The 72,089-nt window shown below is 42.4% G+C and overlaps 3 protein-coding genes across 3 annotated transcripts; 2 read left to right on the top strand and 1 right to left on the bottom strand.

The window, feature by feature from the left end:
• The first annotated feature begins 22,241 nt into the window (after positions 1–22,241).
• On the top strand, positions 22,242–26,303 carry LOC133916394 (UDP-glucuronic acid decarboxylase 6). The gene is made up of 13 exons (XM_062360043.1): positions 22,242–22,537; positions 22,653–22,764; positions 22,862–22,948; positions 23,640–23,727; positions 24,464–24,555; positions 24,651–24,715; positions 24,798–24,886; positions 24,986–25,063; positions 25,176–25,269; positions 25,353–25,419; positions 25,499–25,562; positions 25,707–25,747; positions 25,839–26,303. The coding sequence occupies exons 2-13, from the start codon at positions 22,666–22,668 to the stop codon at positions 26,028–26,030; spliced, it is 1,056 nt and encodes a 351-aa protein (XP_062216027.1). The 5' UTR covers positions 22,242–22,537; positions 22,653–22,665; the 3' UTR covers positions 26,031–26,303.
• Positions 26,304–37,282: 10,979 nt separating this feature from the next.
• LOC133914769 (uncharacterized) lies at positions 37,283–39,648 on the bottom strand. The gene is made up of 4 exons (XM_062357792.1): positions 39,337–39,648; positions 38,819–39,265; positions 38,469–38,568; positions 37,283–37,731 (listed from the first exon to the last, which is right to left on the bottom strand). Exons 1-4 carry the CDS (start codon positions 39,646–39,648, stop codon positions 37,283–37,285), a joined length of 1,308 nt encoding a protein of 435 aa, XP_062213776.1.
• A 1,854-nt stretch (positions 39,649–41,502) lies between these two features.
• LOC133916393 (trifunctional UDP-glucose 4,6-dehydratase/UDP-4-keto-6-deoxy-D-glucose 3,5-epimerase/UDP-4-keto-L-rhamnose-reductase RHM1-like) lies at positions 41,503–44,816 on the top strand. Its single transcript, XM_062360042.1, has 3 exons — positions 41,503–41,723; positions 42,443–44,039; positions 44,126–44,816. Exons 2-3 carry the CDS (start codon positions 42,465–42,467, stop codon positions 44,576–44,578), a joined length of 2,028 nt encoding a protein of 675 aa, XP_062216026.1. The 5' UTR covers positions 41,503–41,723; positions 42,443–42,464; the 3' UTR covers positions 44,579–44,816.
• The last annotated feature ends 27,273 nt before the right edge of the window (positions 44,817–72,089 follow it).

Here is a 72,089-nt window from a genome sequence, read left to right as displayed (position 1 = left end):
AAGTTGATGTGGCTTCGATGGGAACAAGCTCACCAAAGTATCCATGACTAGCACGGCTGAGGACAGCTTTCAACTTCAGCTCATGTTGCTACGGATCCAGTTGAAAAAACCGCATGAGCCATTTGCACACACCCACAATGGTCCTCTCATTAGCTTTACCAAGACCCTTCATGATATGGCGAAATCCAGACAGATCTACACCGTTAGGATCGTACCTAATTTCATACACACCATAATATATCTGAAAAGTTAATTTATCTGTCATCCCTGGAAACACCCGCAAACATAACCAATATTAAGACCGACAAACTATATTTCTAATTATTGGATAAAATAATTTACCGATATCGATTCATACATAACAATAGGTTTTCAATAATAGTCCTAACCAAACTAACCTATAAATATCACTCTATATAATCTATATTTACTACCTATTGTACCGTGTGCAAATTAAACGCTATTATTTTCTAAATGCTACATCCTAGGTTCACAAATTATCATATAGTGCTACCTCCTATGTCGCATATTACAACCCTATAATTATTATTCAATAAAATCTACATTTCCAAACCTAATATAATAAAAATAATATTATATATTTCACTGCTATCATATAATTTTCTAAGTAAATTTGACAATTTCCTATTAAACATAGAATTTTCTAAACCCTAGATCATACATATCTAAAACTTATATCATATACTACTACTGCATTAATTAACAACAATAAAAAGAAAAAAAGGACTTACCCAAAAATAATCTTCAAATCCACGACTCAAATGCAGCAGGACTTCGCCGGACTCTCTTCCTCCCCTCTCCTCTACTCTCTTCTCCTCTCTCTTCACAACTTTTTCTTTTTTTGAATAAAATAGGATTTTGAACTAATTTTAGCACCTTTTATACAAGAGGCCGGAGGGTGGTGGAGGCCGAGCGGCGAGGGCGGAAAGGGGGCGGTAAGGCGTCGGTCACGGGCGGGCAGGGCGGTTAGGCCTCCCGTCCTAGGGGTAATTAGCTGGTCTAACCGCTCTCTCATAGGGCTGTAACACTCTCAAAAAATCTATTTATTTAAATTTTTAATAAAAAATATGAAAATAAAAAAAACTCTGCCGGGACAACCGGTGGGTCGATGGATCGTTCTTTTTGTGGGCTATATTCCTAGCGAACTGTTGAATACTGTTTCCGTCCTTGTCCACGTACGTTGGTTGCCAGCGACGCGCGACCGGCCCGGCAGGATCCACCGACGGCCCGATCGTACGACGAGCAGGGCTAAAGGGGAGGGACAGCAGTGGCATTGAACCGGTTGCCATGAATACTTGCGACAGCATGGTGTTGACCAAATATCAATGGAGAGCTCCCTCGGTGTTTGGTCCACGGACAAGCGTCGGATGTACTGCCCCGTTCAACTTTTTGCGCTTCCTCGGTGTTTGGTTCACGGATGAGGGTGGATAGGATCATTAATTTTTGCTTTAAATCCTGAACGAGGTCATCCCGAAAAATGAGTCGGACGACGCCATTTAGGTTGCCTTGTTCGTGCAGCCGTGCTTATTCACGATGGATTGTAAGTGTGGCTGATTTTTCATTTAATTTTTAAGTTTATTTTGAAGTATAAAAGTGATTTAAATTTTTTAAATGTTTTTATAAGTAAATTAGGTCCTACGAGCATTCCGTTTTAATTGATTTGATAAAAAAACATAAACCAATATTTAATTAATTTTTTTTTAAAAAAATCCACTTTTATAATTTCTAGTAATTTTTAATATCTCAATAAATTCTTAAAACTTAGAAAAAATTCACTAATGCTCTTCTCATATGATGTATTAATTTATAAAAATACATCAACTCAACTTATCTAATCCATACATTAAAAAAAACTGACTCATCATATCCATTTTAATCTTCCTAACCAAATAGAAAACTAGCTCATCCTATTTATCCAACCAAACAGAAAAATTAAATCATCTCATCCTAAAAACAAGAATGGCCTCATCCCATCCAACATCACCCTCTACCCAAACTTGGGAACTACAGAGTCAAGCTGCAAAGTCCACACAATTTTTTATATATTTTTTAATAAAAAATTATAAATATATACATCTTTTTTTTTCAAATTTTATACTACTATCATTTGTTAAAAGGTGACAAACTACCTATCGCACTTCCAATAGGTAGTCTATCACCCTTTCAATGAGCGACATGTTTAAAACAAATAAAATACAGTGTTTCAATGCTCTCAAAATTCAAAACACTATCGCAATAGCCATAAAAACTTTTGAAAAACATTTGAGTATAGATGGTGCTATAATCTAGCACTAAAAAAATTCAATGCAAACAATTATTTGTACAATGAGAAACAAAAAATAAAACAAATTTCAGCATCATTATTTTTTTCCTTTTTATTTCTTATTTTACAAACCATATTTTTGTCTGAATTTTTTTAAGAACTAGTTGATAGCATCATCTACATCACAATTTTTATTCATAAGTTTTTATAGCAATTTTGATAGTATTTTAAATTTTGAGAGCATTAGAATATTGTATTTTTATTTTTTAATTTGTCACCTGTTGAAAGTGCGACATATCCCTGTCCAACAGGCGACATGAGTATATGGTTAATTTTTTTTTTAAAAAAATAGACATATATATTTATAATTTTCGGATTTAATTTAGAGGCAGTGAAAGAGCATCTAATTCATTCCATAGCAGTGAGGATAAGAGGATTTATGATGTTGAGTGTCTTCCACATGATATGAGAAGAGGATGCCTATTTCAAGCTATGATGTTAATAATTAAGATGTTGTTCTGAGGGGATATATTACAAAAGGACCTTGTCAGCCTTGTGCACATCCTTCTCCCACAAAGCTAATGTCAAGTAAACCTCATCGCTTCAGTGTTTCATGTTTTGACAAGTACCATTGGGTTGAATATAGCGTAGAAAAAGATGCTGTCTTTTGCTTCGTGTGTTACTTATTCAAGAAAGAAACCAATAACAAGGGGGTGATAGTTCGTTAAAGTAGGATTTAGGAATTGGCATAGATATGATTTACTTGACAAACTGAAAGTGCCTAGGAGGGGAGGGTGAATAGGCTTTTCTGAAAATTAAAACTAAACAGCGGATTAAAAGCTGCCGAATACTCCGGTGAAGGTCGGATACTCCGGTCAGTCCGGAGTCTCCGGTCTATACAGGATATCAAAAATAACTATGAATTAAAGCGAGCAGCTAGAATCTAAAGGAGATACTAAGTCTACTAGATATCACAAAGCTTAAACAACAATAAATACTAGCAAGATGATCACTAAGACAATTTATATGTAAATTCTCAAAGCCACACGATTAAGTAAATTGCACAAATAAGAACACAAGAGATTATCCCGGAGTTCAGTCATCTCATAAAGAAGTGCCTATGTCTCTATTGAGGAGCTCACAAAGAGCTGGATCTTTTCCAACCCTATCCTCTTCTAGCGACCACAAAGATCAAGCTAGAAATTCCTTACTCAATTTGAAGTCGATTACAAACTTTCCGTGGCACTCCACAAAAATTGTGTGCTCTACGGGCGATGCCTTGCCGTCTAGAAGCATAAAGCTCCAAGAGAAAAGATCACATCGAATGCTCGATGAAGAACTCAATGCTCAAGTGCCTTAATCTCACTCCAAACCCAAACTCACTAAATTTTTGCAAAACTTAGCACTAGAGGTGGTTGGAGGGATATTGAATGCTCTTGGAATGCTCTAGGAGTGTAGAGTTCAGCAACAACAGTAAGCATTTAATGCTATGGGGTGTGGAAGTATATATAGCCCTCTCTCAAAAATTAGTCATTACTGTTCTGACAGACCTAACCCGGAGTATCCGGTGAACACCGGAGTATCCGATCTCAATTCCAAAGCGGTATCAGAACGGTCATAGAACGTGTCAGAACTAGCCGTTACAGTTCTGTTAAGTTAGCAGTCCGGCAGCAGTTCGGGGGTCAGCTCAGAGTCTCCGGTGAACACTGGAGTCTCCGGTCCTGACAGGGCTGGTACTCAGACTAAGTCCGGAGACTTGCCGGACCCTCCGACTTCTCCAGGTACCGGAGTATCCGGTGAGCACCGAAGACTCCGGTCCTTTTTATCAAAAGAATAAATATTAACCGAGCCACCCTTGCCAGAGTCTCCCTCGGAGACTCCGGTAAAAACATTTTCTCCTACCGGAGTATCTGGTGAACACCGGAGACTCCGGTCTTTTTCAACAAAAACAAATGCCTAACCGATCGACCTCTGGCGGAGTCTCCCTTGGAGACTCTGGTCTTAAAACTCACCAACTACCGGAGTATCCGGTGAACATTGGAGACTCCAGTCAATTCAAAATAAAATGGAACCGAGCACCCTCTGCCGGAGTCTGACTTGGAGACTTCAGACTAAATACTGAGTACCGGAGTATCCGGTGAACACCGGAGACTCCGGACTCAGTGAACTTCTGTCTAACATCCCGATGTCCGTGGGTGAGTGTGTCTCTCAACTTATTGGTTCTAAAGGATATCTTGAGCATTAAGACACTAAACAAGCAATTAAATGCAACCCTCTTAATAGAGCGGCTATCCTAGACTCAATTTCAAAAATAGAGAAATTTAAATCCTATTGAGTACTCCTCGTTGCTTCTCTTTTCTTTTCGAAGGGCGTCAATCGTCATATGTCTTCTCAAAATTAGACTTAGACTTGTTCATGACTTAGATAAACATATTAGATCCTTAATCGTTTTGTCATCAATAAGCCAAAACCCACTTAGGGGGCATAAATGCACTTTCAATCTCCCCCTTTTTGATGATTGATGACAACACGATTAAAGCTTACAAAAGATATTTGAAACAGGATATTAAATTCTAGAAGATATGATGAGCTCCCCCTAAATGTGTGCATTGATTTATGATTGAGTTACACTCAAATGCACATATTTAAGAGAAAATTTTGCAAGAGCTCCCCCTATATCTTAATTTAAGAAATACGACAAGCATCACACTAACATGAAGAGTCTTACAAATTTAAATAGAGCACATAGTTCATCACACACACAGGAAAGTCCCAATGTCCAATAGCGATGAAATAGAGTCCAAAGCTAGAAAAGAAAGAAACTACGGAAACTAAGAATCTGATCTCTCTCTCTCCCCCTTTGGCATCAAGCACCAAAAAGAGAGAGAACTATTCGTTGTTGTCTTCATCGTCATCGTCGTCATCATCCCCACTTCCATCATTGTTGCCGCCAGGAGAGGAGCTCGCTGCAGGAACGGCGTCGGAGGAGTCATCATGAGGTTGAGCTTGAGAACTCTCGGCAGGTGCTTGGGCTTCATCATACAAAGCCCATGGATTTTCAAATTCAATGGGTACACTTTCTGCTTCATCCGAAGCGATAGGTGAGCAAGGTGGTTGAAGGTTCATGGAGGCATACATTGCCTTCTGATGTTTCTCCATTTTCTTCAGACGAACACTCTGCTCCTTGATCTGTGTCGCATTATGAGTGCACACATTAAAAATAGCTTTGAGAGCACTTTTTATAAACGATGACCCTCGAGGAGGAGCACGTCTCGAGGCAATCTTCCTTGAGCTCGGTGGAACATGAGGAGGGGATGGCGAGGGAGATGGAGCTCGGATGTTAAGAGGTCTTATCCGATAGGGTTCATGTTTTATCTCCTTCATAAAAGTTTTCTTGGATACTCGCTCGATGATAGACATGATATATGGAGCGTATCCACAACTCTTGATGGGCGATTTTGATGTGAACACAATTTCTTCCCAAAGAAAATAAGCCACACTGAAAGGAGCATGATCGTTGGACATGGCAGCGAGGAAATTCCTTGAGATGATCTGCACTGTGGTCACATCCCTGCTCTTTGGTGCCAATGTGAGTCAAAACAAAGAGTTCAAGCATCTGTAGAATGGCCTCATTCCAGTGAGTTTTTCAAATTTGACTCGTCCATGATTAAGATACATGAACCTGAGCTCTTCCAAGGTAAGTTGATTCTCGTTATGAATTTGATTCTTATGTGTATCTCGAGTATCAAAACGGAAATGATGAGCAAAATCTCTGAAGCTCACCTTGTACTGAACTCCCTCGATCATCCAATGCATAAAGGGATTCTCCGATCCCTCGAACCAAACTGTGGCATAGAATTGTGCGATGACTTCCTCGCGCCAATCATATTTGAATGCCATTATATTCTTTACCTTCTTGCTCTCACATGCAGCTATGACTTCATTAAAGGGTCATTTTTCTATGCCATGTAGTTCCAATCAATCCACTGCATGTGTGTGATCGGCTTCTTCTTTGATAGGATCACCGTCTCATATAAGTCTTCTTGGAAATCATTCCAAAAGCGGTAATCCGTGACATTCTTTTCATAGTCAAAAGGGTTGTTCATTCTCTCATTGACTACCCTGGACACGTGCTTCATGTAATTCATTGTTTGCTTCGGAGTGTCAAAGATAGAAGCTGTCCTTAGGGGTCTGTGAAGTTTCAGAGGTCCAATCACATCATCTGCCTCCTCTTCTTCCTCATCCTCTTGTTCAGCTGCATCGGACTCAGAACTATTTTCCATGGCGATGCCTTTACCTCTCTTTTCTCGAGAAGGCATCCCAATTCTTCCCCTTCCTGCTGTTACTGGGGCTAAACCCTTCCCACGGCCACTGTCGCGGCCCCTCATCGCTTGACTCTTGGTCCTACAAAGAGTGACAACGTCTCTTTGAGATTCTCCAGCAAAGGTCTCTTCTTCGATGTGAATCCCCCTCTCGGTGGCCACTTTGCGAACTCTTTCACCGCTCGCATGTCCACTCCCGCTATCCTCTGAATGGGCCGGTGCTCTAGACTCTTGAGCACGTGGATCGCTTTTCTGTTTCTTCTTCTGCTCGAACGTGTGACCCTTCACAAAACGATCTCCGGCCATGACGAATTACCTGAGAGAGATAGAAGGAATAAGGAGGATGCGAAGATATATTGATGAAAAGACTGCTGCTGAAAAACTGGCAGACACCGGAGCAGTCAGCCAAAGAAAATCCTCAAAACCTAGGGTTTTGGAAGATTTGGACAGCAAGAGTTGAATCTGGTATAGGAACAAGTTCTAAGAAGTATATGGAGCTATTCTACCAAGGGAAATCGATCCTAGAGGAGGGCATTGAGAGATCGAAAAGTTTTGGGAAAAAGTACCTTTTGGAGCAAAAACACTCCGGAGATTTTGATGAATAGAGATGTCCAGAGATTCCGGCCTTGAATCCAAGTGAGAAACGATGAGAAACTTGAAACTCCTTGGTTGTTTCTCAAAAATTTGCCGGAGAGACTAAGTTAGGGAGAGAGGAGTTGAGAATAGATGGGTTTGAGCAACTATTCGGGCAGAGGGGTATATAAAAATCTGGAGACCCCGGAGACTCCGGTGAAGACCGGAGACTCCGGTCCTGATACTTTACCGGAGACTTCGGTGAAGACCGGACTTTCCAGTAACTCCTGGACAGGGATCGGCTGAAAAATGAACAGTGTCAGGTCCGGATACTCCGGTGAACACCGGACATTCCGGCACCTGGAACTGTTACAGAATAGAGTGAAAGCTGAAATTTGAGGAGGAATTTTTCGGGAGAAGGCCGTTGGACATAAAAGACGAATTTGCTAATTGTGATCAGCCAACAAGCATCATTACATAACTATGATCACAAGTTGCAAATTATGATCAAAAGATCAAAGAACCAAATAATTTTGAAAAATTCACTCAAAAATGCAGTTTTTGCAAACTCCTAGCTAAGAAAGCTATAACTCTATAACAAGCAAATGTATGCAACAGTTCAAGCCACGTTTCGAGAATCTAGGATATTTAATTCACTTCTCAACTCGCAAAACCTTTGCTCGTCTAGTGGCTTAGTGAGGATATCGGCTAGTTGTCTTTCGGTTCTCACATGGCGAATATCGATATCCCCTTTTGTTGCAAGGTCTCTCAAGAAGTGATGTCTAATGTCTATGTGCTTGGTTCTTGAGTGTTGTACGTGATTGTTGGTTATTTTGATGGTACTCTCATTATCACACAAAAGTGAAATTTTGGATGTGTTGTGGCCATAATCTCTAAGCGTTTGCCTCATCCATAGGAGTTGAGCACAAAAAGCTCCCACGGCAACATACTCAGCTTCGGCGGTGGATAGGGCTACAGAGTTTTGTTTCTTCGAAAATAATGAGGAAGTTGCAAATGTTGTCTTAAAAAATTTCACGTCCCAAAATGCTAATTACGTAATTAGGCATGCATAATCGTCATCGCATGTCCTTGCACATGTTTGTCAAACAAAAACAAGTTAAACATGCCTCAAATACCTTAAAGATGATTTAGAGCGCTTTGGAGAATCCCTACATACCTTGAAGAAGGAAAAAAATAGAAGGAGGATGATGAGAGGAGACTTAGGAAATTTTCAGCAAAAGAACCCCTTCGCGGTCTGACCGGTGTCACCTGCTGTCTAATCGCCAGGTGCGCTGCCACGTGGATTTCTCACAATCTGACCGCTCGAGCTCGCAGTCTAACTGCCAGCACATAGAGGCTCAGGTTAAATGGATCGATCACTTTCTTTTGCTCTCTCACTCACTTTTCTCTCACTCTCCCTCTCTCCACCCGACCCTAGAGAGAGAAAGAGAGCTCTACTCGTCACGTTCGAAGGCTGGAGATCGGAGGTGAGAACTTCCACGAGCTTCCTAGAGGACTTCCCTAAGTTTTCCCCCTCTTCTACGTCGCCGGAGACCCATTCATCGATCGCAAGCTTCACCACCACTCTGGGAGCCGATCTGCGAATCAGAGTCTCTTTGAACCATTCCAATCCAATAGAAAAGCTTGCATAAGCTGAGGTGAGCTATCCCCTACCGTTTCCCCATTGTTTTCGAGCTCAATTTGACCCTCGTGTCGTTTAGACCCAAGTTCAACCTAGCCTATATCCAATCATTGGGGTATTTTTTTAGTTTAGCTTGGTGAATGATGTCCAAATCACTTTAAAAACACTCCACTAGTCTCATAGAGCATTTTGGTACCATTCGTTGTTGAAGGTTTCACCGGAATCCTCACCAGCGACCCCACAAAGGTGTTGCCGGCAAGGTCTGGCAGTCTAACTGTTGCTAGGGCCAGTCTGATCACCAGTTGGGATCAGAGAATTCGAGTTGAAAACTTATACATGAGTCTGACCGCCACTAGGGCCAGTCTGACCGTTGGTGGACGGTTCGACCGCCATCATGCCTACGGTCAAATTTCTAGAGGCCAAAACTCACTGCTGGCCACCGGTCAGACCGCCACCTACATGTCGGTCTAACCGCCAGCATGTTAAAACTAGGTATACATAGGTTACCTTTTACGATCTTTCAAACTTCAAAACCCTAATCACTTAGCATCTTTTGCAAATGTGTTTGAAGCTCGACGCTTTATTATACTTCAAGCATGCATCATATATGCATTTTTTCGTCATTCATTTGTTTATGCATTGTATTTTGATTCATTTAGATGGCGTTGCACTGCCGGTCCAAAGAAGGCAACGCCAACCTACTGGAGTTTTGCGAGGGTTGTGCGGGAATTATCAGGCAAACCCCAGATCAGTAAGGCAAGCATATAAGCATATTGCACCCTTTGATTTAAATTGTGGAGTCTAAAATTGATAAATTATATTTTATGTAAGTTTGCATGTTCAATGAGTCGATGTCAGGCTTATATTGGTAGAACATATGTGATGCATTGTCTTATCTTGGTTATTTGATGATCCATATCCTTGTAGCCTTAATAACATTGTTGATGTCTAACTTGAAAGTTATTCGAAATGCTTAGAAATGCATAGATCCTCGGTAGAAGTCAACCGATGGTGCAACCATTGTTCACGAGCTTAGGGCTTACTTATTGTTCACGAATATTGATTATGATGTCGATGGTTGGATGAGATGTGAGGATGAGATAAGATTTGGGTGGTGTTATGGGCGTTTTCTGCCCCAGAAGAGTTCCTTGGGGTAGTTCAGGAGAGGAGGCCGGGCACCATAGACCGTTTTGCATCAGTTAAGCATCGTCTGTCAGTGTAGTTGGTTTTAGCACTTTCCATACTTATTACATGTCACATATGGGAACGATAAGACGAATACCTTTGTAACTATGGTCTTATGGCGTGCAAGTCGATGGTGTGAATGGAGGGCTTGTAGGGTTATCTAGTTTACTCTGGGAGTAGTTCTGGATAACCCCTGCATCTATCAGTGCATGATCAAACGGTTGGAGCTTATTAGAAAAGGTTGATATGAGTACCCCCTTGTATAGGCCTGTGTAGACACGTGAGCCGTACGATCCTCGAGTCGTATAGGTAAAAGAGTAGGGTGTAACATTTCGAATTATTGTGCTCCCGGTCATGAGCATGCTTGAATCCATTTACATCGGTCGTAGAGTTAGAATGTGGGATGACGGTATGGATGGTATGTTAGGTAATGTTGATGACTGACTATTGATGTATTACTATGGTTCCTTTTACATTTATGTGCGGGTTGGTATTTACAGGTTTAGAAGGGTATGCTGGTTATGTTTAAATGCTCACACATATGTGTCTAGGTTGCGGGCGCATATATTTTAATTAACCTTGTGGCATTTTCCCTTGCTAATGGTCCAATGCATAATCCTTAGAGTCGAGTTATTTATATGTATCATATATAGATTAAATCTTGCGAGTACCTTCGTACTCTGCTACTCTATATGTTTTGCAGGTGAGGAAGAGACAACGTTTGGCTACTTCACACCGGCCGATGCTAGCGGCGGGAATGAGTAGGCAACTACTCGGAGGTCGTGCTTTTGGGGTGAAGCCTAAGAGCATATGGCTTCACTCTTCTTTTGCTGTCTTTAGCTTTTGTTTCTATTGCGTAGTTTCTCTTTTGGCGCGTAGTTGATCAGTTTTAGTATCCTCCTATATCCCTTTTATTGTAAATTGTTAAACTTGTAAATGGTTAAGAACTTGTAATATGATTTAATTACTCGCTCTTCATTAAGCTTGGTTATGATTATTTATGTTGGAAAGGCATGTGTTCCGATCTTGACACAAAATACATGTGAGGACTTCCAGGATGATATTCTGGTTAATCGTTGAAGTTGTGATTATGTAAATGATCGATTTGGTGATTAATTAGAATATTATTTCGACGGTTCCTACATAGCTGGTATCAGAGTCTAGTTTAATGAAGTAGCCTAAAAACACTTAGTACGTGGGTTAGTAAAAGTGTCAAATCCACTAAGCAACTCACTAAAGTTTCTTTTATACCTCCTCACAATTAATATGTATGAACTTGCCATATTATGCTCCTAAATGTAATGTTGTTGTATGCGACGCTTTTGTCGTTTAGTTTCGTATTGGGATGTTCCTTTTCATGAATCATGTTGCACCGATGGAAAAGGTAAGGAACGCACCCTGATGGCGGTAAATATCGGAGGCTCAACCAATGCAAGGTAGGGGTCTGGTGTGTTCCGTACGATGATGATACAGGAAGTGAATACATTAGCAATAACGTATGAACATCTACCATACGATGACAGATATGATCGTCTACCCATGTGGCGATTACATGAGGTATCCCATAAGACGACTGTACAGGACGTGAATATGTTGGTAACAACGTATGAAATGGTGCTTGTGCAACTCACATTGTTCGCGTGAAAAATAAAAGGTGATGATTGAAAACTATTGTATGTATGAATGCCTGTGATCTTGATGTTTGTTACGGAGAGATGCGTTCGAGAGAGAAACGTGTAGATAGGAATCGAGCATACTTTCATTTTCTATAGCTCATGTGCATGCATTTTTTCAAATACGCGGTGTTATGGGTCCAAGTAAATGATATGCGGCTAATGCTATTGTACTAAGTCAAAATTTGATTTTTTTTCCTCTTCATCTTATCGTTACAACAGGATAAGAATATGCCAAAATCTTGGAGACCTTCCTGAGAGTTCCAACGAGAATAACCCACCTCCACCGCCGAGTATGGCGGATGTTCTGATGCAGATCGAACAAAATCATCAAGACCAGACAGTGCTCCATGAGGCTCTCATGCGCAACACGACCCCTCATGGAGGAGGTAGGGCCGGGCGCCGAGCTGACTTCTCAAATTTTCTAAGGACTCAGCCGTCTACCTTCATGCGTGCTGAGGACCCCCTCGACGCCGATAATTGGCTTTGCACCATAGAGCAGAAGCTCACGCTCCTTCAGTGCGAGGACCACGAGAAGACGCTCTTCGTCGCCCATCAGCTCCAAGGCGTGGCGGGCGCATGGTGGTCCAACTTTCTGGCCATGTACCCCGTCAATCACCAGATGTCTTAGATGGAGTTCCACCAGGCATTTCGTGACTTTCATATTCCTAAGGGCCTTTTGGAGATCAAGAGGCAGGAGTTTATGGACCTCAAGCAAAGAGACAACTTGGTGATAGAGTATGTGCAGGTGTTCAACCACCTTGCACAGTATGCTCAGTGTGAGGTCAACACCGATGGGCGGAGGTAATACCTCTTTGTGAACGGCCTTAACTCCAAGATGCAAGACCGGCTGTTGACGTATGAGTTCGCCGACTTCAACAAACTAGCAAGCATCTCTCTCATGGTGGAGTTCAAACTGAAGAACCACCAGTAAGAGAAGAAGTGCAAGAAGGTCCCGCACCTTCCATGGGCGAGAGTTTTTAACGTACATGGACGGAGAGTCAACCTCCACCATGTCACATATCGACTTCGATTGCTCCACGGCCGATGTGAATAGTGCGGTGTACATCCTTCTCCACTCCACAAGGACATCCTCCGAGACTCACCGGTTCTCAAGCGAGTGTGACTGGTGGCCCCGGTGGCCTGTGCTATAATTGTGGGTGTGTTGGGTATTATGCACATGATTGCCCTTATCTGAAGCTGGGAGACGTGGTGACTGCTCTAAGGCCATTATTATTAGCTCAACCCCCTCAGTAAGCCTCCCAAGCTACGCATGTCCCCAAGCGTGGCCGAGTGTATTACACCGCCACTGAGGAAGCTCAGGAGAAATACAACATGTTGATGGGTATGTTATTTGTGAATTCATGCTCTGCAATTATGCTTTTCGATTTTGGTGCATCTCATTGTTTTGTCAAGGAGAGTTACATCTTGAGTCACAGCATGGACACTAAGATTTTACCTTTCTCTTATCATATTGATACACCCGGTGCTATGTTGAGAGCCAATCGTGTCGTTCCTTTAGTTGAGATTCTAATTGAGGGAGTTCAATTTTTTGCAAACTTGATCCTGCTGGATACTAGAGGAGTGGATGTCATATTGGGAATAAATTGGCTTTCTAAAAATAAGGTCGTTATTGATTGTGCTCGTAGGACTATCACTCTTAATGACATGTTCGGCACCCAAGTCCATTTGAAGCTTAAGGAGATTAAACCTTGCTTTTATACCCTAAAAGTCATCTCAGCCATGAATCTTATGAGTATTTCAGTTGTTTGCGAATTTCCTAATGTCTTCCCAGAAGAGTTGCTAGGAATGCCGCCCGACCGAGTGGTAAAATTCTTAGTTGATCTTTTTCTCAGAACGGTCCCAATTTCTAAGAAGTTTTATAAGATGCCACCGAATGAGTTAGTCAAGTTGAAGAAACAAATTCAAGAGTTTCTTTCAAAGGGTTTCATTCGTTCGAGTTCCTCACCTTAGGGATGTCCAGCACTCTTTGTGAAGAAAAAAGATGATACTCCGCGGATGTGTATTAATTACCGTCCGATGAATGAGGTCACGATCAAGAATAAGTATCCGCTTCCCATGACCGATATTCTGTTCAATCAATTGACTGGTGCCCGGGTTTTCTCGAAGATTGACTTGAGACTGGCTATTATCAAATCAAGGTCCGACCGGAGGATATTCCAAAGACAGCTTTCTCGACTCGTTAGCGTCGGCATTCTTCATGTATTTGGTGAACACTATGTTTATAGAGGAACTTGACAAGTTTGTCGTGGTTTTCATCGATGACATTCTTATATACTCCAAGACTGAGGAAGAACATGCAGAGCACCTTTGTGTTGTACTTGGCCACCTTCGAGATCACCAACTATATGCCAAGTTCAACAAGTGCGAGTTCTGGCTCAAGGAGGTCGCTTTTATGGGTCATGTGTTGTCTAAAAGTGGTGTCATAGTTGACTCGAGCAAGGTGCAGAAGGTTCTCAATTGGGTTCAACCTAACAATGTCACTGATATCCGTAGTTTTCTTGGACTTGCGGGTTATTACCGCCGGTTCATTGAGAATTTATCCAAGATTGTTAGCCAATGACTGAGCTATTGAAGCAAGGGGGTGTGTTTGAGTGGTCGAGTAAATGCAAGTCAGATTTCCAAACCATAAAGAAACTGCTCACGATAGCTCTTATTCTCGCTCAACCCGAAGTGGACAAATGTTTCGACGTCTATTGCAATGCCTCCCGTATAGGTCTTTGATGTGTCCTTATGCAAGAGGGTAGAGTTGTGGCTTATGCCTCACGTCCGTTGAAGCGCCATGAGGAGAACTACCCAACTTATGACTTAGAGCTTGCGGTAGTCGTGCACGCTCTGAAGATTTGGCGCCACTATCTGCTAGGAAATTTGTGTTGTATCTATATGGACCACAAAAGTCTCAAATGCATTCATCCGGGGAAAACTAAGATGTACCAAGACCTCAAGCCCAAATTTTGGTGGACTCACATGAGCATCGATATGTTGCTGAATGTGATGTTTGCTGAAGGGTGAAAGCCGAGCATCTCAAGCCAGCCGGTACACTCCAGCCTTTGCCTATTCCCTCCTGAAAGTGGGAGGAGATCGAAATGGATTTATTACTGGATTGCTAAAGACTCAAATGGATATGATTCGACTTGGGTCATTGTGGATCGATTGACAAAATCCGCTTATTTCCTTCCTGTCAAGACCACGTATTCGGTCAAGCAATATGCGGAACTGTACCTCCCCGAATTGTTTGCCTCCATGGGATTCCAAAGAAGATCATTTCTGATGGATGCACTCAGTTCACTTCTCATTTCTGGAGAAGCCTTCATGAGGCCATGGTCATTGAGCTCTTTTACAGCATCACATACCACCCTCAGATCGATGGTCAAACTGAATAGGTGAACCAAATTCTAGAAGAAATGCTCTGAGCTTGTGTGCTCATGTATGGGAAGAAGCGAGAGATTTTCTTGCTATTCACCGAGTTTTCATACAACAATAGCTATCAATCAAGTATTGAGATGTCCATGTTTGAAGCTCTCTATGGCCGTAGATGTCAAACGCCATTGAATTAGTCCAAATCTGGCGAAGGAGCTTCTCTAGGCCTAGACTTGGTCAAGGAGGTAGAAGAGCATGTTCTGACTATTTGGAAGTGTCTCCTCACTCAGTCATGATAGAAGAGCTATGCGGATCGCCGCCGATGAGAACTTGTGTTCGAGATTGGAGATTTTATGTATCTCAAGGTTTCTCCACTCAAAGGAGTTCGATGCTTTCAAGTCAGAGGAAAGCTAGCACCCCGATATGTGGGACCATACCAAATTGTTGCTCGGTGTGGAGAGGTGACCTACCAATTGAACTTGCCTCCATCTCTTTCTGCCATTCACAATGTCTTTCATGTGTCACAATTAAAGAAATGCCTTCGAGTTCCAACCGAAGTGATCAAAGTTAAATCAAGATTTGCAGCTGGATCATTCATATTGTAAGCGACCAATCCGAATCTTGGACGAAGTGGAATGTAAAATTCGGTGGCATTCGATTAAGTTCATCAAAGTCCAATGGAGCAACTACACTAAAGATGAAGCGACTTGGGAGAGTGAGGATAAAATCCGCTCTGAATATCATGAACTTTTTGAGAACTTGTAAGTACTGCGGTAATTTTTGCACATTGGAACATCTCACATGTCTATATTCATCGCTATGTCGAATGGAAGTTTTGTTCCAAAGGTTTGTGCTTAAAAACCACCCAACTAGGAGAGTCATGCTCCTGGCGGTCTGACTACTATTGGTCTGCCAATCTGACCGCTAGTGTCGTTTAGAACTCAAAACTCTCTACTCTATGGGTGGTCTGACTGCCCAAGGCATGCGCTCTAACCATTGGTTTGCGGTCTGACCATCACCACATCGTCGGTCTGACCATAGGAGCCCAAAACTCTATGTATAGATTTTGGTCTAACCGCAATTCCATGGTCTAACTTAGTTATGGTCTGATCGAGCCTAGCTGCGGTCTGACTGCCAGTTCACAGAGAGGCCCGATGGCTATCTTTTTGTTCCATCGATGAAGGTCGACGTGATTCTTTCCCCAATAGCAAAGAATTCTTTTCCATTTCATCGCTAGCACCTTCTCCCTAAGTCTACCGAATCTCGGGACAAGATTGTTCTTAAGGGGGGAGGTTTGTCACGTTCCAAAATACTAATTACATAATTAGACATGCATAATCATTATCGCATGTGCTTGCAAATGTTTGTCTATCAAAAATCAGTTAAACATGTCTCAAACACCTTAGAGATGGTTTAGAGCACTTTGAAGAATCCCTACATACCTTGGAGAAGGAAGAGAATAGAAGGAGGCTGATAAGCGGAGAATTAAAAAAAAATCAGTAAAAGAACCCCCTCATGGTCTGATCGGTGTCACCTGCGATTTGACCGCCAGGTGCGCTGCCATGTGAGCTACCATGTGGATTTCCCATGATGTGACCGCTCGAGCTCGAGGTCTGACTGCCATTACACAGAGGCTCAAGTTAAGTGGATCGGTCACTTTCTTTTGCTCTCTCCCTCTCACTTTTCTCTCATTCTCTCTCTCTCCACCCGACCCTAGTGAGAGAAAGAGAGCTCTACTCATCGCATTCGAAGATCGTAGATCAGAGGTGGGAACTCCCACGATCTTCGCGGAGGACTTCCCCAAGTTTTCCCCCTCTTCTTTCTCGCCAGAGACCCGTTCATCGACTGCAAGCTTCACCACAACTCTGGGAGCCAATCCGCATATCGGAGCCTCTCTGAAACATTCTAATCCAATAGAAAGCATCCATAAGATGAGGTGAGCTATCCCCTACCATTTTCCTGAGCTTGATTCGACCCTCGTGTCATTTAGGCCCAAGTTCAACCTAGCCTAGATCCAATCCATAGGGTATTTTTGAGTTTAGCTCAATGAATGATGTCCAAATCACTTTAAAACACACTCCACAAGTCCCATAGAGCATTTTTGGTACCCTACGTTGTCGAAGGTTTCGTCAGAATCCTCACCGACGACCCTGCAAGGTTTGACGGTCTGACCACCGCTAGAGCCGGTTTGACCACCAGTTGGGACCGAAAAATCCGACTTGAAAACTTATACAGGAATCTGATTGAAACTAGGGCCAGTCTTACCGTTGGTGGGCGGCCTGACCGCCACCGTGCCTATGGTCAGACCGCTACAGACCCAAACTCTCTACTGGCCACCGGTCAGACCGTCACCTACACATCGGTCTGACTACCAGCCTATTAAAGCTAGGTATACTTAGGTTACATTGTTCATGATTTTAAACTTTGAAACCCTAATCACTTAGCGATCTTTTGCAAATATTTTTGAAGCTCAACGCTCTATTATACTTCAAGCATGTATCATTTGCGCGTTTTTTCATTATTCATTTGTTTATGTATTGCATTTGATTTGTTTAGAGGGTGTTGCACCACCGGTCCAAGCTAGTGAAAGTAACACCAACCTTTTGAAGTTTTGCGAGTGTTACGCGGGAAGTATCAGGAAAACCCTAGAGCAGTAAGGCAAGTATCTAAGCATATTGCACCCTTTGATTTAAATTGTGGAGTCTAAAATTGATAAATTATGCTTTATGTAAGTTTGCATGTTCAATAAGTCAATGTCGGGCTTATATGGTTAGAACCTATGTGATGCATTATCCTACCTTGGTAATTTTATGATCCATATCATTGTAGCCTTGATAACATTATTAATGTCTAACTTGAAAGTTATTCAAAATGCTTAGCAATGCATAGGTCCTCGATAGAAGTCGAGCGATGGTGCAACCATTGTTCGCGAGCTTAGGGCTTACTTATTGTTCATGAATATTGATTATGATGTCGATGGTTGGATGAGATGTGGGCGGTGTTAGGAGTGTTTTCTGCCCCAGAGGAGTTCCTCGGGGTAGTTCAGGAGATGAGCTCGAGCACCATAGATCGCTTTGCATTGGTTAAGCACTGCCCATTGGTGCAATTAGCTTTAGCACTTTTCGTACTTATTACATGTTGCATATGAGAACGATAAGTCGAATACCTTTGTAGTTGTGGTCTTTTGGCGTGCGAGTCGATGGTGTGAGCGAGCGGGCTTGTAGGGGTATCCAGTTTGCTCCGGGAGTAGTTCTGGATGACCATTACATCTATCACCCCAAAAGCGGGTTTAATGGGAAAGGTTGACACGAGTATCCCCTCGGGTGGGCCTGTGTGGACATGTGAGCCGTATGGTCCTCGAGTCGTGTAGGTAAAGGAGTACCCCTGCAGGATGTAAAAATAATTCAAATTACCGAGCTCTCGATCATGAGCATGCTTCTGTCCATTTGCATCGGTCATAGAGTTACAAATGTGGGATGGTGGTATGGATGGTATGTTGGGTAATGTTGATAGCTGGCTATTGATGTATTACTATAGTTCCATTTACATTTATGTGCAGGTTGGTAGTTACAGATTTTAAAGGGTATGTTCGTTATGTTTAGATGCTCACACATATGTGTCTAGGTTGCGGGCACATATGTTTTAATCAACCTTATGACCTTTTTTCTTGCTAATGGTCCAATGCATAATTTTTAGAGTCGGGTTATTTATATATACCTTATATGGATTAAGTCTTACGAGTACATTCGTACTCAGCTACTCTACAGGTTTTGTAGTGAGGAAGAGATGGTGTTTGATTACTTCACGTCCGCCGATGCTAGCGACGGGTATGAGTAGGCAACTATCGAAGGTCACACTTTTGGGGTGAAGCCTAAGGGCACATGGCTTTACCCATATTTTGCTGTCTTTAGCTTTTGTTTCCGCTGCGTAATTTCTCTTTTGGCTAGGAGTTGATTAGTTTTAGTATCCTCATAGATCTCTTCTGTTGTAAATTGTTAAACTTGGAAATGGTTAAGAACTTGTAATATAATTTAATTAGTCGCTCTTTATTAAGCTTGGTTATGATTGCTTATGTTTGAAAGGCATGTGTTTCGATCTTGGGCATAAAACATCTGCCGAGATTACCGGGATGATATTCTGGTTAATTGTTGAAGTCGTATTATGTAAATAATCGACTTGGTGATTAAATATAATATTATTTAGACGGTTCTCCCACAAAAATACCCCTAAAAATTGCCAAATGGTTGGCCATGGTATACAAACAGATATTATTAGTTGTTTTGCCACGACAACCACCAGCTACATAATTGAAGAAATTGGTGTTAATTACTAATCAATTCTAGCTGATGAGTCTAATGATGTGTCCTAAAAGGAACATCTAGTTTTGTGCTTTGCGTTATGTTGATTGTGAGAGGTTCCTTGGAGTTGTTTATATGACTGATAGTATTTCTTTATCACTTAAGAAAGCAATCTAATGTTTGTTTATGAAATACTCGTTAAGTCTTTCTCAAGTCCATGTCTAAGGATATGATGGTGATGGTAACATGAAAGATGAAATTAATGGGCTGAAAATATTGATTCTGAATGAGTCTCCTTCTGCTTATTACATCCATTATTTTACACAGAAAATTTGGAAGCACTAGAATTAAGTGATATTCAAAGTGGAAAAGGATTGGAGATAGGATTGTCTAGGCCAGTGACACTCGTTGTAGTTCTCATTACAAGATTGTATTGCATATTATTGCTATGTATTCTACAATTTATAGTTCTCATTTCAAGATTGTATTGCATATTATTGCTATGTATTCTACAATTCATAAAGTACTTATAAATCTAGGAAAATATCCCTCTCACAAGGATGATTGGGAAAATCCATGCTGTATGTAGGGCATTTGAGTCATTTGATTTCATTTTCATGGCGCACTTGATGCTAGTCATACTTGGATACACATATGACTTATGTCAAGCTTTGCAAAGGAGGGAGCAGTATATTGCTAATGCTATGACACTTATTCACTTGGCTAAGACTAGATTGCAGCATATGAGGGATGATGGATGAGAAGAATGTTTTCAAGAAAAAGTCGCATCATTTTGTATGAAGCTCCGTGTTAAAGTTCATAATCCCAATGATAGATATAAGTCTTTTGGATGATCCCAACGTTTTTACTTAAAGCAAATAAATAATTATTATTTTAGAAGAGAAATATATCTTGGCGTCGTTGATACCATTCGTTAGGAGCTTGATAACATGTTTGACAATTTTAATATGCAATTTCTTGTTTGCATTTCATCCTTAATTCCTTAAATGCTCTCAACTCATTTTCTTTTTATGATAAGAAGCATCTAATGAACCTTGCCAAGTTTATTCCAAAGAGTTTTCAAGTATAGATTTGATAAGGCTTTCTTTCCAACTTGATAAAATTATTATTGATATGAGAAGTGATGGTAGGTTCAATGATAAAAGACTTTTGGTGAGATCTCTGTCAAGCTTGTTCAAACACAAAAGTATTTGATATACAACTTGATATATTTGTTTCTCAAATTGGTATTGCTCTTATCGGTGGCTATAGCGAGTGTTGAAATAGTATTTTCTGCTATGACTTTTGTGAAGAATAAGTTAAGAAATTGTATGGATGGTCAACTATTAAATGATTGTCTCGTGATATTTATAAAGTGAGACATGTTCTTAAGAATTAGTGTTAACGATGTAATCAAATACTTCCAAAATATGGATAATCCTTGTGTGAAATTGATTTTCTTTAGATAATTTGTAATTTATATTTATATAAAATCAACTGGTACTCTTATTTGAACAATTTTTATTATATTTTATTTAATTTAAATCTTAATTGAAAACTACAATTTATATTTATATATGTCGTGTTAGAATAGGTATACCTTTCCAATTTTTCTGGAACCGCCGCTCATCAAGCCCGGGCCGGTTATGCGTTCAAGATCGGAATCACTATAGAGACAAATAATATTAACCTGTCGTCGTTTCAGAAAGGGCTGGTTAAGAACGATACGACGACGTAATTCTGTTCACCCGCTGCTTTTATTTTAGCACTTTGTACGTAACCACTCACTCGTGCTGGCTCAAAAAAGATGGGGCTTTTTGGTGGCTTTGGTCGGACTGTGGCAAAAAATATAGAATAATGATGTGTAACCTTGAAGTTTTCTGACGTGGTATCATGCTCTTCATTTCAGCTCACGCTATCCTCTAATCTATTGCACCCGGGGCCAACCCAACAAATCGCAGCCGCCCAAGTTTCCCACCACTAATCACGATGCCGCGGCGTGTGCCGGAAGCAACAAGCCGCCCACCACACAGTCGCACACCGTACCCGACAAGCACGTACCGGGTTCCAGCCTTAGTATCAATGAGATTCGGTCTTATTGATTTTTTTTATATTAAATAATTTTTTTCTTTCTTTCAGTTATACATACCAGTCGTTAGATTAAAAAAGGACGATATGAATCAAAATCTTATAAAGATTTTTGGGTAAAAGATCTCATAAAATTTCTTTCTATCAACCCGAGCGCGAGACGTCAAACTTGAGTATCACCGTGAGAGTTGACTTCATGTCAGAATTAACAGAAACATTATTAAATACTCTATTGTTGAATCGATTTTACATTAAAATCAGAAAAAATCACTAATACATTTTGTACTATAAGGTGGGAGAAAAAAAATCTAGTTTTCATCGATTCTCGACTTATTCTCTTAATTTTAACATAATCTTTTCAAAAATTATTTATATCACTAACATACCAAACGATTCACAAACATCATTTTCACTATAAAATTAATTTTCACCATAAAATCATTTTTACTAAATTAAAGACCTCTATCGAATAGATCTTTACTCGCCATGCATCAAGGCCCTACCTGTCAGCCACGTAGCGCTCCCTCCCGCCCACCCTCCAGTCCTAAACGGGCCCCACCCACCCTCCAAGTCGCCCTCCAGGCTCACCTAACCCCCCGCCTAATCGCGCCACTAAACAAAGATTACGGTGACGGTGGGAGGGTGGGGTTCGGGCCGGGCGCGCTGCGCTGTCCGCTGTCGCCATCAATCGCACGCGCCACCCGTTGGAATCTCGCTCCCGGGGGCACACGCACCGGCACCTTTGCTTCCATTTGAAGCGCAAATGTCTGCTCCATCTTCCTCTTGATTACTAGTATCCTAATCGCACCAGATCGTCGAGGAAAAGAAAAAAGGGAGGAAGGATTAGTTGTGCAGTCGGGTGGTGGGATCTGATTTTGATTAGCCCGGTTAGTAGCAGCAGTGGGTGGTGCCTGACTGCTTGCATCCGTGAGTGTGCAGCGCGGGGTCTATAAATACAGCTCAGATCTGGGAGGCCTCCTTCCTCGTCCGCCCGTGTCCCACTGCCCGTGTCTAGTCCGATTCAAAGCGCCGGTTCCCCGTGTCCGAACCGAGCAAGCCGAGCCCAGTCCCCAGCGCAAGCGGCCAGCTCGGTGAGCGAGCGATGCAACCCTCCCCACGCTTCGTAGCAGATCGCTTTGGTCGGTCCCCTTTCGTTTCGGTGCGTGGTTTCCCTGACGCTTGATTTGGATGGATCTGGTGTTGCAGCGAACCGGGTGCGATGGCGCAGAAGGAGGCCAATGGCAGCGGCGGCGGCGAGCACGCCGTCACCCGCCCGCCGCCGACGCCCTCGCCGCTCCGCTTCTCCAAGTTCTTCCAGGTGCGCTGTCTCATCGCCGGATCCCTCTGGCTGTGCTGTTTGGGTCGGTTCGCGTGTTCCGGATCCTGATTGGGGTGCTGATTGCCGTTTGATCCAGGCGAACCTGCGGATCCTGGTCACCGGTGGGGCGGGCTTCATCGGCTCGCACCTCGTCGACAAGCTCATGGAGAACGAGAAGCACGAGGTACGTAAGCACATGACGAGATCCCGTAGCATTTCGTTGTTCGTTAGGTCTGCAGGATCGGCCTGCGTCCATGTCTTAAGTCGGCTCCATTACGGGGGATAACGGCTAGATCTCATCTTAGTGATAAGGTCAGGGACAGACCGACAGAGGGGGTCTAGATCTGTGTGAAAGGGAAGTAAGTGGGAGATAATTGTGCCAGATCTCTGGGGTGCAAGCTTTCAAGTTACATTTTGCATCATGTAGGGGAATTGCTGTATAGAGCTTAAGCTGGAAGCGTTGCTCGAGTATTGGGTACTTCCGTGGATCTGATTGGTAAATGGTAATGTGAGAGATCACTAAACTGAGTGAGATCCAGTGGCAATGCTTGCATTACTTTCTATAGCTCAAGCTATTTAGTTGCTCTAGTCCTGGGAATCTGTTTTGTGGATCTATTTGGGAATTTGAGAGATCACACGGATGCAGTGGCAATGCTTTAGAGATCTTCTAGCGCACTTCATTTTGAGCTGCCTGAGATAGTTTCTGAATCATGTGGGTGCCATTCTAAGAATTGAGAGCTATTTTCCATAGTGTCGTTTAATGCTTCGTGCTGCACTAAGTTTGTGGCGTTGAGCAACTTTTGAGCTCTAGGATCCTTGCTGCGTATCCTATCTTGAAGGCATGTTAGATGTTAACTGTGTTCTCTTGCATTCAGGTCATTGTTGCTGATAACTTTTTCACTGGTTCAAAAGACAACTTGAAGAAGTGGATCGGCCACCCAAGATTTGAGCTCATCCGTCATGGTAAATAACTAGTTAACTACACACACTTAAGACTTTTGATAGTAAATTCCTAGTGTAGCTCATCTCTGCATTGCCACATATTCTGTTATGTTTTACATAAAGTTAACATCATTTTTTGTCTTTTCTTTCAAAGGATCCTGAAAATTATTGATCCTGGATAGTCAATGACAAATAAAGTGCTATTTGTTTAATTTGTATGTGTCTCTGTGCGTGTCCAAAAAACATGTCTTATGTTGTCTGTCAAATGGAGCTTCAGATTTTCTGAATTTATTATCGAAGCCTTAGTTGTTGACTACTAAACTCTCTCATTTGGCAGCCTTAGTTCTGTTCTTCTTTTTCAAAGGTTCCTGAAAATTTTGAATCATGGTTAGTCAATCACGATTAAAGCACTGCACACTTATTTCCATGTATAGTCAATTATTGTCCAAAAGCGTGTCCTGAGTTGTCTGTTGAGTGAATAATATTTTTTTTCCATCTGAATTGGCCATTGACTATACTTATATTCAGAGTACAAGTATGCACATCTATGTTAATTTTCTGAGACTGGTGGTATAACTTTGGTCATTGCTGATCTTGAATATGTGCTGATGGGATGGATAATATACTTAAATTAATTGCTTAATGTACTCATGGAAAACAGTTTTACAAATCACTGCTCTCAGTTGTTCCATTTTACAGGTATTTTCTTCCGCGTCAGTTATGAACTTATGCCGTAAATTTGTTCTCACTGTTTTAGATGTCACCCAACCGTTGCTTGTGGAGGTTGACCAAATCTATCACCTTGCTTGCCCTGCTTCACCAATCTTCTACAAGCACAACCCTGTTAAGGTATGCAGGTTCTCTGTTCTGTGAGAGGCAGTATATCATTTCTTAGTTTTTCCTGATCTCTCATGGTATTGAAATGTATGCAATGTCCTGAACAGACCATCAAGACAAATGTTATTGGGACCCTGAACATGCTGGGACTTGCAAAGAGAGTTGGAGCTAGGTCAGTTCATCATGCCAATTGATTCTTCGATTACCTCTCGCATAAAAAACTAGATTAATCGGAGGCTTATGTTCAATTGCAGAATTTTGTTAACTTCAACCTCTGAAGTTTATGGTGATCCGCTTGAGCATCCTCAAACAGAGGCCTACTGGGGCAATGTTAATCCAATTGGTAAACTTCTTCGCCTGACAAATGCAATACATTTTGCTCTGCTTTTCATAAATGAACTTTCAAGTTTTCTTACCGTTTTAATTTGATTTTCTTTATCAGGAGTCAGGAGCTGTTATGATGAGGGTAAGCGTGTAGCAGAGACGCTGATGTTCGACTATCACAGGCAGCATGGCCTTGGTAATACTTCGTTGTGTACTAAACTTCACTATTAGCTCGTAGCCCTTTTTGTTCTGTGAGAACTCTGGGATTACAATTTGTCCTCAATAATTTTTATCATATATGTCCATAGAAATCCGAATTGCAAGGATTTTCAACACCTATGGGCCTAGGATGAACATTGATGATGGCCGTGTTGTTAGCAACTTCATTGCTCAGGCTGTGCGGTAATGCTTGTTGGACTTCTTTTACTTACTTCCTAGCTTGTGTCAAGATGGTGTTGGTGGCTTATCTTGTTATAATGTTGTAGTGGTGAATCCCTGACTGTCCAGAAGCCAGGAACACAGACTAGGAGCTTCTGCTATGTCGCTGATATGGTTTGTCTTCCATTTCATTTGCAGTTGTTTCATAGTTGATCAGTGAATGATATCATCAACTGTATCATTTCATTTGCAGGTTGATGGCCTTATTAAGCTGATGAATGGAAACAACACTGGACCGATTAATTTGGGCAACCCAGGTAAAATCAATATCTATATTTAATTTTGCTGCCACACAGTGAGCAACTCAGATCTGCGTTATAAATATGAATAAGCATTCCCGTCGTATGTAAGTTGGGCTTCATCCTCTTTCCACTAAATGGCTGTAATGTATTGTGTTGTAGGTGAATTTACCATGCTGGAACTTGCTGAGAATGTGAAGGAGGTAATATGGATTTTATATATTTGCAATTCTTTCTTCTTGCAAAGCTTGGGAAATCTGGGTGGTATACTGACATGCCTGTTTAATTTTGCAGTTGATCAACCCAGATGTGACAGTGACGATGACCGAGAACACTCCTGATGACCCTCGCCAGAGGAAGCCAGACATCACAAAGGCGAAGGAAGTTCTGGGGTGGGAGCCTAAGGTCGTCCTACGTGACGGCTTGGTGCTCATGGAGGATGATTTCCGGGAGCGCCTGACTGTGCCCAAGAAGACCAAGGCCTAAATCGGCTTGCGCTTGGCGAAAATATCACGGGAGGAGCGTACTCATAGTTGGGTTCATCATTATTCGTGGCCACATTTCATTACGGAATTTGAGTTCCAATAAACTGAATACACCATTGTCGTTCAGTTGAAAGATTGTACTATTAGAATTTTCATACAGGGTCGGCTGTTTGCGTTACTGCTTTTTGCAGAACTTGTGCTACTTCTGTTTGTAGCCTATGTACTCCCTAAATCGATTATAGCAATGTTGATGCCATTTTGAGCTTTTGTTTAATCTTTTTGCTGCTGAGAGTGTCAGCTTGACATGGGCTTTTAACCTTTTATCTTCATTTTGCTTGGTGCTGAAGCGTCTAGCTATGTAAGTAACAGTATCCACAGTATGTCATGGACTTGTGCCGTGTCAAAGCTGCAGCTGTTTGTCAGAAATCTGAATGATCCGTATCTAATTTAGCAAACTAAGATTCTATTTATTTGGATTTCTATTGTCTTCTGCTTTTCAAAAACAAGAAGCTAAAACAATAGTTTGTTTTTGTTGGCTTCTAATTGTGATTTCTGAAAAAACAAAAATAGTTTTCACTACTAAAAAATCTAAGAAGTCAAAAATAAATTTAGATATGCTTATACTAAAAACAGACTTCTAAAAAGTCACAGTTTATAAAGAACCTAAATAAACAGGACCTAAACGACCCTCCAGTCTGGTCTAGCACTTTGCCAACAAGGAACCATCGTTTGCAGGAGAAGCTACGAAGGAACATGCGGGCCGTTGGTGGCCTCTAGATGCGATTCTTTGAGGTCTAACACGGCTCGTGCCGTGGAACGACACAACTTTTTTTTTCTTCTAGATGATGCAAGATAGTTTTTTAGACAGTACAGTACAACAGGTAGATGTATGCACTCTAACGGAGGTTACTAAAGATTAGAGGTGTGAAACTTAAAAGTTGACAAAGTTATCATAAATTTCTCGCTGTTGACGGTCACCTGCCATTAAAAAAAAATTCACTTTAAAAGATATAAGCAACTAACCTGAGGTTTGATTTCTGATGATTAGAGATACAAACACTTCTGCTAACCACCCAAGATAGGCTTGATTCTCAACTACAGATTTGACTGCACTTAAAAAAAAGTTTGAAGACGACTAAAAAATTCAAAGGATTTTCCTTTTAAAATCTGTCAGGCAAAATTTAACCGCAGGGGAACGAAAGAAGACGTCACGAAGTTTTGCGGTTATCATCAACGCGCGTCTCCGGCACGTCCACACGGGGTGGAGTAGTAGATCTGGCTCCAGCTTTGTCGGTATGGAACAAGCCGACTCTTGACTTTGTTAGCTACCTGGTAACATGGCCCCATCACGTTTACAACAACAAAAATACAAAAACATAAAAAACAGTGAACGACGAGCAACAAACAATCCAACGCTTCCGTTCCAAGCAAGCAAAACATGTGCGCACACGGGGGGACACGTCGTGTTGATCAGCGGTGGAGGGTTGGGGCTTATCGGGCTTAGAGCATTAAAAAAGGACTTTATCGGACACGTCATCATTAATATAACGTGAGAAACATAAAAGTATCGCTCTAATAGAGACGTTATTTTTGCAGACTCTCTACACGCTAAATATAGCATGCGCCCCCGACCGCTATCGAGCAACCGCGGTTTCCCTCCCGCCTTCCTCCTCTTCCTGTCTCCCCTTCCCCATCGACAAGCTGCCCCATTCCTTCCCTGCTTCAACCTCCAGAACTGCCGTTTTCCGACAACAACAAACTCCAAGTGGCTTGTCGAAGTGGTGACGAAGGAGGCGAGGGCGGCAACGACGACTGCGAGGTGTTCGTCATCAACCTCCTTGTCGTGTCGCTCGCCGACTTGTGGGCTCCGTTGCGGGAGCTGTTCGTCAGGCTGCTCGACGAGCTTGCCGCAGATGAGGAGGTCGACAGAGGTGAGCATGAGAGCCCTCCCAGATCTCAGAGCCACACCTGCCTGAGCGCCCCTGCTAGATCCGCCCACCCATCTCCCCAAACCTAATCATCCATCCACGTCCTGCTCCTTGCTCTGCGAGGGCGACCTTGTCTGTGGCAGCAACTAGATCCAGATCGATCACCACTGATTGATCTGCCCTCCTCCTCCCCACGATCCAAATCGATCACCGCTAATCGATCTACCCTCCTCCTCCCCACGATCCAAATCGATCACCGCTAATCGATTTGCCCTCCTCCTCCCCACGATCCCGTGGGTGTTTTTTTGCAGAGATTTTTTACTGTGTGGCGACCAATTTGGTGCGACGGATCGGTGGGCTGAGCGCTGGGGCTTTCGTGAGATGATTTGAGGCTTTTTGGGAGGCATTTGTGGTAGCTGCTTCAATCTTATTGTCTGTCTTTTGCTAAACACATCTGGGATTTATGGTCCAGAGATTACTGGAGATCCTATTTTCATTTTGCGATGAAGACATTCACTCCCGTGGAGTTCATCGGGGATCTCGATGGCAAATAGCGAGGAGGGGAGTCGGGTGGCTCGGCGGCCATGCTCTGGCGAGGACAGGAAGGGAGAATGACATGTGGCCTCATGAATATATCGGTAGTTATAGAATATTATTAAAAAATAGGAGAGAATATAGAAGATAAAATATAGATATGTTGTTGAAGTAGTGAAGTAATATAGAATGGAATCTTTATAGATGATAATCCATATAAGAAATTGGAAGATGAAATATAGATATACGGTTAGAGTTGCTCTTACACTCCCTTTAGCTTCGATTTTTCTCTATTAAGCACATGCAGCCCCATATTTCTAAATCTAAGTATACTAGACTATTAATTTTAGCTTTAAGCATAAGTCATTCTGTTTAACTGGTCTAGCAAGGTCATGGGGCTCGAGCCCCCTACTGCCTACTGCGCCATAGAGCTCCTCTTTAGTCCTTCTCCATTTTTTCTAAGAAAAAAAAAGGAGAAGAGGACTAGAGGAGGGAGATGATGTGGAAAAGGAAGATGAGGTAAAATAGAAGGGTTTGTTAGAACTAGGACTGCAATGTAAAGTAGAGAGACAACAATAGATTCAATCATTGGTTTTCTTATTGATAGATGTTGGTATTTATACATGGTGAATAGTTATGTTCGTTCGGGAGACATCACTCTTGAACGAGTGTCTATTGTGAATGGATGTCCGTTCGGTGGTATTGATCATTTCGGTTCGTAACACTCCCCTTAATCCATGTCGTTTTATGTATATATCATCTTGAGAACTCCTCCAAAAATTTTATGGGAAAAATATAAGAAGGATAATAGTGATATGATGTTAAAACTCCTTTAAAATTCAGTGAAAAAATAAGGAAAAATGATACAACATATATTGATTATTGTTTTATTGTAAACTCATATGAGAAAACCTTGAACAAGGAAAAACCTATAAGCAAGTTTAGAGAACAATAGGTATGATCTATGGATCAATATGTCTTTGATATTTCCCTTAAAAACCCCGGTAGGGAAAATAGAAAAAAAAAATATATATATATATATATATATTCTTGTGTAGATATTATCTCATTAAAATCTTTTATGAGAAACCTCATGGGTAAAACTTATATAGGAAAAAGAGTACAATATGATATATGAACAGGTTAAAATTCAGGAGGAGACTCTCTCTGAACCTTGCAAATCTCAAAGTCATCGCATACCAATACCATGAACATATTTTTAAAATATCAAAGTTGGTAAGGACTTTGTGAATAAATCTATGAGGTTATCGTAAGATTTAGTTTGCAAGTTGTTTATCGCATAAGGATAAACACAATTTAGGGGCAATATACTTAGTGATACTGCTCTTTATGTAACATATTTGCATCTGAGCAACATAAGCAGGATAATGGTAGTCGATTCAATGGAATTAATACCACATGAATTTTTATGTAGTTGATCATTCTGCGAAGCCATACATAAGTATGTGATGTTTCAGAATAATATGTGAAAGTAGCCACTGGAATCTGTTTTGATGACTCCCATGAGATGGCTATATCACCATGAAATCAGTCTATGATCTGGCGTTATGGGGATTAGCTATATAGCCAAAATCTAGATATCCCATAATGGTTATGTCTTGATTTTTCTAATAGAAAAACCTAGATCTTTTGTGCCACAAAGATATCTGCGGATATCCTCTTTGACTCCCACCTAATGGTGTTGTTGGAGCTACGCTGTTTGACCTAGTAAGTTATCTGCAAATACAATATCAGGCATATTGCGATTTACAAGATACATGAGCGCTTTGATGGCATTAAGATATAGAACTTTAGTTTCAATATCTTTTCATCGTCAACCCAATGTATGAATAGATCTTGATTCATATTTAGGGATTGAATGACCATAAGTGTTTGATGGATATGATTATCCAATATCAATTGGATATTAGTGGACTGATAGATAAATATTCCTGAAGGAATATGCTCAAGTTATAGACTTAAGCGAAATTTGGTTTTACCCAAATTATCATTTCAAATTCCATCTTAAGATGATTACATACTTTGTCGTGTGTGGTTTGGAGATGATACAAAATCCAATTGGGATTTCACTATGAACACATATATGCAATCATCATGGTTGGAGAAATTCTTCTATGGAAGGAACTCATTTAGTTAGTTGTACCACAATCAACTTAACTACTTGAAGTCATGGAGTGACTTAAGTTGTACACAATATATATTGTGATTTATATTTAGATTCAGAATATGAAGTCCATTAGAGACTTATATGTCAAAATTTATCCAATTCATTTGATCTGCCAATAATATTAAATATAGGAACCTAATTTCCACACATACCATAGGGTATGTAGCATCGTAATTGATGTCGGGTCTCTGTGTGAACTCTTGTGCTACAAGCTCACTATTCCACCACCTTATGGAATGAAAATCTATTTTGCTTCCGTAGGGAAAATATTTGGAGGTGTAGGTATTACTTTTTGTGAATACCTCTCTTTTTGTGAGCGAGGCTATCTGTGGTTGGATTGCATCCTTCCATTGAGTCCAGACCGAGCATTTTTCACACTCTGCCATGGTAATTGATCGTAGTAGAGAAGAAGTTGTTCACAATTGTAGTCTTTGGTATTGATTGATTCTATGGAATCAATACAGTTTGTGAAAATATTATCTTGTTTAACTCGGTGTAATTCCTAAAACAATGGAGTTAGGATGTTCTAATGACCTAACATATGAATTTGTGTACATATTTGTGCTAGGCATTTGGATGTTAAACATCCATAGGCTTTGGATCGTGAATATCCATAAGATGTCTGTCAACTTGATGTTGATTTGTATTTACTGTCTTTGACGATATTCTCCCCTGTTTCCAAGAATGCTTGTAAGAAGTTGTATCTCTTGGGACCATACTTCTCCCTCTCTTATTTTGATTTAGGAGTTGAGAGATTTTGATAGGTATCTCTACTCTTTCTGGCACATTAATAGTAGGAATCGAATTTGATGGCACTTTTATGACGAGTAAACGTATCTGGCAGATTATTTGCAATATGTTGTAAATACAAGATGTTCTGAATAAGAGTTGAGATCTCTGGTACGTGGATACGAGGACGGAATATGAATATGTGATATTTTCTTCTAATTTCTGGCATTTTTATGGTATTAATCTCCCCCTAATACCTAGAATTTTCATCAAAATATTATGAGCATACGGGCAATGAATAAGTTCATTGTGAGGGACTCGAGGTATTATTTATTTAACGGATAATTATACCTCATATGGATCCCCAACGTCGTTTGATGTATGTTGTAGGGTGGTGATATCGGTACGTGCAGAATGTAACCGATTTGCAGATAGAAAATACTTCGTTGTAGCCAAATTTTCACGTACTAACTGCAACAGAGGGAGCTGTATGATTGTAGTTGGATGAATTTAGTTTAATAATGCGGTGTGTAAAGCCACATGTCACCAACAGGATGTTGGCAAATTGCAATTTATAGTTGGTTATGCAAGTAATCTGATTCTCTTGATGAGAGAGATTCAACTATACTATTATGAATATGGATATAAGATACTTAATGTTGTACTTTTCAAAACCAAACTATTCCATGCAAATGGATTTGATCCTACATGCAGGATAATTTGCTCTAATTTTGATAATTAGGGCAATGAGTTTAGCTTAAGTGTGGTGCCTTATGTATAAGGGACATATGTGAGGCTATTTTGAAGATGCATCAATCGGCATTATAGAATATCTAGATGGTCTATAAAATTGTTGAATATAGCCATATGTATATTCTTGAATGTGTCCAAGAAATTGGGTGACACATTATGAATTTTAAGTTAATAGGGCTTTAAAATTTAGTTCCCTGTGACACATACGGTGCACATAAATCTAAAGATTTTAAAAATTGATGATATGACCAATAGAATTGTTAATAATTTTTTTCATTATCTCTAAGGTAGAGTGACCAAGATAATCATGCTAAGTCTTGATGTGATCAAGATAGAAAAATTATTTTGTACGCAATATGTGATACATGTTTGATGTATGTATAGTACAATCCATATGGTATATAGGGAAGCTTACCATATCCGTTGATTAAGAGGAGAAATTCCTCTTGTATTGTCATCATGGGTTTTGATATAGAAACCATTCAGACGGATATCTCTATAACTTAGTAAGGTACGGGTTGAATCGAGATACAATAGAGCATCATCGATTATGACTTGAGTACCCATAAAGAGAATAATTCCATCAATTATTGCATCGTATCCAGTGATTGTTAAAATATTTCCTTTCTCTTAGTAAGAGTTTGAAAATATTTTGGTTCCATGTAGTATAGAGTTTGTGGTGCATATGTCCACAAAGCATTTCTTCCTCCATCGGATTGACTCTCGTAAAATCTATATATAGAATTAAAGAATTTGATATAAATTTTTTTATCAGATATATAGAATACATACAAACTTTATGTAGTATCATAGTGCTGATACAATATTATGATATACAATATTTAATTGGATGTAGATAACATGGTATCTAAGAAATTGGGAGACTAGATAGAGTCTCCAAACATATCGTGCAAAGTAAATTTGACAATCATATTTTCCATACTCATGGAATCATATTTTACATGTTACTTGGTTCTTGTGGAACTTGTTGTGAACAACTAGTCTCCTTGGTGGTGTCAGTATGAAGATTGAAATGTGCTTCAAATTTTTATCCTTGAGCAGGTCGGTTACGTTCCAAAGATTGTAAATGCAAATCAATTAAATGACTAAGAGTGTGGCATTTTTTATTTAGTGGAGTGCTTGTAGCATCCATACTTACGACAAATATTCGATTTATCAAGTTTGGAAATGTCTTGACCCTGATTCGGTGCATAGGGCTTCTACTTCTTGTTGCGTTTGTATTTACTATTAAAGTTCTTTAGATGGCGTCTAAAAGAGCTATCAAACTTATTATTATTCTGAATATTAGTATGTACTTCAGGTAAAGGAGCAGTGTAGATTAGACGCTAATGATGATTCCTTAGAATGAGTTCATCATGTTTTTCGTCCTGAAATAATATATGGATTAATTCAGAATAAATTTGGTATTCTCTTACACAGTATTGTTGCTGTAAGATTCTATCACTAGAAAGCATAGTAGATAAAGTTTTCTCTATCTTTTTTGTTTCTGTAGGTTCTTTTTCACAAAACCGCAACTTATAACAAATTTTATGAACAACGTGATTGTAATCTCCGATGGACTTAAAGTCCTGCAGTCAGAGACGTGTCCATCCATGACTAGCATCAGACAAAATGACCACCTTTTGCTGTTCATATCTTGTTTTAAGAGCTAGCCATAATGTGATCCAATTTTCTTCCATCAGATACTTATATTTGAGATCCGAATGGATATGATGCTTTATTATGTATAAAGCTTCATATTTAACTTGATCTGATAGTGGTGGATCTCCCTATTAGGGAGATTTGGAGTGCCGCTACTATTCCATGGGACATAAGACTGACCTTGACGTTTATTGCCCATATTAGATAATTGTGAAGGTCAAGCGCGATTTGACCATAGATTTAATTAATTTACTACGTGTGAATTAAAAATCATCATGGTATTGTTGTAATTATGATGCAAAATTTTATAAAGTCAAGTTAAAACTTGAATTATATAGTATAGACCTCAAATTTTGTAGCTAATACGTTGAAAATAATCATCAAATGTGGTGTAGATCTCTCAGTAGTATGAGGCATAATCTGATATTTGTCAGTAGATACCTATGGTCCTATTACCTTGTGTTAGGCTAAATAGAATATTTGGAAGAGCACATTGAAGGTAGTCATCAAGTCAAGATGATAAAATATAGACCTCACAGTAATGATTGATAATTTGTAAATATGCAGTAGATCTATAGTTCCATTACCTTGTGTTTCATAAATATTAAATGGAGGTAATCACTTTATTTGATTTTGCATTTCAATTCTATTTGAATTAAGCACTTATTGGGCATAAAACCACTTTGAGCTTAATTAAGGTGAACTAATATGTAATTCTGCAAGAAAATAATCTCAATTGAAAAATTAACAAGGTCATAATCATAATAGCATGTTATAGGGATTGCATAAAGCAAACATATTGAACAATGCATAATATTCCAAAAAATAGGGTCTAGAATGTTAAATTGCAACATGAAACAATACATGATGTAATTACATGACAAGTACTTAATAAATAGTACTAGTAGTTGGACTATTTTGCAATATATTGAAAACACGGGGGCTTTCTTGCAAAATGGCCTAAGTAGGTGCTAGTGGCCGAGACAACCTGGGATGAAGCCCAGGTGGCCTTTCGGCCCATGCGGCCAGGAGCGGGGTAGCGTGTAGGTGGACGACAGGCCGCAGCCTGGGCCTAGGCCTTGGCGGCCTTTTCGGTTGGCCCAGGTTAGGGCGTAAGCTAGGTCGCATATAACCGGGGCAGGGCGACAGTTAAGGTAGGGTTTCCCCACCCTGGTCGCCTCACCACACACACTGCTTGCGCTGATGCATTGCTCCATCCCCTTCGCCTTCGTGCTACTGTGCCACCACACCATGCCGCCTAGATGCCGTTGTAGGGGATGCCAAGGGCCTCTGGATCCCACAACTTGTGGCCCGTATGACGGTTGGCTGCCTCGGTCATCATGCGCCAGAGCCGGTGAGCCAGAGACGTGGAGGTGGAGGAAGAAGGTGTCACCGCCGTCGACTTGGTGAAGAAGGGCGGCGCACCTCGGGGTGATGCCATGGTGCTGAGGACAAAGCTTAGGTGCCCCGGGGTGGCCCCCACCTGGCTAGATTCGCCAATAGCCATGGTGAAGGAAGTCACCACACCTCCGTCGTCGGTGGGAAGGCATAGGCCGGCACCAAGGCCAAAGCCGACCTCGGTGGCAGGGTCATAGAGGTTGAGACCGACCGCGTAGCGCAGGAGGGTCCAACGTGGAGGGGGTGTGGCCGATGTCGGGGAAGGGGTTTGATGGCCACGTCGTTACAGTCCGAAAGTGTCACCGGGGTCACAGTGGTGGAGGGGTCGCTATTGTTGTGGCCATGTCCTGACGCACGACGGTAGTCGTGGTAGGGCCGATGTCCTCAGCCACGATAGAATCCTGGGGCTCAGTGGTGGCGACCCAAGTGAAGTCGGTGGCTAAGTGGATGCCGACAGGGACGATTTGCCAAAGGCAAGACAAAGAGCAAAGCCATCTCCAATGACATGGGTAGAGAGGGTAAGTCTTACGTCGTTGACACTTGGTTGGATATTTTCTCTATGCAGAGGCCTTCGTGCCTCTTTTGTTCTTCGACCGCTCAGCTGAGAGCGTGCTGATAACATGTTAGAACTAGGATTACAATATAAAGTAGAGAGACAACAATAGATTCAATCATTGGTTTTCTCATTGATAGATGTTGGTATTTGTACATGATGAATAGTTGTGTCCGTTCGGGAGACATCACTTTCGAACGGGTGCCTATTGTGAATGGGTGTCCGTTCGGTGGTATTGATCATTTCAGTTCATAACAGGGTTGAAGGAGGAAGGAGATGAGGCTTCTTGAATTGTTTACTGGCTCCACCACTGAGCATGGTCCAATGGCGGAGATGATGAACACACAGTGGAGAAGTCGCTTAACCTCGAGCTCCACCTTGGGTCGCCGTTGCCTCATGTTGTAGTATCGAGGAGTGGTGACACGGAGGTGGTCAACGAGACCTTGCATGTTTCGCCGATCCAAGAAAGGCCGCAGAAAATGAAAAACTACTGATGTGGAGGAAGCTGTGGATTCGGTGAGCAATTTTGCTTAGGCCAAGTGACCAATGACTGCTGCCAATGCGCCAGTGCCTGTGCTCTTGGGGATTGTTCTTCTTGTAGTTGTTCCACGTGGTAGACAGTGTAGTTTTTGGTTCTACGGATGCAATAAAGCAAGCAAGGAATCAAGAAGACGATGGACACGAAGCAATCGCAGATCTAGGGGAAGCGTGCCAAATCCGAGCCTTCACCAATTGTCACCGACGTGTCGATGCCCCTGCTAGTGCCTCTGGGCTGTTGGGCTAGTTAAATAGAACATCATGTGCTCAAATATGGAATTGATTATGTCACATGCTCATATTTGAAAATACCGTGCTGCATGTGCTCAAATTGAAAAAAAAAATCGGCCTATAACCCTCTTAAGTCCTCTCCCTATTTTTTGCAAGAGAATAAGGAGAACAGGGAGATGAGGTTAATAGGGAGTAGTAAGAAGATCAGCCCCTCCACCGGTGTTGACGTCTGTGGCCACTCTCTACTCACTATGCAGGCAACACAATAGAGTCATTACGGCTCCCCCCTGCCCTCCCCCCGCCGTTACGCCACTAAGGGCCTGTTTGTTTCAGCTGTGGATTCTGAAAAGCAACTTTTGGATTCTGGATTGTGGAAGCTGGATTGTGGAAAGCTGAGGATTCAAAAGCTGAGGACTGTTTGGCAACCTGGATTCTGGATAGATTGGATTGCTGTTTGTGCATGTCTAAAGTCTGAAATACCCTTGTTTGTCTTGAGTGCCCTGATAATGCGATGTGCTAGTTGCTGATCAGGGTCCTACCATATCATCAGCGATATATTTCTCAGTTCTATTTTTTCTTTCCCATTCAGAATAGAGTACATGTATCATATATATTACACAAACACGTATGCTTATTCTAGGATTAATTAAGCAGTGCATGCATAATTAAATTGTTATAGATACATCATTCATACAAACTTTAAATTTTTTTGTCCATACCAATATCCTTCCATTAATAATCTACTCTCTCATGGCATACAAAGCATTAGCAATGCTATCACGTAAGACATTCATATCTCCCTCTTCATCACCTAATTCACTATTTTCACCACTCCCTTGAGAGGGTATTGGCATGTAGTTTTCATCTTGATCACACATGTCGAAATCTGCATCACTCATAGCACTATCTCGAATAAAGTTATGAAGAGTCATACATGCATGTATTATTCTTGTTTGCTTTAGCATATGATAACTTGGTAAGTCCAGTAAAATTCTCCACTTCATCTTCAAAACACCAAATGAGCGCTCAATCACATTACGAAGAGATGAATGCAAATAGTTGAATGCCTCCTTCTTGCCACTAGGACGTGGGCCTTGTCGAAACTCTGGTAAATGGTACTTCGTCCCTTTATAAGGAGCTAGAAAACCCGTTCGATTGGGATAGCCCGAGTCAACAAGATAAAATTTTCCTACAAAAACAATGTACAACATGAGAAATAGTTTTCGATATTGAAACAAAGTGAGATGAAATCAATAGAATATATTGCTATACCATGTGGAGGAAATGGGAACTTATCCGCATATTTCTGTATAGCATCATTGAACACCCTCATGTCATGTACCGATCCGGGCCATCCCGCAACAACAAAAGTGAACCTCATGTTAAAGTCACATATAGCCAATACATTTTGAGTGGAATATCCATGACGTCCCACATGTTGAACCAATTTTGCCGCAGGCACAACAATAGGTATGTGAGTACCATCTATTGCACCTATGCAATTGTTGAAATATGGTGCAAAACGAGAACCTTGAAGTCTTGGATGCACCGTTGTAAACTCTGGGTCCCTTGGTTTCACAATATCTATTGACATAAGATATATACTATCCAACACTTCATTGAATTTTCTACTAATTGTTTCCTTTGACCTCTCAAATCGGTTTTTCACTTGAGTAAATGACTGAGGGGCCCCAATAGTCCATAAAAACATGCCTAAAGATTCAATGGAGCTCATGTTGCTACTTGACTTCAAACCATAAGATGACACCAATAAGTTATGAAGCCTATCAAAAAGTGGCCTACTCATCCTAAACATGTCATAGCAATCTTTTGGAATATTAATGGTATGCATAACCCAATCATGACCGGATAGAATAGATTCCCTTCTCTCTGACTTGTTTAGATAAGTGTCGGCATAGTACATACCAAATGTGCAAAATATTGCTCCATATTGTTCAAGCACATCAAGTTGATTGCGTGCAACCTCAAATGCTTCATCCTCATCATCACTTCCATACATATTCATCTACAATATTTTCAAACATAGGCATTGTCAAAAATAATTCACATTGATAATGCAACAAATACATAGGTTCAAACTTAGCCATTGTCATACATAGATTCAAGAAAATATTACATAACCATTGTCAAATATAGGTTAAAGCAAAAATAAATTAACACAAGCTAATATTAGATGACTACTAATATCCTTCTTTCTTGCACCACATCTTCAACCAACGGAGCCTCCCTTCGTTTGTGGTTAAGGTGCGGAATACATCATGGTTTTCAGCCTTTACAAAGAGTTGGCTAGCCATAAAATGCTCTACACTTCCTTCGGTTGCCCCGCACTCCACCGCCAAGCTCATCACTTCCTTAATGGACTCAAACCTCTTTTCACCCTGCATCACCTTGTTGACAACAGCACTATTAGCTTGCATAGTCTCCCAGATGCCCTTCATTATCTTAACCATGGGATTCTTCACTTTCTTCTTTGGGCTAGTACCATGGTTACTACTACTACATCGCTTTAGTGGATTGCTGCCCTTTGAATTGCTCTCCTCTCTGCCATTTTCTTCACCACCTCCTTCTCCAATTTCTTCTCCAATTCCTTCTCCAGGAACACAAGAAGAAGAACCATCCACTGCAGTAAGATCAAACATGATCTGAAGCTCATCTAGACACTCAGGTGGACCATTCTTGAGCTTCCTCCATTCCGAATGATTCTGCAAACATTATACGATAATATTAGTCATACATGCTCTCTAAATGATGGACATTATTAGGAAATTAGTACCTTTGTGTTCTCTTTCCAATAAGTGTCACTTGCCGTCACTGTTCCTTTAGTATTGTCCCATCCAAGACCAGTATCTTTGTTAAGCCTTAGCCAGAAGCTATACAAACCCTTAAGTGCATCCCACCTATTCTTCAGTTGCGTTCTAGAGTGACGCAACCTCGTGATTAACAAGTACTTCTCAGCTATGTTCTTATAGCCTCTAGTAGTCATAACTCCAATAGGCCTATTCCCAGCTCTTATTTCCTCAACACATATTTTACAGAACGCTGTAGTGTTGAAGGTATTCCAATCGGCTTTGTCAAACTCATCCATCTATTCGGGACAAAAGTAATAGAGGTAATGATTTGTATTCCCCAAAAAGATAGAAAAATTACTGACAGAATGAATTGTACAGATTGGTAGCTCAGTACAACAAGATGCAGCTAACTGACATAATGTATTTTTCCTCCCCCAAAAAGATAGAAAAATTATTGTCATCATCTAAGCAGCTATGTTAACAAAGGCTTCTCAACCCTCTGGTACCTAAATCATAGCCTACATGAGCCTTCTACAACAGAACAAACACTATACATGAGCCTTCTACAACAGAACACACTCAAGACTCAAGAATCAACACCACATGATGGATATGAGTGTACAGAATCCAACCAAAGTGATTCAAAGCAATGAACAGCCCCACATAATCATAATCCAATGACATGTTTCCCAAAACATGTCATGCCACCTCAGATAATGCAACAAAAAATAAGTTAACCCATTGCCTAATATGGTCCTGATGATCATCATATCCATCTGTGCCTGTTGATGTACACAAAAATTCTGGTTCTAGGCTTGAATGTTACTTGTCAACTTAGTCCAGAGCACGAGCTATACCGAGAGCAATCCGGACTCTACAACAGAACACACTCAAGACTCAAGAATCAACAAGACTACTAGCTAATGCTGCACAGGCACACACAGATAATCCAACCAAAGTGATTCAAATCAATTCAATCGAGTGTATATGAGTGTACTGAATATTTGAGGCAAATGGCACGCACGGGGAGGGAAGTAGCGCCGGGGAGGGAAGCAGCGCCGCCGGGGAGGGAAGCAGCACCGCCGGGGAGGGAAGCAGCGTCGGGGACGAAACCAGCGCCGGCCGCCAAGCTTGGGAGGGGAGCAGTGCCGCCCGAGCCTGGGACAAGAGTTGCGCCGCCCGCACGAGAGGGCCGAGGGGCCTTGTACGCGGCCGCGCTGGGCCGCACTGTCGCCCCGGGGACGTCAGGCTGCGCAAGCACCGTAGCTGCACTGCCGATGGAGAAGTAGGCCGCCGCGCCGTCGTCTCGGAACAAGGCCGCCGTAGCACCGGAGCGCGCCGGGCCGCGAAATCCTTCGGGCGAGGGAGATCCGCCGTCTCCGGGGAAGTTGCTCGCCGCGCCGTCACCGGGGAACGAGCTGCGCGCCGGCCCGCCTGGGAACAGCTGCGCGCGGAGGGATGCTACGGGCGAGGGAGCAGCGCCGGGCGAGGGAGTGGCACCGGCCAAACCGTCTCGGTAGGAGAGGGCGGCGTCGAACGAGTCGGTGGCGGCGGCGCGGAGATCATCCATGGCGGCGGCGCTAGGGTTCGGGGGGGGGGTGGGGAGCGCTTGGGTGCAGGAGACGGGCTCGGGGTGCGCGTGAGCAGAGGGGTAACAGAGGGGCAGCGGGCGGGTAATTTTCACCGAACTTGGATGGGTATTATGGTCATTTCACAAAGCAAAAGCTGAGGGAAGCTGGGACGGAACGGATTGTGGGATTGTAGGAATCCAGGAAGCAGATTGTTACAATCTGAGAAAAAAGCTAGTTGTTTGTTTTCCATTCAACTTATAAAAACTGCTTTTCACAATCTAAAGTGGAAACAAACAGGCCCTAAGACTTCGGTTCAGGCCCTGATAGCCGCTTGCCTGACTTTGCGTTTCCAACCGGACGGTTCGCGAGGTGGCGCCGAGATCCGCGTCGTGGCGCCGTGGCGCCTTCGCGTTACCTTCCTACTCCCTGTCAGCTGTCACGCCGTAGCTGGATCGTGGGTTGCCCGGCACCGCGACCGCGACTGGCGTGTGCTGGACGAAACGGGCGGCGCGGTCCACACGGCCGAACGGTTAGCATCCTCCGCGTCCGCGGCCCGATTTTAAAGGCCCGGCCCCGACTCTCCCTTCTCGATCTCGCTCGCTTCGCCCGTCCCTCCCCGTCGCGGCAGGCATCATCGCTCAACCGTGATTTCCGCCCTCGCTTCCTCCTCCACGGCCCGTACTCGGATACATCGCCGCGGCAAGCCTTCGGCTACGCGACGATACTCTCCCGGGTCGGCTCGGCGCTGTGGCCCCGTCCCCCAGGAGCTCGCCGCCCCGGATCTCCGCGACCCGCTTCTCGTAAGTCCCTTCTCTGCACCTAAATCCGATCGTACGAACGCGCGTGCTCTCGAATTGTTCCTGGGCGGCACTTCGTCCGGCCCCTTCTGGTGGCGAGCGCTAGATCTGGTCATCGCGACTCTCCTCCCACGTGATGGGCTTAGCGTGATCCGGCAGTCCCTGCTTCCCGGTTTGCGTCGGTCGGCAGCGATGCGATCGATTCGCGGGCTGTTCTGTTCCCGTGCGTGTGAGCCTGTGTTGGTTCGCCACATCTGTGGATCATGGTGGGCGCCCGCCTGGGGTGATACCTGCGTGGGCTAGGACATTGTGGCGGGACATTGTGGCGAGGGTGTTCTGGTTCTTGCTCCAGCTGATCGAGTTAATGATCCTTACTGGTAGTCTGGTAGAGTTAATTGCGTAGCATGCAGAACTCACGTTGGTAATCACGGGCCAGAGCATGGCGCCTAGGTGTTGTCTGATATATCTGAGTTTGCTTGGTGTTTTCGAAAATAATAATAAAAAATGACATTAGAGTTTACCTGTTTTAGGGACCTATGTTAATTTCTGATTAGTTTAGTTGACTAGTACATTTTCTAGAATTTGATCGTTTCCATATTTGCTGCTGGTGGTAATCAGATCTGCTTTTATAATTTGGTGTCTTTTCCTTTTGGCAACTTTAACCAACGAGTAGTCATTTGAGAGTGCTCCTGATCTTATTGTATTTTGTAACACATTAACAGGTTGGATAATTAGCTCACAAAGATGGCGACTTATGAGCCCAAGAACATTCTCATAACCGGTGCTGCGGGTTTCATTGCATCGCATGTGGCCAACCGGCTAGTTAGGAACTATCCGCACTACAAGATTGTTGTCCTTGACAAGCTTGATTACTGCTCCAACCTAAAGAACCTCAACCCTTCTCGGCCTTCACCAAATTTCAAGTTTGTGAAGGGTGACATTGCAAGTGCTGATCTGGTGAACTACCTTCTCGTCACCGAGTCGATTGACACCATCATGCACTTTGCTGCTCAGACTCATGTAGATAATTCGTTTGGTAATTCCTTTGAGTTCACAAAGAACAACATATATGGTACCCATGTCCTTCTTGAGGCCTGCAAGGTTACTGGTCAGATCAGAAGGTTTGTTCATGTCAGTACTGATGAGGTGTATGGAGAAACTGATGAGGATGCTGTGGTTGGTAACCATGAGGCCTCACAGTTGCTCCCAACAAATCCTTATTCAGCTACAAAAGCTGGGGCTGAAATGCTTGTGATGGCTTATGGAAGGTCTTATGGTCTTCCTGTTATTACCACCCGGGGCAACAATGTGTATGGGCCAAATCAATTCCCTGAAAAACTCATTCCCAAGTTTATTCTCTTGGCCATGAGAGGTCTTCCTCTTCCGATTCATGGAGATGGTTCTAATGTCAGGAGCTATCTGTATTGTGAGGATGTTGCTGAAGCTTTTGAGGTCGTTCTTCACAAAGGAGAGGTTGGACATGTGTATAATATCGGCACGGTGAAGGAGAGGAGGGTGATTGATGTGGCCAATGACATATGCAAACTCTTTGGCTTGGATACTGAGAAAGTCATCAGGTTTGTTGAGAACAGACCCTTCAATGACCAGAGGTACTTCTTGGATGATCAGAAGCTAAAGAGATTGGGATGGGCAGAGCGTACACCATGGGAAGAGGGCTTGAAGAAAACAATCGAATGGTACACCACCAATCCTTATTACTGGGGAGATGTCACTGGTGCATTGCTCCCTCATCCAAGGATGTTGATGACACCTGGAGTTGAAAGGCATAACTGGACTGAGGAAATAAAATCTCTGGCTTCTTCACCAGCTGAAGCTAAGGAATCTAGCACAACAGCTCCTGCAACCACTACCAACAGCACCAGCAGTGCCCCTCAAAAGCCTTCGTACAAGTTCTTAATATATGGAAGGACTGGATGGATTGGTGGCCTCCTTGGGAATATATGTCAGAAGCAAGGGATACCTTATGAGTATGGGAAAGGACGTCTGGAGGAGCGCTCTCAGCTGTTGCAGGACATTAGAAATGTGAAGCCTACTCATGTTTTCAATGCTGCTGGAGTCACTGGGAGGCCAAATGTTGACTGGTGCGAGAGCCACAAACAGGATACTATCCGTACCAATGTTGTAGGCACCTTGAATCTTGCTGATGTTTGTCGTGAGCAGGGATTGCTCATGATAAATTATGCTACAGGTTGTATATTTGAGTATGATGCTAAACACACTGAAGGATCTGGAATTGGCTTTAAAGAGGAAGACACGCCCAACTTCACTGGTTCTTTTTATTCCAAAACCAAAGCAATGGTAGGTTCAGTCTTTGTACTACATGAATTGGCATTTTACTTTTACGAGGTCCGAAACTAATTAATGTACTGTTAAATGTGGTGCAGGTGGAAGAGCTATTGAAAGAATATGATAATGTCTGCACTCTTAGAGTCAGGATGCCTATATCATCAGATCTAAGCAATCCTCGTAACTTCATTACAAAGATAGCTCGCTACGACAAGGTCGTGAACATTCCCAACAGCATGACGATTTTGGATGAGCTTCTGCCCATCTCCATTGAGATGGCAAAGCGGGACTGCAGGGGCATATGGAACTTCACCAATCCAGGGGTTGTCAGTCACAACGAGATTCTGGAGATGTACAAGAAAAACATCAATCCTGACTTCAAGTGGACCAACTTTACACTCGAGGAGCAGGCCAAGGTCATAGTTGCACCTAGAAGCAACAACGAAATGGACGCATCAAAACTGAAGGCCGAGTTCCCTGAGCTGCTGTCCATCAAGGATTCTTTGATCAAGTATGTCTTTGAGCCAAACAGGAAGGTTCCCGCTAATTGAGGATATACGATACGGGAGTGTTGAGATTATTTGTATTGGTTATTTGACACTAAATTAGCTGATGATGCAGAGTGGTAGCTGTGGTCGATTCTTTTGGGACATAGCAGGCATACCTCTTTTTGTAATTTTGTTACACGTCGTGTTCCACAGATAGATATCCGTAGATGATATTCTATGTAGTGGCTGGTATGCTGAGACCTGGTTATCAATGAACACTACAAATTGACTTATTTCATTATATATTAACTTTCAAGCGAAGTTCTCGAACATGGTGTTGTACATTCCATTTGTTCGTTGCACACTTGTATAGTTTTCGTTTTTAGTTGTTTGTATGCCCACATAAGCGTCATCTTCTTTTCGTTTGGTTTTGCTGTTAATCCCCAATGAAGATTTGTATTTGTTAGATTTAATTACAGTTAGTGATCAATTAGCAAATAGGTGTCTGTATGTAAGGGATATGTTCTTTGTTGAAGAGACTTCAAATCCTTTTATTGTGTCCATTAGAGAGAGATGTATCTCTCTAATAGCACCCTTCATCATGTATATATACATTCTCTATTTTTTATCTCTATTTTAGTTTTTACTATAATACATTATGATGGTTTGCTCTCCAAATTGCTAATCGGCCATCACCACCGAAAGGAACACGGTTACAAGAAGCGAAAACACATAGAGGCACAAAGTCCTCTCCCAGAAACATTCAAACACTATACATCATCCGCATGGCCACCGCGCTAAGGATGAACACAAAAGACTGGCGCGAGACCATGATGCCAAGATAGAGGACACAATGATGATCTTTATAGAGCAATCAACAACAAGCACAGAGAGACATGGAGGTCTCTCCCAGACGCAGTCACTCTCCACTATGCCCTGCACAATAGGCCACAACAGGAGATCAGCACGACGTACATCCTTTGCATCCTCGCTGCCTTCTACTTGATCGACAGAGACTTCACCTCCATCAGTCACACACAAGGGAAAAGACTTTAAGAAAATAGCGTCAAACAAGCACAACCAACATGTAAGATTTGATGTTTTCATTACCATGTTCTTACCTCTTTGATGAGGCGTGAGGATGCTATCCTTTGCATCCTTTCACCTTCACGACTTTGCCATCCACCGGCCATCACCAGCAGCGACCATGGGCGCCCTCCATGGTGGGACCCCCTATGCGCGCAACATGCACGCCCTATGACCAGCGAAGACGCCCTTCCGCGGCCACCACGAGCGTCACCACGCGCTCCTCCGACGGCCACCAACGGGTGCTTGGCCTCACCCCACTAACGATCGATGACTCCGAATGCGACGTGGCGACGCGCCCACATCGGAGTTGCTCAACACAGCGGCTGCTTGCATCAGCCCTCCGACCTTGTTCGGGTGGCAAAGCTACCCTACCCTCATGGTGGTGCCCATAGGCGACAGCCTCGCCGGCCGTGACCCTAGGCCGTCCTCGATGACGGCCACATCCTACGATGGCAGCGGCCTGCTTGGACCGGTGACTTGGCCTGTCCAATGGCGAAGCCCGCATCGATGCCTCCCTCCAGCCCACCCTCCTGGCGGTGCAAGCGACAGGACTCATGGCTATCCGCAACGGTGGCGGCCAGGCACACTCGGCGATGCTCTCGCAATGTTCTGACTCGGCGGCTGGCCTAAATCTGGCAGACAGCGTGAATTGCCCTAGCGGCGGCGCTGCGATCACGCAATGAGGGGGAGGGCCAGTCGGTTAGGGTTAAACCGCCACCGCTTCTCCATTTTATACAGCGCGGGGTTAGGGACGCCCCGTTTGAGTTTGGGCTGAAAGGCCTCATGGGTTGTAGCCCAAGTTGTTTCAGTCCCCACCGAAGCCTTGGCTATTTTGCAAAAAAAAACCCATGGGTTCTTAATAAATGGCAAAATAGTCCAATAAAATTGTACTATGTGTCTAGTACTTTTCATGTTTAGGCCATCGGTGTTTTCAGTAAGTGCACATTGTGTTATTTACTGATGTAAAATTATATTTTAGACCCTATTTTCTAGAAAATCTGCAATTCTCTATAACATGCAGTTGAATTAACAACTGTATTAATTTTGCAAACATTTTTCTTGCATAATTACATATTAATTCACTTAATTAAGCTCAAGGAGCTCCTACGCCCAAATATGCTTAATTCAAGCAAAATTAAAATACAAAATCAAATTAAGTAATTACCTCAATTTAATATTTGTGAAACACAAGGTGATACAATCAAGCATTTACTGCACCTTTGCATATTATGCTACATCACTGTGAGTTCTACATAATGTCAAAATAATATCTATTGCATTTTGGCAGATTATCCACCACTACTATACAGTCTACACCACTTGTGGTGACTACCGACAACATGTTAAATCATTACATTAGAGGTCTACATCATTTTGATGATTACCAATGATTACTTTATATTCTAAATGAGCATAACACAAGGTAATATGAATATAGGTATCTACTGATAAATGTCAGATTATGCATCCTATTACTACGAGATCTACAACATATTTAGTGATTAGTGTTAGCTACATAATTTGAGGTCTACATTATGTAATTCAAGTTTTAACTTGACTTTACAAATTTTACATCATTATTACAACATTATCATGATGATTTTTAATTTACCTACAGTAAATTAAGCAAATATATAGTCAAATTTATATAGGATACAATGACCGGCAAATAGTTCGATAAACTCATGCTTGATGGTCACAATTATCCAACACCAGCATGGATGTTAAGATCAGTCTTGCGTCCCACGGAATAGTATCGGCACTACCAACCTCCCCAAGAGGGAGATCCACCGTTACCAAATCATGTTAAATATAATGCATTATACATATGGCATCATATCCATCTGGATCTCAAGTCTGAGTATCTGATAGAAGAAAATCCGAGCACTTTGTGGCTAACTCTCAAAAGCAAATATGAACATTAGTAGGTAGTCATTTTTCCTAATTCAAATCATGAATTGACACATCTCTGACTCCACGATTTTAAGCCCGTCAGAAATCACAATCATGATATTCATAAAATCTGCTCAAAATTGTATTTTCGCGAAAAAGAACCTACAGATGCGGAAAAGACAAAGAAAATTTTATCTACTTTGCTTCCCGTTGATAGGATCTTACAACAAAAATATCATGCCAAAGAATACCAAGTTTATTCTGACTCAATACATGTATTACTTTAGGCTGAATAGCATGATGAACTCCTTCTAAGGAATCATCATCAACGTCCAATCGATGCTGTTCTTTTACCTGAAGTACTTGTTAATGTCTATAATAATAATAAGTTCGATGGCTCTTTTAGATGTCATCCAAAGAACTTTAATAGTCAATGCAAATGCAACAGAAAACAGAAGCCCTATGCACCGGATCAGGAAAAAGGCATTTCTAGACCCAAACTTTATAAATCTATTATTTGTCGCAAGTGTGGATGCTACAAGCACTCCACTAAGAAATATCGCAACCTGAGACATTTAGTTGATCTGTATTTACAATCTGTGGGACGTAACCGACCTACTCAAGGGTAAAGATTTGAAACATATTTCAATCTTAAAATTGACTCCACCAAGAAGAATAGTTGCTCACAACAAGTTCTACAAGAACCAAATAACAACCAGACTTCTGCAACCAGAAGATCCCATGAGCACGGTAAACATATTTATCAAATTTATTTCGAACAACATGTTTAGAGATCTTAACTAGTCTTCCAATTCCTTAGATGCCATGTTATCTACATCCTATTAAATATTGTAATACAATATTGTATCAGCACTATGATACTATAATAAAGTATGTATGTATTCTATATATCTGATAAAGAATTTCATATCAAATTCTTCAATTCTACATATAGATTTCTACGGGAGTCAATCCGATGGAGAAAATGTGCCTTGTGGACAGTTATACCACAAATTCTATACTTAGTGAAACCAAAATATTTTCAAGCTCTTACTAAGAGATAAGGAAATATTTTGATAATCGTTGGACGTGATGGAGTGATTGTTGGCTCTAGTCGTGTCATAATTATTTTCCATATGGGTATATATGTCATAATCGTTGAGGCTCTATTGTATCCCGATTCAACTCGTACCTTACTAAGATATCCATTGGAATAGTTTTCATATCGAAACCCATGATGACAACAAAGAGAAATTTTTCCTCTTAATCAAAATAACGGATATGAATATCTTCCCAAAATACCATTTGGATTGTACTATACATATATCAAATCCCATACCACATATTACGTATAAAATAATTTTCTATCTAGATCAAATCAAGACTTGACATGATTGCATTGGTCACTCTACCTTAGAGATGATGAGAAAAAATATTAACAATTCTATTGGTCACAATATTTAAAAAAATCTTTAGATTTATGTACACGGGAATTTAATTTTAAGACCCTCTTACTTTAAAATTCAAAATGCGTCCCCAATTTCTTGAACACCTTCAAGAACCTATATGTGGCTCTATTCAGTAATATTATAGACCATCTATGTACTCTACAATGCTGATTGATGCATCTACAAAAAATCCTACATGTGTCCTTATACATAAGGTATCGCAATTATGCCAAACTCATTGCTCACATAATTAAAATTAGAGCAAATTATCCTGGATGCAGGATCAAATCCATTCACATGGATAATATCATTCCTTAACATGCATTCAATTATTGTTTGACTTTGGGTATTACTGCAATAAGTACCCTATATGTACATTCATAATTGTCTAGCTGAATATCTCATCAAGAGAATCAATTCATTTGCATGACCAACCATAAAATTATAATTTGCCAACATCTTGTTGGTGATATGCGGCTTTACACACCGTATCATTAAACCAAATTCATTCAACCGCAATCATACAGTTCCCTCCATTGCAGTTAATACGTGGAAATTTGGTCTTAGCCAAGTATTTTCCATCTGCGAATCGATTACGTTTTGCACGTACTGATATCACCACTGTACAACATACATCAAAGGGCATTAGAGATCCATATGAGGTATAATTATCTGTCAATCATATAATATCTCGAGTCCCTCATATGAGACATATTCATTGCTCGTATGCTCATAACATTTTGAGGACAATCTCGGCATTAGGGGGAGATTAATACCACAAATAATGTTAGGAATCATGAACGTCATATATGTTCACATTTAGTCATCATATCCACGTACCTAATATCTAAATCCTTATTTAGAACATCTTGTATTTACAACATATTACAAATAACCTGCCAAGATGTATTTACTGACAACAAATGTGTCACAAAATCCTATATTTTTACTAGAAATATGCCGGAAAGAGTGGAGGTACCAAACAAAATCACTAAACTAAATCAAAATAAGAGGGGGGAAGTACGGTCACAAAAGATAAAGCTTCTTGCAAGCTAACGCGGAAACAGAGTAATCCCTCATCCAAGGCAGTAAATACAAATCAATATCAAGTTGATAGACACCTTATGGATATTCATTATCCAAACGCTTATGGATGTTCAGTATCCAAATATCCAGCACAAATGTGTATACAAATTTAGGCGCTAGGTCATGGGAACACCCTAACTCTATTGTTTTGGAAAATACACGGAGTTAAATGAGATAATATTTCCACAAACTCTATTGATTCCATAGAATCAATCAATACCAAAGACTACAAATTATCGACTAATATTTCTCCTCGAAAATTGCAGAAGATCTTCAATTGGATTCAGGCCAAAGTCCATGGTTATGGTAGGATGCCTCAAGCACTTGGACTGGACCAAATAGAAGGAAGCAATTAATATATAATTGCACTCGCTTACAAAAAGAGAAGTATTCATAAAAGTAATACCTACACCTCTAATGTCTTTCCTACGGTAGCAAAATGGATTTTCATTCCATAAGGTGGTGAAATAAGCAAGGCTTGTAGCACAAGGGTTCACGCAGAGACCCATAATCAATTATGATGCTACATACCCTATAGTGTGTGTGAAAATTATATTCTTATATTCAATATTATTGGCAGATCAAATGAATTAGATAGATTCAGACATATAAGTCCAAAATGGACTTCACATTCTGAATCTAAATATAAATTGCAATATATATTGTATACAACTTAAAATTATTCTATGACTTTAAGAAGTTAAGCTGATTGGGGTACAATTGACTAAATGAGTTTCTTCCATAGAAAGGTTACTCCAACGATTGACCAATTGGATTTTATATTATCTCTAAACCACACAGGACAAAATATGTAATCATCTTAAAGACAGAATTTGAGATGAATGATTTGCCTAAAACCAAATTTGCTTAAGTCTACAACTTGAGCATATTCCTTCAAGAATATTTATCTATCAGTCCACTAATATCCAAATGAATTGGACAGTCATATCCATCAAAACACGTATGGTCATTCAAACCCTAAATATGAATCAAGATACAGTCATACATTGGATTAACATTGAAAATATATTAAACCTAAAGTTCTATATCTTAGTGTCATCAAAAAGTTCATGTATCTTATAAATCACAACATGTTTGATATTTAATTTGCAAATAACTTGTTAGCTTAAATAGCGCAGCTCTAACAATGCTATTAGGCAGGGGTCCAAAAAGATATCTACAGATATTTTTATGGTACCAAAGATCTAGATTTTTATACTAGAAATATCTATTTATGATTAAAATGAGATATCCAGATTCTGGCTATATAACTGATCCCCACAACGCTAGATTATAGATTGATTTCATGATGATATAGCCATCTCATAGGAGTCATCAAAACAGATTCCGGTGGCTGTTTCCATCTATCATTCTGAAACATCACATATATGTGTATAACTTCGCAGAATGATAAAATACATACATCATATAGTATTGATTCTATTGAATCACTAATCATTATCTATGAAGATAATTCAGCATGTATTGCTTAAATGCAAACATGTTACATAAAGAACAATATACCAAACATATTGCTCATAAATTGTTTTATCATCATACTGGGGAGATAGACATCTTACAAATTAAATCATGTGGTAATCTCGCTGATTAATTCACTAAGTTCTTACCAACTTCCACATTCCAAAATGTATTAATAGAATTGGTATGCGATGACTACGAGATTTACAAGATCCGGATAGAGTTGATCCCTAAATATTAACATGTATATAATTATATTGTATTCTTTTTCTTTATGATTTTTCCTATACGGTTTCTCATATAAATATATATACTGTTCATTAAATCAATACTAAAGTTTTATACACTACTTTCTATCTTTATGTTCATTTCCTACTACAATAGTATTGATTTTGTACATCCAGAACCCCAGAAGGTCGCCAGCGTAGCCGCATGTTCAGCCATGCTTTGTTTAGTCTAGTGCGTCAAGCCTACTTTTTTGACAGCACAGAAACCGTGCGTTGACTCGATCACTTGTGCTCGTATGCTGGATGGTTTTGAGTTGCAGCTGTTACTATTCCGTTGCCCGGCGAGGTGAAATCGGCATCAGTGAAATACACGACGTGGCAGAGAACTTGCCCCCGCAACCTTGCGCGGTGGCGTGGCTGGCAGCACGGCGGCAGCCCTTCCTCCGAGAGACACCTGACGAAGCCCTTGGAGCCCCTGCTGGCCTGCTCCGCGCTGCCGGTTGCGCGCCATTCACCTGACGGGGGAGGGGCGACGACGTGCGCCCGAGCAGCGAAACGGGTGCGAGCCCAGACGGACGGGCGGCTTAACGTGCGCGACCCACCAAAAAAACGCGACGGGGGCCGGTCCGTCGAGCCACTCGAGCGGCGGGGAATAGGGCCGCAGCCGACTGGTGCCACGCTCCCCCGGGCGCTGCCCGCCCGCCGCCTCGCGTCGCGTGGGCTGGCCGCAGTTGTCGCGCACGGGGATTTGTGTCCTGCGGCGCGCTCGCTCGTTTGCGGGTTCGAAGGTGCCAGCCTGTGCCCGTACGCGTGGGTGCGCTGTCACCGGCGTGCACCGTTTCCTTCTTCCCTTGGATAGAAGCGGGTATTCACACGGACAATACAGCGGCGGCCCGTCATGTCGGTACCAAACGAACCCATTCTTCGCATTCGCTTAGTTCCACGCCCATTTCTTTTTCAGATGGAGAGACTATTCCATTAACCACTCTCTAGCTCCAGCTTCGCAGAAAGCTAGGACTCAAGTCCTGAAATCTCGTAGTTCCACGCGCACTTGCGTACGCACTGGCATGATTCTAGGCTTCTCGCCCTAAAATAGGAGTAAGACTCCCCATACTGTACTGCTACGAATCGACAACTGGTCCAGTTTCATACCAGTATGATTCAGTATGCCCAAAAGTTCGATTCAACAACCCGCAGCTACACGTGCAGCACTCAACTCCCATCAGTAAGCACATCATCATAACATGGGTCATGGGGACAAATTACTGTGTTGAATGAGAATGATAACTGATCTAAAACAGTGAAGCAAGACATCTATGTACAAACCTTCCCATCAATCTTACCATTATTTGAAACCACACAACACAAAACGCAGGTTGAATTCAACCATAGCTAAAACTGTCGAGCCACCACAACAATTTCACAGTACAGGAGCAACCCATCTATGGATAAGCCTTGTACGATGTTAGAGATCAAATGATCTCTGCTCATTGAACGAACATGCATCCATTCAAGAGAGGTGTCTTCCGAAAGAACACCTTCTCACTTGTATATATATATCTAATGAAAGATCAATAAAGAAAGTATTCGAATCATTGTTTTGTCTACCATTACATTGCAATTCTATCGATTCTCAATACATTATCACGCACTTGTTACTCTCCATCTACTGCGAATCGACCAATACGTTCTGTTGAAGACCAAAAACAGAGGCACGAAGGCCTTTGCATAGACGGAAGAACAAAGAAGACAACACGACGAATCTGATCACGGTGGTTGTTGGCAGATTGGTAAATCACACGAAGGCAGCACCCAGAACACAACGAGAATAAAAGGCAACTGCACCGCCGTCGTCCTCATTATCCTCATCGCGGTGGCAAACCCTACGGTAAGAGCACTGGTGCACGGTAAGAACTTACCGGAGTTCTTCGCTCTCCTATCTCCAATCGATGTCCCGCCCTGCTCATCGCGTTTTTATGGATGCCGACCTCAACGACGGGGATCCTCTTTTGCCATCCGATGGCATCGATAAAATGGTCGACGGAGACGGTGGTCACTCGCCTGTGTGACATTCTTGGCAATGGCGGCTGTCGGTGGGTGAACACCGCGAGCGGGGATCTTGAGGGACCCCCTTTGAGATTCGGCTGGGGGTTGATTCTGGATCTACCTCGTACGTGGATTTAATGCGAATATGTGAGATCTAGGCAGGACGGATGATTGTCGGCTAGTGAGAGTAAATGCTCGAGGGATTTTAGACAGGTTCGGGTCGCATAGAGCGTAATACCCTACTCCTGTGTGTATGATATGCTATTAATGCTCTTGGAATGCCTTTCTCTGGATCTCTGTGTTACAAGGTTTTTTGTCTAAGTCCTGAGCTCCGGTCTTGCTCCTTGCTTTTGGCTTGACTTCTCGAAAAGCTTCTCAAACTTGTCCTTCTACGGAGTGCACCCCCTCTTTTATCCTATCGGGGGAGGCTCGGCGTGCCCAGAAACGGGGGTATGAGTTCCCATGAGCCATAAATGGAAAGCAACTATCATGGGGCTACAGTTTGACGTTACATGGGTTGAAAATACGCCTTTGGCCGGTCCCATCGCCCATTACGCCCAACTTTAGCAGGTGTAGGGGGGCCACTGGGCAGCCGCCGAACTGCCCCGCATGCCCGCTCGGTCAGAGCAGATCTGACACAGCAGGGGGGCAAGCGACCTGCCTCGAGCCCAGCGACGATATCCCCAAGCCGTTTCCCTTATGGGCCCCGCATGGTGACGCGTGATGGGACCCATCGCATTAAATGTCCCCACGCCTTCCTACCAGGCTATGACAGGGACTGACGTACTCAATACAACAGGTGTGGGGGGAGTAGTTAGAAGTGACTGGCTACGCTCCCTCTTTAAATATAGCATCGGGCTTCCCGCCGATTGACACCTCATCGTTGAGCCCTTGTGGGGTCCACCGGCAAGGGGCTTCTCAGGTCCTCGGAGAACTCTGGGTACTCGGGGATCACTGTTCATGGCCCCGAGCGTCCTCTCCCGGATAAGTCTCTTCTCGGATCCTCGGGGAACTACGGGTACTCGGAGACCACTATTCATAGTCCCGAGCACCCCTCCCGGAACTGGCTCTCCTCGGGTCCTCGGGGAACTACGGGTACTCGGGGACCACTGTTCATGGTCCCGAGCACCCCTCCCGGAACTGGCTCTTCTTGGGTCCTCGGGGAACCACAGGTACTCGGGGACCACTGTTCATGGCCCCGAGCACCCCTCCCGGAACTCCCTCTTCTCGGCCCTCGGGGAGATGGTCCCCGAGGGAAGGCGCCACGTGGCATTCTGCTGTCCTGGTCTCGGGATTCGGGGACCCCTGGTTCCTATGTCACTGACAGCGGCACTCCGTTGTGGTGCGCTGTGACTGGCATAGCCCGATCTGATGGCGAACGCCCTCGTTTAGACACATGCCCAACCGATGGCACCCTTCCTCGGTGACGATCCGTCCGCCATGGCTGCGTCCGAACTCCTCCGACATCCATGCCCTCACGCGCAAAACAGCTAGCAGCGGCCTGCCCAGATTCAGCGGCTTGGCATGTCGGTGGCGTCATGTGGGCCCGGGGGTGGCTTGTTCGCTCCCGAGCCGACCACGACTCGCATCTGCGCCTACCTCCGGCGACGCCCGGTGTCTACGTGTTCTAGACCGGCTCCTTCCCTCCAGCCATGCCTCCCCATCCAGAGGCGGTGCTTCTCGCAGAGCGGCAACAAGCCCGCAAACGACGCCTAGCTGCCCCACGAGACGGTGACACACGACGCACACTGCTAGCACACTCGCCGCCTCTCACGGCTTGCCGACGGCTGGCCCTATCCGGCGACTATTTAGCATGTAGGTGACGGCTACCTTGGTGACACGGGTGGGTGGGGAGCGCAAACCCTAACCGCCCCCTCCCATTTTATACAGTGCGGGGGAGAGGGGGCACCCACTTGGACTTTGGGCCGGAAGACCGCCTGGGCTGAGACCCAGGTTGCCGTCCTAAATCTTCCACCCACGCCTCGCGCGCCTGACTGCATGTGCCGAAAGGACGCCTGGGCTGCGGCCCAGGTTGCCTTGGCCTTAAGCGCGAGCGATCTTGGCCATTTCACAGAAAACCTCTTGATTTCTAATATATTGCAAGATGCTCCAAATAAATAGTACTATGTTTAGACCCTCGGTGTTTTCAGTAATTGCATATTGTGTTATTTACTGATGTACAATTGTATTCTAGACCATTTTCTGTCTAGAAATCCTGTAATGTTTCATGTGTTTGCTCTTATGCAATCCCTACAATATACAATTCTATTAACGACCGTGTTATTGTAATTTAGATAATTTTCTTTATAGATTAATTCCCTTAATTAAGCCCAAGGAGCTCTTACGCCCAAATGTGCTTAATTCAAGAAAAATTAAATTGCAAAATTTAAATAATTACCTCAATTGTGAAATACAAGGTAATGGAACTATAGATCTATTGCATCTTTGCAGATTATCTAGTATTACTGTGAGATCTACATTTTGTCATCATGACTTAATGACTATCTTCAACATGTTGTTCCAAATATTCTACTTCATAACACAAGGTAATAGAAACATTGGCATCTACTGATAAATATCAGAGTATGCCTCCTACTACTGCGAGATCTACACCATATTTAGTGATTATCTTCAACATGTTAGCTACATACTTTGAGATCTACACTATGTACTTCAAGTTTTAACTTGATTTTACAAATTTTATATCATTATTACAATATTACCTTGATGATTTTTAATTTACCAATAATAAATTAACCAAATCTATGATCAAATCAATTTAGAATATAATGACCGGCCAAGAGTCCAATGAACTCGCACTTGACGGTCACAATTATTCAATATGGACAATGAACATCAAGGTTAATCTTGTGTCCCGCGGAATAATAGCAGCACTCCAACCTCTCCAAAAGAGAGGTCCACCATTACCAGATCAAGTTAAGTATAGTGTATTATACATAATAAGACATCATATTCATCCGAATCTCAAATCTAAGTATCTGACGAAAAATTATATGAACATTTTATGGCTAACTCTCATAACAAGATGTGGACAGCAGAAGGCAGTCATTATGCATGATACAAGTTATGAAAATGGACGCATCTCCGACTCCATGATTTCAAATGCATCGAAGATTACAACCATGATGTTCATAATATCTACTCAAAATTACATTTTACGAAGAAGAACCTATATATGCGAAAAAGATAGAGAAAACTTTATCTTCTATGCTACTTGCTGATAGGATCTTACATTAACAATATCGTGCAAGAGAATACCATGCTTATTCTGACTTAATACATGTACTACATAAGACCAAAAAGCATGATAAACTCCTTCTAAGAAATCACCATTAGCAACTTCAATGGTAAATACAAATACAACAAGCAGCATAACCCCTATCACCGGATTAGGGTCAAGACATTTAAAAAATTAAAAATCTAATATTTATCGCAAGTATGAATGTTTGTAGGAAACATGCCATTAGGTTGATTGCCTAAATTACATAAGGGCATGTATGTGATTTTGGTGATTAATGACAATATAGTCAATAAGACTAACATGTTTGTCAAGTATATGCTTTAGTAGGTCTCATGGATGCAACAAAAGAGAAGTCGCCGAAGCCGGAACAAAGAAAGGAATGAATTGGACTTGTTCCATGAATTTTGATGTGATCAAATGGGTTGGATTTCTGTATAATTTTATAGAGTTCTTCACAAGCTTTCAATAGAGCCCAAGATCTTCAAAATCGGAGTTCGGAGCGAAAAGTTATGCCCAAAATACAAAACGCAGTTGTGCTGAAATTTGCCTCACCGGATTATCCGGTGCTCATAATGAATTTTGATGTGATCAAATGGGATGGATTTTTGTATAATCTTGTAGATCTATTCACAAGCTTTCAATAGAGCCCAAGATCATCAAAATCGGAGTTCGGAGCGAAAAGTTATGCCCAAAATACAGTTGTGCTGAAATTTGCCTCACAGGATAATCCGGTGCTCAAAATCAACATAACTCCGGTGCTTCAGAGGAATATCCGGTGCTCAAATCAACATAACTCCGGTGCTCAAATCAACATAATTCCGGTGCCTCACAGGATAATCCGGTGCTCACAAAATGAACTCACCGGACTAATTTTTGCAGAGAGCTCCAAAATGAACTTATGGGCATAGGATAATCCGGTGCTTTTGTCCGGTGTTAACTAACTCATCACAGGATAATCCGGTGCTCACAGTTGAGTTTGAGTGGGTTCCAACGGCTAGTTTCTCTGATGTACTCACAGGATAATCCGGTGCTTGTACTACTATCATCACAGGATTATCCGGTGCTCACAATTTTCTGAGCCATTGGGGCAACAGCTAGTTGGCAGGTTTGAGGCTATAAATACTCCTTCACTCAGTCATTTGAAGCAGCTGGAGTCCAGAGAAGTTCATGTACACTTGAGAAGACATCCAAGCCACCAAAGTGCTTAAGTGATCAAATCCAAGGCGATTAAGCACACCATTAGAGAGTGATTAGTGCTTGTAGGCCTAGAGAGAGTGTAGCTAGTTGATAGCTACATAGAGAGTGGATCAAGGAGTGATCCTAACTTGTACCAATTGGTACGCCGGCACCTTGGAGTCTTGGTGACTCGCCGGTAAGCTTGTTGACCCTCCGACTTGGTGTGGAGAGGCGGCAAGGTATTTGTGCGGGGACGCGGAGACCCTTGCCTTTGTGGCTCAAGCTCCGAAGTGATCACGGCGGCGAGGAACCGGAAGAGAGGCTAGTGGTGAGACCTTGCCTTGGTGGTTTGGTGGCTCATCCGGATAGAGGCCTTGTCTTTGTGACTTGGTGGCTCAAAGGCCGTGACCGGGTGCCGACCGGGAGCATATCCTTTGTGGAGCTCCAACGTGGAGTAGGGGTGGCATTCGTGCCATCGAAACCACGGGATAAAAATCCTTGTGCCGAGTTTGTTCTCTCTACCCTCTTTACACTTCCGCATTTACATTCTTGCAATTTACCTTACTAGATAGGTTGCAAGTTTACTTAATCGGTAGAGTAGACACGCTAGATAAACCTAGAGCACATTTAGATAGAAATTGATATATGTTTATCTTGTGTTATTTTTTGAGCCAGTTTAGCTCTAAGTGTCCTAATTCACCTCCCCTCTTAGGACGTCATCGATCCTTACAAGTGGTATCAGAGCCTCGTGCTCTTAAATTGGGCTTAACCGCCTAGAGTTGTGACGTCCGGGGTTGTGATGGATTTCCATAGCGCTCCACTTTTCGATGGCACAAATTTTCCCCGTTGGAAGGTTCTAATGTCTTGTTATTTGCAAGCCCGGGGATTAGATATTTGGAGAGTCACTGAGGAAGGGATGAGGCAACGCATCACCAACAAGGAGAGACAATTAAATGCATTGGCGAAGAGTATACTTTTATCATCTTTATGCACCGATGCATTTAATCGTGTTTATTCTCTCACCAATGCGCCTGATATTTGGACTAGTCTCAATGAAATACATGAGGGCACAAAGGATGTGCGCAATGAGAAATATCATGTGCTTGTTACTAAGCTCAATGGCCTCAAGCAACTATCCTATGAAAGTGCTAATGATATGTATTCTCGTTTGAATATTCTTGTGAATGAGATCAATGGGTTAGGTTTGACGCCAATTGAAGACGATCAAGTGGTGAGAAGAATACTTCAAGCTCTTCTTCCAAAGTACAAGTTGATAGTCTCCATCATCTATAACAACAATGACATCAAGAGGATGACTCCAAATCAAGTGCTAGGCAAGATCACCGTCCATGAGATGACCATGAACATGGAGATGGAAGCCCCTACCTCATCCAACACCAAGAATCTTGCTCTCACAAGCAAGCAAGCTCAATGTCAACATATGAAGGTAAGAATGAGGAGGCAAGAGCAAGAGTCAAGCTCAAGCGAAGATGATGGTGATCAAGATGAAGAGAGCGAAGAAGAGGATGATCAAAGCACATCAAGTGATGAAGAATTGGATCCCAAGATGGCTAAGCTCTTCTCGCAAATAGAGAAGAACATGAAGAGGATCAACGCCAAGATTGATCATCCAATCTCCATTCAAGACATGATCAAAACAATGGATCATATCAAGAAAGAGAAAGAGAAGAAGATCAAGAAGAGGGAGACAAGGAGTAGAGCCAAAGCTTTTGCAAGCATGGGAAGATGGGTGAGTGAAGATGAAGATTCAAGCTCAAATGATGAGAGCCTCACCATCCTCTACCCCAAGAGAAGCTCTTTCTCAAAGTCATCGTCACGCAAGTCTTCACACAAGTGCCTCATGGCCAAAAGTATGGATAGAGATGTAAGTGATGATGAATTCGATGAGGATTCCCCCTCCTATGATGAACTCCTTCAATTGATAAATGAGCAATAAAGGGCCATTAAGAAACAATCAAAAGAGCATAAGAAATTCAATGCACTTAATGACATCCATGCTACATTTGTTTCTAATTATGATCAATTATTGTGCAAATTTAATTTGCTAAACAAGGAGTATGAAGAGCTTAAGGCTAAGTGCATTGAATCTCAAACTATGACCCCTTTGAAGCAATCTACCTCTCTCTTTAATTACAATCCTAAGGTAGATGCTTTCACTTCTTGTAATGATTTAATTGCTTTATCATGCTCACCCCTTTGCAATGAGATGTGTGTTGAGAATTTTGTTGTAGAATCATCTAACAATCTCATTGCAAAAGAAAATGTTAAGCTCAAGCAAGAAGTGAAAAAGCTCAAGGAAGACTTGGCAAGATTGAAGGGCAAAGGACATGTCCAACCTCCTCAAGATAACCATGCATTCATGGTGAAGAAGCTTGCGGAGGGGTCAACCGTGACATGCTTCAAATGCCATTTGGAAGGCCACAAGTCCTTCAAATGCAAGCAAGTGAAGAAGGAGACCAAGGAGAAGAAGAAGATGGCTAACCTCTTAAACAAAGCCTCCAACTTCTACACCAAGCCTAACTACAAGCTCAAGTCTAAGAACAACCACTACAAGCTTAAGAAGAAGGAAAATAGTAAGGTGGTTGCACACAAGATTGGGAGAAGAGATTGGAGGAGGAACCAATCCATTTGGGTACCCAAAGAAGTCATCACCAACATGAAGGGGCCCCAATCGGTTTGGGTTCCAAAGAAGACTTGAAGTCCGAAGCAGCTACGGGGATTTGGAGACTTGACTCACAAGATGAAGATGAAGCTCAAGCAATGAAGCTAAGTGTACAAGATGGGCACATTGATGAAGATCATAATCATCATATACCCAAATCCCCATCCAAAGGTGAAAGGTACCATATGTTAATTTCTTTCAATTTGTACCTTTGCCTTGTCTAGGATTGCCTGTGCTTAATTCAATTTGTTGCAATGCCTAGTGTAAGTTTTTCATATGGTAGGTTGCTTGTGTTTATCTTTAATCTATAAGCAACCTACATAGTTTATTAGTTGTTGGTTTAATCAATGGCACTAGTTTTCATTTGGTATCTTTTTATGTGCCATAAGTCCAATCTATAGGATAAATCCTTATTGTTATCAATAACAAGTGCATATATCCCTCACAAGTATTCAACACTTGTATACACACATTTAGGGGGAGTATAACCTATAGGTTGTGATTTTGAGACTAACATGTGTTGCAAGTTGTATCTTTTGTAGTCTCATTGAGAAGTCAATAAGTCCCTGGAGGTATGTTATGCACATACTTTTCAATTGGTATCATTGCCAATCCGGTTGTTCATTTAAGCTACCTCCATACATAATATGGTTTAAACTTTCCATCTTCTATATTATCTAGTTTTGCATATGTCTTTCTCTTATCATATGTATGCACACATATAGGGAGAGTTTAAATCATATTACGTGAGTTTCATGAATTGTGATCCATATGCTTTCTTTGCATTGAATTGGTACCATCTCCTTGATTTGATTTCCTTCAATTGGTATCATTTTCTTTTATTGGATCATGATTTGTGAAACACTCTCCCATGTGTTCTAATGTTTTCCCTTGAGTTCAACATGTGCATATAGCCTTTTTGGGAGATTGTTGACAAAGGGGGAGAATTATGGTGACCAAAGCAAGAGACAAATCAAGTTCAAGTTGCAAGTGTTGACAAAGGGGGAGAAGAAGGAACAAGAAACAACTTGAGGCATCTTGGTTGACAAAGGGAAGAAGCTCTTGCATGGGCCATCCAAGGGAGATAGTGGCGATGGAAAAAGGGGGAGCCACAACCAAGGGGAACTTAATGGTAAGAATATGCATCCAAGCAATGTGGTAAGGTATTTTGCCTTTTACAATTGGTTTACATTTGTTATCTTTTATTATTTGCCACTTGTTTTGGTTGTGTTGTCATCAATCACCAAAAAGGGGGAGATTGTAGGAAACATGCCATTAGGTTGATTGCCTAAATTACATAAGGGCATGTATGTGATTTTGGTGATTAATGACAACATAGTCAATAAGACTAACATGTTTGTCAAGTATATGCTTTAGTAGGTCTCATGGATGCAACAAAAGAGAAGTCGCCGAAGCCGGAACAAAGAAAGGAATGAATTGGACTTGTTCCATGAATTTTGATGTGATCAAATGGGTTGGATTTCTGTATAATTTTATAGAGTTCTTCACAAGCTTTCAATAGAGCCCAAGATCATCAAAATCGGAGTTCGGAGCGAAAAGTTATGCCCAAAATACAAAACGCAGTTGTGCTGAAATTTGCCTCACCGGATTATCCGGTGCTCATAATGAATTTTGATGTGATCAAATGGGATGGATTTTTGTATAATCTTGTAGATCTATTCACAAGCTTTCAATAGAGCCCAATATCATCAAAATCGGAGTTCGGAGCGAAAAGTTATGCCCAAAATACAGTTGTGCTGAAATTTGCCTCACAGGATAATCCGGTGCTCAAAATCAACATAACTCCGGTGCTTCAGAGGAATATCCGGTGCTCAAATCAACATAACTCCGGTGCTCAAATCAACATAATTCTGGTGCCTCACAGGATAATCCGGTGCTCACAAAATGAACTCACCGGACTAATTTTTGCAGAGAGCTCCAAAATGAACTTATGGGCATAGGATAATCCGGTGCTTTTGTCCGGTGTTAACTAACTCATCACAGGATAATCCGGTGCTCACAGTTGATTTTGAGTGGGTTCCAACGGCTAGTTTCTCTGATGTACTCACAGGATAATCCGGTGCTTGTACTACTATCATCACAGGATTATCCGGTGCTCACAATTTTCTGAGCCGTTGGGGCAACGGCTAGTTGGCGGGTTTGAGGCTATAAATACTCCTTCACTCAGTCATTTGAAGCAGCTGGAGTCCAGAGAAGTTCATGTACACTTGAGAAGACATCCAAGCCACCAAAGTGCTTAAGTGATCAAATCCAAGGCGATTAAGCACACCATTAGAGAGTGATTAGTGCTTGTAGGCCTAGAGAGAGTGTAGCTAGTTGATAGCTACATAGAGAGTGGATCAAGGAGTGATCCTAACTTGTACCAATTGGTACGCCGGCACCTTGGAGTCTTGGTGACTCGCCGGTAAGTTTGTTGACCCTCCGACTTGGTGTGTAGAGGCGGCAAGGTATTTGTGCGGGGATGCGGAGACCCTTGCCTTTGTGGCTCAAGCTCCGAAGTGATCACGGCGGCGAGGAACCGGAAGAGAGGCTAGTGGTGAGACCTTGCCTTGGTGGTTTGGTGGCTCATCCGGATAGAGGCCTTGTCTTTGTGACTTGGTGGCTCAAAGGCCGTGACCGGGTGCCGACCGGGAGCATATCCTTTGTGGAGCTCCAACGTGGAGTAGGGGTGGCATTCATGCCATCGAAACCACGGGATAAAAATCCTTGTGCCGAGTTTGTTCTCTCTACCCTCTTTACACTTCCGCATTTACATTCTTGCAATTTACCTTACTAGATAGGTTGCAAGTTTACTTAATCGGTAGAGTAGACACGCTAGATAAACCTAGAGCACATTTAGATAGAAATTGATATAGGTTTATCTTGTGTTATTTTTTGAGCCGGTTTAGCTCTAAGTGTCCTAATTCACCCCCCCCCCCCCTCTTAGGACGTCATCGATCCTTACAATGTTCCAAGCATTCCACTAAGAAATACTACACCCTAAGATATTTAATTAATCTATATTATAATCCGTAGGATATAACCAACCTACACATGGACAAAGATTTAAAGTACACTTCAATCTTCAAACTGACACCACTAAGGAGACTAGTTGTTCACAACATGTTCTATAAGAATCAAAAAACAACTAGACTCTTCTACAGCCAAAAGATCCTATGAGCATGGAAACATGATTATCGAATTTGCTTCGCACGACATGTTTAGAAACCCTTTCTAGTCTTCCAATTCCTTAGATACCATAATATCTACGTCCCATTAAATATTATATATCACAATATTGTATCAGCACTACGATACTACATAAAGTTTGTATGTATTTTATATATTTAAAAAGCACCGATACCACTTACCAACATTGTATTCAACTCATTCTTCGACCACAGCTCGGTAGAAACGTCAAGGCGTATGTTGATGATGTGGTCATCAAGAGTAGAACCAAAGACGACATGTTCACGAACCTCCATGAAAACCTTCGGAAGTACCAGATGAAACTAAACCCTGAAAAGTGTACATTTAGAGTCCTATCAGGGAAGTTGCTCGTGTTCCTCATTTCCAATCGAGAGATAGAGGCAAACCCTAACAAGATCAGAGTTATCAACTGGATGTAATCCCCGACCAGGCTAAAGGAAGTCCAAAAAGTAACAGGATATGTGAATGCTTTGAGCAGGTTCATCTTAAGGCTAGGAGAGAAAAGGTTGTCACTCTTCAAGCTCCTGAGGAAGAGCGACCACTTTCAGTGGACTCTAAAAGCAGAAGCGGCTCTCTAATATCTAAAAAGGTACATCTCTTCCCCTCATGTACTGACCGCACCTCGACCAGATGAGGAGCTCTTGCTCTATGTTGCAGCTACCTCCACAGGTCGCGAGCGCGGTACTGGTCATCGAGTGAGAAGGTCTTTAGCAACTAGTATACTACGACAGTGAGATCCTACATGACGCGAAGGCTTGGTACCTATAGGCTCAGAAGCTGCTATACGCCATTCTGATAGCCTCTAGGAAGCTCAAACACTACTTATAGGCCCATAAAATCAGGGTAGTCTCCTCGCTCCTGATTAGAGAAATTCTCCAACATATGAATGCGACAAAAAGAACAGCAAAGTGGGCAATAGAGCTCGAGGAGTTCGATCTTCAGTTCATCCTGTAAACTGCTATCAAGTCCTAGGTGTTGGTCGATTTTACAGCCGAGTGGTCATCTTTTGAGCCTGATCAGGTGCAGCAACCAGAGGCGGACAAGCACTGGACCATACACTTCGATGGATCATTTATGCTGAAGGGAGTATGAGCTGAAGTGGTCCTGACCTCACCAACCGACGACCTCCTCATATACGTAGTTCAATTATATTTTTTAGCCACTAACAATATTACGGAATATAAGGGTCTCTTGTTTGCAATACGAGCAGCTTCCACACTTAGAATTAAACGCCTGTTAGTGATAGAAGACTCACTATTGGTTGTTAACTAGGTACAAAAGGAGTTTTAGTGCGATGATCTGACAATGGTGGCATACCTTGCCAAAGTCAAGCAAATCTCTCGCAAGCATAACTTCCTAGTCGATGAGCTGACCCGTCTAGCTTCTTCTCGTGAACATGTGTGGTCGGAATCTTTAAAGAAAGACTCACACGACCATCCACTACGATCTCGGACCAAGCTGAAGGGGATGCACTGCTTGAAAACAGAGCATCAGAGGCAACACCTTTGGAGGCAACGCCTCTTTCTGTGCCATCGAACTCGGGTGACCATCATGTGGTCACTTTGCTCGATTTGGGTACTACTTGGATGGATTAGATCTCATACTACCTTCAGAATCGAGCAATCCCTAACGATGATGCGTCAGCAGAAAATGTTTTCTGTCTCGCGGCAAGCCCGAAGATACTCCCTGGTAAAGGGACGCCTACCATCGAGGAAGCAACGGCCTTTTACTTAAATGCATCACTCATGAAGAGAGGAGCATAGTGCTCTCCGATATCCACGGAGGCGTATATGGAAGCCATGCTTCGTACCGCGGTCTCATCGAAAAAACGTTCCAGCAAGGATTTTATTGACCCACTGTCCTCCAAGATGCTTGCAAGCTGATGAAATGGTGCGATTCATGTAAGTACCATAGCCGACATACTAACCTACCAGCCTAAGCACTACAAAGCATACCACTCTCTTGGCCTTTCGCTATTTGGAGGCTCGATATCGTGGGACCATTCCCTAAAGCTTGTGGCGATTTTGAATTCCTGTTCGTGGCAATCAACAAATTCACTAAGTGGATAAAAGTCAAGCCCATTAGGAAGATCACCGTCGTAGCAACGATTAAGTTCATACGGGGGCTGATAGTGCAGTTTGGCAATCCAAATCGCATAATCACGAACAACGAAACTCAGTTCGCCAGTAGTGCTTTCCAGGACTACTACAAAGAGATCAGAACCAAAGTTTGTTATGCGTCAGTGGCACACCCACAGAGCAACGGACCGATCGAAAGGGCTCATGAATGGTGTGGAATCGCTGCTCGCATGTAACATCCCAATTTTGGTTAAATTGGTTTCAAAATTTGATTCAAATAAAACCTTTCAAAATCATTTCAAACCATCTCTAAATCTTTCTCAAAAATTCCAAACCCTTCTCTATGGGCTCAATCCATCTTTTTCCCCCGGCCGGCCCGCTACCTTTTCTCCCCGGTCCGATTTCTCTCACTGGGCCGCCTCCTCTCTTCCCTCCCTCTGGCCCATCCGGCGCCCTTCTTCCTTTTTTTCCCCGTGCTGTGGCAGCCCTGCCCGCGCGCCGTCCTCCCCCCCCCCCCCTCCTCCTTCTTCCCTGGGACAGCGCCGTGCCTGCAGTACGCACACGCGTGCATGCACGCAAGGCTGCGGTACACGCGCATGGCTCCTCCCCTGCCGCTGGTACGTGCGTCCACCCCGTCGTGCCGTCCACTTGCCCCTCTCTCTGCCCCAGCTTGTCCCATCCCGTTGCACGAACGGCGACCGAGCCCGGGGAAGCCAGCCGCCAGATATCCGTTGTCGACCGCTCACCAGCCATGCGCAGGTGACCCTTTGCCCCCCCCCCTCTACTGCACGCCTCGCTGCCATGCCGTCCTCCATCTACCTAGCTACCACCTCACGATGCACCAACGCAGAAGAACCAGCCGTTGGACACCTCCGGCCCTCCCTCCACTGTGTCGACCCCTCGCACCACCTCCCACGCCTATAAATAGCAACGGCCGAGCTCTCCTCTCCTCACCGCCTCCCTCCCGAGCTTTCCAAGGCAAGAAACTCTCTCTTCTTCTCTACCTCTACCTCCACCGAGCTCACCCTCCCCCCCCCCCCCGGTGATCTCCTCGGCCGAACCTCTAATCACCACCATTGTTGGCCACCGAGCACCACACCAAGCATCTCCACCCTTCCCCCTCACTTCCCTCCCTCTCTCATGCCCTCACCAAGCCGCCCACCGAGCTACTCGAGCTGTGACGATGGCAACTCGCTGCCGGCCATTTCCGCTCCCTCCCTCGCTCGGTTCTCCGCGAAAATGGACTCCCCATTCCCTTCTCTCTCTTCCAGTGCAATCCCCGTCGGAATTGGTGGCCGAGAAGGCCTCTCCGATTGTTCTCCGGCGAGCACACCGCCGTAATCCGGCGAACGAACAGCGGTGCCACCTCGGGGCACACTCGGCTAGGTGCCGAATATCCTCGGGCCACCTTGGACCGCCCCGGCCCAAAGGCCTGCAAAATCGGTCGGCACAGCCCAATCCACCAGCCCATAGAGCCAGCCCACCGGCCAAGGTCTGAAGCCCAATAAACCGTGTTGCAAAGTAACCTTTCTCTTTTTCCAGAAAATCAAATTTCAGTAGAATATCCCCAGAATATTCCTTTTTTCCCGAATTAAATTCCCGACAAACTTCTAAAGCCCATAAATCCTCTGTTTCGACTACGATTTCGACGATTCTTCCACCGATATCCTTCTAAATTCAAGCTTTATCTATTCCTACCATTTTCATATTTATTCCAAATTTATTTATATTTTATTTATATTTATTTTTGTGTTTCTTTGTTGTTTGTTTGTCACGTTTAGAAGTCGGAGAGTTCGTTGAGGAGGAGGAGGTGGTGCCAGGAACTCAGGAGTTCGAGCAGGACCCCTCGAGGACTTCAACGAAGGCAAGTCTCAATCCATTTCCCTTTGACCATATTGAACCCAATTTTATCAATACAACCCATAGCAGCCGTTTTACTCCGATATAATGCATGCAGTATTACTAGTTGGTATATTTTAAACTGTTGACTTAGTTATAACCTAATGTAGCTTAGCCAGCCATTCGTGTTTATCCTGTATCTTAATCTTGATAAACCTAGGATTTCGCCATAGCTAATTTACTTATGACTAGGCAATTACCTTGTATTAGTATGCTTAGGAATGATAATCCTTACTATTACTTCATGCTTAATCATTTTTTTTAGCTTTTCAAATGTGTAAAACTTGGTGTTGGTGTTGTGTGGGTTATGGTTGGGTAAAACCCTGTTGGATGATAAAGATAATACCTGAGTTGGGGTTAGAGCTGAGGCAAATCAAGGTTCCTTCGGGAATGCCTAGGGAGTCGGAGAGCTATCGGTGTGACAGGCTTCGGGAGGAGTGTTGTTCGTGTGGCAGGCTCCATGTGGAGATGTTTGCCTTGGCTCGTTTAAGGACTGAATTGATGTGACATCCTACCTAGTCCATATAGTGCAACCACTCGACCCTGTATGGGCAAGGCTTAGTCTAAATCCCCCAGCTAGTCTACTATCGTCTGGAGGCAGTCGTGCAGCGGGGAACCATAGAGCAGGTGCAAGCGGTGCAGGCTTGGCGACCCGGTTGGAAGCCTAGCTAAAGGTCATAAACCCCTGGTTAGCCCCGTGGACGGTTAGTGTGAGGATGCTATGGTGGGTAATGACTTTGTTGAACTGCGCTTGCACGGCGATGGATTGTTGTTGAGCTCAGCTTGTGGGTAAAGTATACAACTCTGCAGAGGTAAAACTATTCGAATAGTTATGTCCACGGTCATGGACAAACTATGGTTCGATCGCAGCAACTAGCATGGGTTGCGTGTGTTCTCCTTGTGGTTGAGTGGGCAAGGTGTGCCCTATTTTGGAATATAGGTCCGGCCGTGTGCCGTGGGTTGCTGTGGACAGGGTATCAAGAAATAATAAAACTTGGACAACCCATTTTTATTACTAATGTTGTTTTCATAAACCGCTTTATATAAAAGAACTATGCATGTGTACAACCTAGCTTTTTGCAAAATTCAACCTTACAACTTATCCTTGTCATCCTATTATGCATGTATTCGAACCCCTGCCGTAGGGCAAGGGTTGAGACTTGTTGAGTACTCTTGTACTCACCCTTACTTGTGCTTTTAGAGGACGATCCGGACTTCACCGAAGCAGATGGTGAGGTAGACGAGTAGGCTTGATCGCGTTCACACCCGAATTGCCTGTGGAGTGGCGTGTTCATCATGTTGTCTCTGTTGTGTACTCTGTTGGTGTGGACCCTTTTTATAATGCACTTGGGCTTAGTGCTATATGTGTTATTAGGATGGTGGATTATACTCACCATCCCTCGTGTTGTATGGCATTGAAAATACCAATTGTAAGACTCTTATTTTATCAGCGACTGATTCAGGGACTAGTATAATAATGATTTTAAGCACCGAAGATAACCCGGGGCGCTTCATCGCATAATGTTGAAGGTACAAACAACTCGAGACAACGACCACAAAGTCACAAGTCCATACTCAGGCTAAACGCTAGTCGCCACCGAAGGACTTGTTGTGCTAAAGGTCATCTCACGCTTTGAAGCCTAACTAGCAAACAAGACGAACTAGTCGGAACCTACTCGTCGCGACAGCATAGGGAAAACTCTCTAAACACTCCGAACCGGATGGTCCAAAACCCACAGGGCTCCTGAGTGGTCTTCGGGCCATCGGCGAGGCCATCAGAAAGGGCCGAAACATTTTCATTCATGCAAAAGATTGTTTACATGTAGGTCGATTACATTCAAACGAGCTATCCTGTTACATGTTTGTTCTTTCCCTCTCGACTCAGGTGGCCAGGGCCACGTTGATGAAAATGTTCCGCCTAACTCTAGCATATAGTGAAGATCCTCTACCTCCAAAAATTTTGAACTATGTGGACCCCTAATTACCCTTGAACAAGTTAAGAAATCTCTTATACTCTTCCTTACGATGGCAGCTAGTCGCCCCGGGAATCGAATGACGACCTGCGTAGGGACAAAGGAGGGTGGCCGACGTGAAGACCCTGCCAGAGCTGCTGACTGGCGTCGACAAACTCGATTGACCCTCCTTTTGCACCTCCTCCGCCTTCTCCTCTCTATTGGTCTCCTCCTCCAAAAAGTCACAGTCGATCTCCCCCTCGTCGTCGAAGATGTCAAAAATCTCCCCCAGCGGCAATCAATGTTTCTCTCTTCTTTCAAGACACTTAACCTCCCCACATGACATGAAGTTCAAAGTCAAAAATCTGAAAGCTAAACGACACCAACAACCACTCTCTAGATGGACTATGTACCCACAGAGCCCAAGTAGGTGCGACCAATCCTCACCACAGGGAAACTTGAGGACTACTATCGGAGTATTGAGTAAGGGAATTTTTTCGAAACCCTAACCCATCGAGCAACCAGCCCTTGACTCGCATGACCAGTACAAACCTTACGCGATCAACCTCTTTGTAATATATTATGATCCTGTGACCAACCCTTGCTAATCGCGAGACGCCCATACCTAACTTGTCTAATCGTATTTATTGGTGTCTATTCAAGTTTTTTTTTCCAAAACACCTTCTCCAACGAACAAAATTGTAATCGATGCAGATGGACAACAACCTGCCCTGTAGCATTAAATGCTACAAAGTGAAGTGTTACTGGTCAACTTGTGCCACACGATAGATGGGACATGATCTGCAGAATGACCGGATAAATGGTTGATTTTACAGGTAGACTTTCAGAACTTACGACGCAAGATGATAGGACAAACCAGGTGACTGGTGAAAGCAGTTGCGACAGCATTCTATGGATGAGGCATAACTCTCGAAGAAAATTGAGTTCACCGAGTTCTCCATAAAATTAATCTAAGCGTAAAATATCTAACCAACCATAAATCTGACAAACAAAACCCACTTATAAATTCTTCTTTCTAGTATATAAGGAGAGAAGATAGGAGTAAAAAAGCTTATTTGTAACTAGTTCATAAACATTGACAACAAAACACACAGGATATATATAGCTATTATACTTACAGAAGCCTAAACCTAAATAATTCTCGTGTTATTTAATTCATCATAAATATACGCACATCGCAAATCACGCACCTAAAATCATTATGCCTCGACAAGTAGAATTGAGTCGTGTTATTTAATTATCATAAATACACACACATCACAAATCATGCACCTAAAATCATTATACCTCACAAGTAGAACAGAGTCAATAGTAGGAATCAAAACAAGTGCTCCCAGCGTATGACGAACAACAATTTGTAGCTGTAGCTGCTGAATCATGTGTTGAATGAGAAGGCAAAAATCCAAAAGTAGATAACATACCTGACCATATTTGCTAAAATAGATAACACGTCGTCGTATTTACAAATTTAATATACGTATTCGACACCTCATTTACCAAAAATGCTTATTCGGCATCTTAGGTACCGAATATAGCATTGTTCACCATTTTCGACACCTAAGGTTGAATATGATGAACAGTGCTATATTCTGCATCTAAGTTGCCGAATACAGCCCAGCTCCGTCTACTCCCATGCATAAACAGTAGCCACGTTGATTAAATTTCATTTCCACTCTCCTTTGAAACGGTGGTCTTCTGTTACTCACGTGTTCCATAATCCATGTATAACCTATTTTAATTAGATTCATCCAAAAATCTTTGTATAATTTAAATTAAATTTTCCAAAAAGACTAATTTTATAACTTCTAACAATGATCAGTGCTCAAATAAATTTCCAAAAATTTAGAAAAAATCACTAGCATTTTTCTTATACGATGTACTAATTTCTAAAATTATTTTCAGTCCTAAGTTATATGATGAAAAAATAAGTTCCTTTATAATGCTCAATTTATATACATTTTTATTATTTCATGTAATATTATTTTTTTAATTCAATTTTAATTCAAACAAAATTCAACTATATCA

Source organism: Phragmites australis, chromosome 4, assembly GCF_958298935.1.
Source record: "Phragmites australis chromosome 4, lpPhrAust1.1, whole genome shotgun sequence".
Taxonomy (NCBI): Eukaryota; Viridiplantae; Streptophyta; class Magnoliopsida; order Poales; family Poaceae; genus Phragmites; species Phragmites australis.
The sequence above is the reverse complement of the archived record's forward strand: the minus strand, read 5'-3'. Positions and strand labels throughout refer to the sequence as shown.

Coding starts and splice junctions, on each gene's coding strand:
- LOC133916394 (XM_062360043.1), top strand. CDS start 22,666: ATGGCGCAGAAGGAGGCCAATGGCAGCGGCGGCGGCGAGCACGCCGTC. Junction 22,949..23,639: donor TGGAGAACGAGAAGCACGAG/GTACGTAAGCAC, acceptor TCTTGCATTCAG/GTCATTGTTGCTGATAACTT. Junction 25,563..25,706: donor GATTAATTTGGGCAACCCAG/GTAAAATCAATA, acceptor ATTGTGTTGTAG/GTGAATTTACCATGCTGGAA.
- LOC133914769 (XM_062357792.1), bottom strand. CDS start 39,648: ATGGATGAGTTTGACAAAGCCGATTGGAATACCTTCAACACTACAGCG. Junction 39,266..39,336: donor ATTGGAAAGAGAACACAAAG/GTACTAATTTCC, acceptor TAATGTTTGCAG/AATCATTCGGAATGGAGGAA. Junction 38,569..38,818: donor TAAAGGCTGAAAACCATGAT/GTATTCCGCACC, acceptor AAAATATTGTAG/ATGAATATGTATGGAAGTGA.
- LOC133916393 (XM_062360042.1), top strand. CDS start 42,465: ATGGCGACTTATGAGCCCAAGAACATTCTCATAACCGGTGCTGCGGGT. Junction 44,040..44,125: donor ATTCCAAAACCAAAGCAATG/GTAGGTTCAGTC, acceptor AATGTGGTGCAG/GTGGAAGAGCTATTGAAAGA.